The sequence below is a fragment of the Aegilops tauschii genome, chromosome 7 (assembly GCF_002575655.3).
Source record: "Aegilops tauschii subsp. strangulata cultivar AL8/78 chromosome 7, Aet v6.0, whole genome shotgun sequence".
Lineage (NCBI taxonomy): Eukaryota > Viridiplantae > Streptophyta > Magnoliopsida > Poales > Poaceae > Aegilops > Aegilops tauschii.
In genome coordinates this window covers 516,463,668-516,533,084 of record NC_053041.3, presented here as the reverse complement: position 1 = coordinate 516,533,084, position 69,417 = coordinate 516,463,668, and the positions used below count along the sequence as shown (strand labels likewise).

The following is a 69,417-nucleotide window of genomic DNA, read 5'->3' as shown; positions in this document are numbered from 1 at the left end:
GTGGAGTGCAGGGATGGTGTGGGTTCGAGTTGAAGCTCGGGGCCTCTATTTATAGGCGGATCGACGAGGTGGCCGTGAACGGAGAATCTCCGGCGAGCAATTATGGCGATGCAGTGGATTGGCAGGAGGTTTGAGTGGCCAGGCAGCATCAGTGGAAGTTACTGGTGTCGTTCCCCCGCTAATCCCGGCTGGTCTTGGCGTAACGGCGCCGGTCCATGGTGGGGTGGCCGCACGGGCACGACGGCGGCAGAGAGCGCGCTCCGCGCCTTGCGGTTCACGACGAGAGTGGCAGCGTGTTCTGGGGAGTGGAAGGCCACGCGGCGAGCTCCGGTGGCTTGGGCAGCGCTGGGTGGCGCCGTCGGCGCCGCGCCTCTCTCTGGCGGCCGCAAAGCCGCCGCTGGCGTCGGTCACGAGGCGGCGCACCTTCTGCTGCTCGTCGCCGACGTCCGCAAGGTGCCAGACGCTCGTGTGGTGCAGAGGACAAGGGGGAGGGGACAGGGAACACGGCGACACAACGGCACTGGCGAGATCGACGTCGGGTTCTGAAGAAAACGACAGTGTACTGAAATGTTCTCTGAACTTTACTGAACCTGATTTTGACAATGCACTGCAGGTGTTCGACAGAATGATTTGGCAATGAGAAAAAATTTCCTGGGGCTGGGACTTGGTGAGGTGACCACTCAATGCACCCAGGGGCTGCCTGATTTTACTTGGAATTTTTGGAGAAAGATTTGAATGAATTTCACCAAATTTGACAAATCTGGTCCAAACTTGCAGCAAGTGTAGTTTGAAAAATTTGAACTGAAGACCAGTGGATCTTCATGGATCTTGGTTGAGGGTTCAAAGGACTAGGAAGGGAAAAAGGTTTGGGGGCAAAAATCAAAACAGAAAGTGGAGTTCCTTTGTAAATCACCAATGGCTAGAATAGAAGACAGAAATTTGTTTGAATATGATTTAAATGGAAAAATAATCATATGGGGAGGTTCAACTTGCTGGATTTGATGCAAATCATGATCCAAAGGTGAGGGAAGGTTTAGGAGAGTGGATTTGCACTAAGGCCATGGCAAGAGAGAAATGTTGAAAGTGGCAAAGGATTTATCCAAAAGCCATAGTGCATTTTCAAGGAGATTTTCAAAAGGCATTTTTCTCAAGTGAAAAGTATTTTGTCTTGAGTTCCAATAAAAAGGCAAGGACCTCCAAGACCAAAAGCAAGTCTTGGGTGAATCCAAATAAAACTCTTGAGAAAAAATATTTGAAAAGGGAGGGTCCTTTTGAAGAAAATTTTTAATTCACCTCCCTCAAGTCAAATAAAATCTTTTGAAAAATCCAAAAAAAATTTGGGTGTCACAACACCTACCCCCTTAGGAAAAATCTCGTCCTCGAGATTTCTGCTGATCCTCAAATAGATATGGATATTCAGCCTGAAGAAAATCTTCCCTTTCCCATGTGGCTTCATCCTCAGTGTGGTTGCTCCACTGAACCCTGAAAAACTTTGTCGTTTTCTGACGGGTCCTCCGTTCAGACTCTTCTAAAATCTTTATTGGCCTCTCTCTGTAGGTGAGGTCTGGTTGCACATCAATGCTCTCAGGGGATACCTGCTTCTCCGGGTTACTTACACATTTTCTCAGTTGAGAGACGTGAAACACGTCATGGACGTCTGACAGTTCCTTGGGCAAGTCTAGTTGGTAGGCTACCGTGCCTCTTCGTGCCTTTATACAAAATGGTCCAATAAATCTCGGGGCTAGCTTCCCCTTAATTTTGAACCGTTGTAGACCCCTCATAGGAGATACTCGGAGGTATACGGAATCACCGGGTTCAAAGCTGACCTCACGATGCTTCTGATCATAGTAGCTCTTTTGCCGGCTCTGTGCTGTCTTGAGTCTGTCCCTGGTCTGTTTAACTTTCTCCTCGGCCTCTTTAAGCATGTCTGGGCCAAAGATACGGCTGTCACCTGTTTCTGACCAATTCAGTGGGGTACGACACCTCCGTCCGTACAACGCTTCAAAGGGTGCCATTTGCAAGCTAGCTTGGTAACTGTTGTTGTAAGCAAATTCGGCATACGGCAGACTCTCTTCCCAACTGGATCCATAGGTAAGCACACAGGCTCTTAGCATATCCTCTAGGATTTGGTTTACACGTTCTGTTTGTCCATCAGTCTGAGGGTGGTACGCTGTACTGAAAGCTAGTTGCGTGCCCAGAGCTTGTTGTAGGTGATCCCAAAATTTGGAGACAAATTGTGTGCCTCGATCGGATATTATAGTCTTTGGGACTCCATGCAAGCAAACTATACGGGAGAGATAAAGTTTTGCCAGTCTTTGTGTGGAGTAGGTAGTCTTCACGGGAATGAAATGAGCAACCTTGGTTAGTCGGTCTGTGATGACCCATATGGCGTCATTTCCACGCTGTGATCGGGGTAGTCCGACGATGAAATCCATTCCTATTTCATCCCATTTCCACTCCGGTATCCTGTTTGGCTGGAGTAGCCCTGCTGGCTTTTGATGCTCGGCCTTGATGCGTTGACAAGAATCGCAACAAGCAATGAATGCGGCTATATCTCTTTTCATACCGTGCCACCAAAATCTTTCTTGAATGTCTTTGTACATTTTAGTTCCTCCAGGATGGATTGAGTATGGAGCGGTGTGGCTTTCGGTCAAGATTTGTTGCTTGAGTTCCTCAATGTTAGGTACGCAAAGCCTGTCTCCGTACCATAATATTCCTTCACTGTCTGTGATGAACTCTGAAGCCTTGCCAAGTTTCATTTTCTTCTTTATACCTTCGATGCTGGGATGTCCCTGTTGAGCCTTCTTAATTTGTTCCACCAGGGTGGGTCGTATCTCCAGATTTGATACGGTGCCCTCAGAGACTAACATCATGTTGAGCCTAGCGAACTCTTGCTGAAACTCAGGCCTCAAGTTTCGCGGACCGTCATTGTCCGGGCTGGGGTTTCGACTAAGGGCATCGGCCACTACATTTGCTTTCCCTGGATGGTAGTGAATACCGACATCATAGTCCTTGACCAGTTCCAACCAGCGTCGTTGGCGTAGATTTAGCTCTGGATGTGTGAAAATATATTTGAGGCTCTTATGGTCTGTATATATTTCACAGCGATTTCCCAACAGGAAGTGCCTCCACTCCTTGAGTGCATGTATGACTGCTGCTAGCTCCAAGTCATGGGTTGGGTAATTTTCCTCATGTTTTCGCAGCTGCCTGGAGGCATATGCGACAACTTTGCCATCCTGCATCAGCACACACCCGAGACCCTTTCGGGACGCGTCACAATATACTTCAAAACTCTTGTGTATGTCTGGCACAGTTAAGACCGGCGCGGTTGTCAGCTTCTTCTTGAGTTCTTGGAAGCTTTTCTCGCATGCTTCCGTCCATACAAATTTCTTGTCCTTCTTGAGCAACTGTGTTATGGGTTTTGCCACAGTGGAGAATCCTTCAATAAATCTTCTGTAATATCCGGCCATTCCCAGGAAACTCCGCACATCTGTAACGTTGGCGGGTGGCTTCCAGTCAAGTATGGCTTTGACTTTTTCTGGGTCTACGGCCACGCCTTCTTGGTTCAATATGTGGCCTAAGAAACCAACTTGTCTGAGCCAAAATTCGCACTTGCTAAATTTGGCGTACAACTGATGTTTCCTCAATTCTCCCAAAACAATTCGGAGATGCTCAGCATGCTCTTCTGGTGTCCTTGAGTATACCAGAATATCGTCGATGAACACCACAACAAATTTGTCCATGAATTTCATGAACACCTTGTTCATGAGGTGGACGAAATATGCGGGGGCGTTTGTTAGACCAAAAGGCATTACTGTGAACTCATATAATCCGTATCTGGAAGTGAACGCTGTCTTAGGGATATCTTCTGTGCGTACTTTCAATTGGTGATATCCCGATCTCAAATCAATTTTTGAGAACACCTTGGCTTGTGCGAGCTGGTCAAACAAATCATTTATCCGTGGCATCGGATATTTGTTTTTGATGGTGACCATATTGAGGGCTCAATAGTCTATACACAGTCTCAGTGTCCCATCCTTTTTCTTGGCGAACAACACTGGCGAACCCCAAGGTGAGGAGCTGGCCCGAATAAATCCTTTGTCCAACAATTCCTTTATCTGCTTCTTCAACTCCACCAATTCTGAGGGTGCCATTCTATAAGGCTTCTTATAGATGGGAGCGGTGCCAGGTGCTAGTTCGATGCTGAACTCTATCTCTCGGTCTGGTGGCATGCCTGGCAGTTCTTCAGGGAACACATCAGGAAACTCGCATACCACTGGAACTTTCCTCAGTTCAGAAATGTCCACTTTGTTCAGTTTTGGTTGTTGTGACCGTGGTTTTTCCTGAGCTGTAACCTTTATTGTCTTGCCTTGATGGTGGGTGAGAATCACGGTCCGATTGAAACAGTCAATGAATCCTTTGTTGGTGGTCAACCAGTCCATTCCTAAAATGACATCCAGTCCTTTACTCTCCAACACGATGAGATTTGCTTGGAATTGTAGTCCTTTGAACTCGATGACCACTCCTTGGCAGTAACCCTGAGCGATTTGCTTATTTCCGGGGGACTTGATGATCATAGATCTTTCCAAGGGAAGTATCGGAAAATCATGTTGTAAAACAAAACTCTTCCCGGATGCCGAGTTCCTTGGCAAGCCAGAGGCCGTGCACAAGGGCTTCGTATTTTGCGACGTTGTTGGAGGCGGCGAAGTGGATCTGCAGTGCGTACTTGAGCCGGTCGCCCTTGGGAGAGGACAGCACGATGCCGGCCCCTAGGCCAAGTCGCATCTTTGAGCCGTCGAAGTGCATGCGCCAGTGCGTCGAGTCTGACGGCGGCGGCAGGTATTGGGTCTCGGTCCAGTCAACGAGGAAGTCGACCAAAGCTTGGGACTTGATCGTAGTGCGAGTTCATAGAGGATGGTGTGGCCGGCAAGCTCGAGCGCCCACTTGGCGACCCGGCCAGAGGCATCCCGGCACCCGATGATTTCGCCGAGAGGGGTCGTGCTGACCACAGTGACGACATGCTCTTGGAAGTACTGCTTCAGCTTCTTGGTGGTGAAGTACACACTGTAACACATCTTCTGGTAGTGCAGGTAGTTCTGCTTCGAGGCGGAGAGCACCTCACTCAGGTAGTAGACGGGATGTTGGACAGCTTGGACCTTGTCCTTCTCTGGTCGCTCGACCACCATCACCGCGCTGACCGACCGCGAGGTAGCGGTGATGTAGAGCAACAACGGCTCCTTCTCGGCCGGTGCGTGTCGGTGGGAACGACACCTATGGGATCACTGGAATCCCTTCTACGGTCGGCGGGCGCGGGGTTGTGAGAAGAGCAGGTCCAGGAGCCAGCACAAAGATCGTTTACCCAGGTTCGGGCCGCGAGGATGCGTAATACCCTAGTCCTGCTTTGGTGGATGTATTCAGTGTTCTTGAGCTTTCGAACTAGCTATGGTGGCTGCGTAGTTCCAAAGAGCCGAATCCTTCTCCAGTATGCCCCGGGCCTCCTTTTATAGTCGAAAGGGGCTACCACAGTGGCATACAGGAGGTGGAAAGGTCTACAGTGCGCAAGCTTATTGCCTGGCATTAGGGGACAAAACGCATTAAATGCGCTACTTAGGTGTCCATTAGCTTTATCGGGGACGGGAACGAGGCCCGTCCCGTGCGTCGCCGCTCCGTCTCGCTTCGACACGTGCCCAGGCCAGCGATGCATGCGGTGCCATGTAGGCAGGCAGGCTGCTGAGGTGGTGCGGTGGCAGGGTCTTCACGAAGATCTGCATGCCACCACGCAGGTGCTTGCTGAGTCGGTCTGGAAGCCGCGTGTTGCCACGCAGGTGCCTGCCCAGCTGGTTGGGCTGGCAGCTGCATGCGAATGCCGGCGGAGCCCTGGCTGGTGCGGGCCTGGCAGTGGCCCTGGTGGTGCCCTCGGCAAGGGCCTTGCCGGGGGCCCGGCAAGGTTCTTGCCGTGGCGTCGCAGTTGTCCCCGGCAAGGCGCTTGCCGGGGGTCTTATGGATCTCCTCGGCTAGGATCCTGCCGAGGATCGCCGTCTTCTGGTTCTCATCTGATCTTGTTTGCTTATGATCTTGACAAAGATCTACATGCCACCACAGAGGTGCCTCCCGAGCCTTGGTTCCAACGTAGTCGTTGGCGGCATTTGGAACTCTTGGGCTCGAGGGTGGCTCGCTCTGCTGGTGCTGGGCAAGTTGCCCCGGCAAGGCTCTTGCCGGGGCCGCGGAGGCTGCCCCGGCAAGGGCCTTGCCGGGGGAGTCCACCTCGCCCTCTTGCTCTTTGGTGTTTCTGGTCTTGGCGTTGCCTTGACCGTCTTGTGCTCCGGCTTCTCCCCGGCCTCCCTCCTCTGCCCTGCTAAGTGTGGCCGCGGCGCGCGGCTCTGACTGGCCGTGCACAAGTAAAGGGGTCAAAAGGAGAGCCCCTACTTTTGTACACCGACAGGAGCCCCCGTGTCTGGCCACACATAAGCGCGACGCGTTGTTGGGCGAGGCCCAGAACGGTGTGCGGGCAGGTGGGGCGGATTTTACCGCAGTAACTTTTCGCCCGCTGCGCTTCCCCACGACCCGCGTTGAACGCACGACGTGGAGGGTTGAGCGTGACGTGGGGGTCATGCGTGGGGCGGTCCCCGCACGCATGCGTCACATCGCAGTTAATGGGAAAAGAGGCGGCCCGCGCCTTCCCCGTAAAAAGGAATAACTGCGGGCACACTGCTCATTTACCCCTGCATCTTCTTCAATCTCGGAACCGCCGTCCCCTTCTCCTTCCTTCCCAAGATTTCGCCTTTGCTCGCCGCCGCTGTGTCTTCGCTGTCTTCTGTCCCTTGCTCCCCGCTGCCGCCATGGCACCCAAGACCAGCAGAGGTAAGGGAGTGGCCAAGGACGCCAGGACGAGCGAGCCGCCGGAGAGTGAGTTGGCGGCGCGGCGGACGCAGCTCGCCTACTTCCCCTCGACGGTCGACGTGTTCGAGCTCCGGGACTGCTTCAAGCCCCTATGGGGGTGCAAGACGGGGGGGAGATGACGGGGCATCCAGCCACGCGTGTCATCCCCGCCAATTGCACCGAGGCCGCCCCGAATCGGTACCCGTTCTTCGTCAATTACTTTTCTTGCGGCCTTTGCCCCCCTTTCTCCAATTTCTTCAACGATATCATGCACACATTTGGCTTCCACCTTCTGGATTTTACTCCAAACGCCATGGCGTGCATGGCTCTGTTCGCCCACCTCTGTGAGGGCTTCGCCGGAGTTCTTCCCAACACGGCGCTCTTCCGCCATTATTTTTACCCTCGCATCCAGAAGGGAGGCGCCATTTCTGGTGGCGTCACCTGGATCCCAAGGTCCAAAGGGACGTACCCGGAGGGTGCCTAGAAGGAGAGGTGGGAAGAATGGCGAGGCCGGTGGTGCTGGATTGAGGATGACGATCCACAAGAGTTCTGCCGGGTCCGCCAGGCGCCGTCGGTCCGCAGGAATGAATGGGGCGACGTCGACGCCCAGGACGACAAGCTCGAGATCGCCACCACCAGGATCCACCGCCTCACCGTTGCCGGGCTTACCCTGGAGATGATTGGGGCGGATTTCCTCCGCCGCCGAATCGCTCCTCTGCACAACAAGGGGAGGCCGGCCTGGCTTTTCCAGAACGCGGCTGACATCATGAGGCTTCGCCCCGGCCTCAATCACAACTTCACAATGATGGGGCACGCTCACTTCTGCCAGCGGATCTTTCAGCTCGACGTGAACCGCGAAGGCTGGGCCGAGAGGTCCGGCAAGGCTGTGAAGGCCGGCAAGGTCGTCAAGGGGCCCTTGTTTGGGTTGCCGGCGGGGGTGGTCCCGCTGAGCAACAACTCGCGCCAGACCGACATCATCGCCATGATGCCGGACTACAACGCGCACGGTCCCGTCCAAAATTGGGCCCCGCCGTCGAAGGAGCAGGTGCAGGAGTTCTTTGACGGCTTGGCGGAGGTGTACGTCCGCAACGAGCCGCTGCTTATCCAGGACACCACTCAAGCAGAGCTGGACTATATCACCGCCAGGGCGGTGGAGGCGGAGCTTGCCAGGCAGGCCGGCAGTGCTGGCGGTGTAGAGGACGAGGCTGCGGCGGCCGCGGAGGAGAAGGAGCTTGCCCAGTGGGCGGAGTCCGCTGGGGAGGCCAGCAGCACCGGCACCGGGGCCCCTCTTGTCGAAGATGTGGTCGACGAGTCGTTGGAGGAGGAGGCCGAGGCTGTCGACCCTCCGGCCACGGGGAGAGGGCGAGTCCTGCGGCGGGCCACCTCTAGCGAGCCGGTTCGGCCCGGCAGGGTCGTGCAGCCCCGGCAAGCTCAGGAGGCGTCCGCGCGCCAAACGAGGGCCGCGACTGCGAAGAAATCGGTGAAGGTCGCGGTGGCGAAGGAGAAAGCATCTGCCTCCTCTTCATCCAAGCGCGTCCAGACTCCGCCCTCCTCCCCTCCTCCGGCAGACGTCGACGTGGAGGTCACCTTTGACTTCGGGTCCCTCAGCCCAAGGAGGAAGAGGAAAGCAGCAGAGGAGGAGGTGGAGGATGAGTAAGTATCTTGTCCCTTTCTGTCATCTCCGTCTCCTTGGACCGTGCCACTTATCTTGATTCGTCTTCATCTTTGCAGGGATGCGGAGACACTGGCCCAGAGGGTGAAGAGGGCCAAGGCTTCGGCGAGCGGCCAGCCCCCGGCAGGGATTTCCGGTACACCGTTGGTGGTGTTGAGCAGCCCGGATAGCAGCCCCCGGCACAGCCCCCAGCGTAAGTTCACCACTCACCCCTCGTCGACGTGTGTTGGGGGCACAATCTCTTGGTGCTGACCTTGCCGTGGTTGCAGGAGGATGATAGCAGCAGGAGGAGCCACAGAGGGCTACCCCCAACACGCCGCCCCCATCAACCACGCCGCCCCGAGGGGCGTCCCCGGCAAGGGCGCCAAGCACCGAGCCCATGCACACGAAGGAGGAGGAGGAAAATCCCGGCGCTGGTGGCTTCGCCTCGGCGCCAAATGTTGGCGGGGAGGGGACCTTTGCTTCCGAGCCCGGCACGGGTAAGTCACTCGCCTTCCGTCCCTGTTCTTTTTCTGTTCTTTCTGAATCTTGGTCTTGGCCTTGCCTCATCCCCTTCTCGGTATCCAGATCCCCCCTCGGCGGACCCAGAGGACATAGACACCGTCATCGAGGACGTCGCCAAGGCCGCCGAGGCAGAGGCCGAGAAGATCGCCGCCGAGGAGGCCGCCAAGGACGCTACCGAGGGCGCCGCTAAGGGGCCTGCCGGGGAGCCCAGTAAGGCTACTGTCGAGGAGGCCGGCAAGGGGCCTGCCGGGGAGGCCGGAAAGTCCGCTGCCAAGGAGGAGGTGGTCGATGAACAGCCTTCCTCCTCCGCTGCCTCTGGCTCCCGCAGGTATCTGAAGGTAGGTGACGACCTTTTCGTCCACCTTCCAGGGGCGTCGAGCTCCAGGGCGCCCGTCGAGGGAGAGGTGTTCGACGAGGAGGTGCTTGCCGCCGCCGGGCTCGAGGTTGTTGATGAGCCGAGCACCGGCGGCGACGGTTCTTAGGAGGAGCGGCTTCTCCAGGCCATGGGCGCCAATTTCCAGAAGCTCCAGGCACTCCACCGCGCCCGCCTGGACAAGGCCAAGTCTAGGATGGCAACGGTGGACAAGGCGGAGGCGGACCTCAAGGTGCGCGTCGCCGAGACGCAGACTTGGTTCCGCCAGGCTTGTGAGGAGCTGAAGGTTGCCTAGGGTGAGCTGGCCAAGCGCGGCGTGGAGCTCACCATGAAGCGGGCCGACATCAAGAAGGCCCAGGAGATAGTGGAGAGCTTGGCCGCCGCAGCCGAGGCCGCTCGGACCCAGCACCAGGCCGCGCTGAACTCCCAGGAGGAGGACCTTGCCGCGCGTGAGGAGAAGCTTGCCGCAACGCTCCGCGGCAAGGATGAGGAGGTGGAAAAGCTGGTCGTGCAGCAGACCCAGGAGCTGGAGCAGAGGCACACAGAGGTGCTCGATGCCCAGGCTCTGGTTCACGCCGGCAGGGTGAAGGAGCTGGAGGTGGAGTGGGACGAGCTGAAGGACCAGACCCTGAAGCTGTCCAAGGAGAAGGACACGCTCAACGGCACCCTGACAGAGGCGCGGGGCACGGCCATCAGCGGGGCCGGGGAGCTCTCCGAGGCCAACAACTCCATTAAAGACCTCAAACTGAAGCTGGAGGGTCTCGAGGGGACGTTGTCGGAGAGCAAGGCCCGGGAGGAGACCCTGACCAAAGATCTGAAGAACGAGAAGCAGCTGCGGAAGAACGAGACCGCCAACCACAAAGACTTTGTGGAGGGTGAGAATCGCTGGATCGGCCGCCTTGAAGACGTCGCCGGCAGGATCACCACACAGCTGGCCGCCATGGGGATGCCAACTGTGAGGTACGCTCTGGATCACAGCACGACTCCCAACGCCAGGCTGACCCTGTTTTTTGAGGGTGTTCTTGGAGCCCTGGAGCATTTCCGCTCCACCAGGGCGACTTTCCTGGCCAATGAGGCCTGGAGGCTTTGCCGGGGTGCCATGACCAAGGTTCTCACCAAGGTGGCATACTGGAATCCCAACCTCGACTTCGATGATGCGCTGGAGAGCTTGCCGGAGGGTGTGGACCTCGCGCCGCTCAAGGAGCGTATCGAGCCCATCATCAGTGGCATCGATGGAATCCAGAGGGTAGAGGGCCAGCGCTGGGACTAGGCACCCCGCTTCTTATCGTCGCTGCAGGTTCAGGACCAAGACAATTTCTATCTTTAGTTAGAACTGCAGCAACAATTGATGTAATATAACTCTGCAGTACTTTTGAATCAGTGCATGTTATTTTCCTATTCAATTTCTTTCTCTGTATGTCCACCCTACGTTAATCGGGTAGGCTTGCCGGCGCGTAACCCAGGGCGCGGCGCCTCGAGGACGGATCCTCGATAGCCTGCCGGGTGCGCTTGCTGCCGGGCGAACCACCTTCCCGCCCTCAACGCGGCCGCTCAAACTGTCGAGCTTGACTCGAGTCAGAATCAAGAGCGTTGCCTGTTGCGGAAGGCTACCCTGCCACTCTCGACGCGGCCGCTTGAGCTGTTGAGCGGACTCGAAACAGAACATGGGCATTGCCAATCGCGGGAGGGCCCCTTGCATGCAGGTTTTCCATACAAAGAACAAGATCTCCGAGGGGAATAACCTTATATAAAAAGGAAATATTTAAAGTCCGGCATGACTTAGCTTTCCTGTCGCCGAACTGGCGCCCTTCATGCTTGCAGGCGGCGCCATCCTCTTGGCCGTCTTCTTCCTTAGAAACCATGGCCACGAGGAACTGTGTTCTGATTCCTAAACCTGCTCTTCTCACAACTGTGCCCCCTACCTGGCGCGCCAAAGATGTCGGTGGGAACGACACCTATGGGATCACTGAAATCCCTTCTACGGTCGGCGGGCGCGGGGTTGTGAGAAGAGCAGGTCCAGGAGCCAGCACAAAGATTGTTTACCCAGGTTCGGGCCGCGAGGATGCGTAATACCCTAGTCCTGCTTTGGTGGATGTATTCAGTGTTCTTGAGCTTTTGAACTAGCTACGGTGGCTGCGTAGTTCCAAAGAGTCGAATCCTTCTCCAGTATGCCCCGGGCCTCCTTTTATAGTTGAAAGGGGCTGCCACAGTGGCATACAGGAGGTGGAAAGGTCTACAGTGCGCAAGCTTATCGCCTGGCATTAGGGGACAAAACGCATTAAATGCGCTACTTAGGTGTCCATTAGCTTTATCGGGGACGGGAACGAGGCCCGCCCCGTCCGTCGCCGCTCCGTCTTGGTTCGACACGCGCCCATGCCAGCGATGCGTGTGGTGCCATGTAGGCAGGCAGGCTGCTGAGGTGGCGCAGTGGCAGGGTCTTCACGAAGATCTGCATGCCACCACGCATGTGCTTGCTGAGTCGGTCTGGAAGCTGCGTGTTGCCACGCAGGTGCCGGCCCAGCTGGTTGGGCTGGCAGCTGCATGCGAATGGCGGCGGAGCCTTGGCTGGTGCGGGCCTAGCAGTGGCCCTGCTGGTGCCCTCGGCAAGGGCCTTGCCGGGGGCCCGGCAAGGGTCTTGCCATGGCGTCGCAGTTGTCCCCGGCAAGGTGCTTGCCGGGGCTCTTATGGATCTCCTCGGCTAGGATCCCGCCGAGGGTCGTCGTCTTCTGGTCCTCATCTGATCTTGTGTGCTTATGATCTTGACAAAGATCTGCATGCCACCACAGAGGTGCCCCCCGAGCCTTGGTTCCAACATAGTCGTTGGCGGCGTTTGGAACTCTTGGGCTCGAGGGTGGCTCGCTCTGCTGGTGCTGCGCAAGTTGCCCCGGCAAGGCTCTTGTCGGGGCCGGGGAGGCCGCCCCGGCAAGGGCCTTGCCGGGGGAGTCCACCTCGCCCTCTTGCTCTTTGGTGTTTCTGGTCTTGGCGTTGCCTTGACCGTCTTGTGCTCCGGCTTCTCCCCGGCCTCCCTCCTCTGCCCTGCTAAGTGTGGCCGTGGCGCACGGCTCTGACTGCCCTGCACATGTAAAGGGGTCAAAAGGAGAGCCCCTACTTTTGTACGCCGACAGTGCGGCCAGGACTGGTGCGGTGAAGAGCATGCGCTTGAGATCCCGGAAAGCCTCATCCACCTGGTCGGTCCATTCGAACGGCATCATCTTCTTCATCAGCTAATACAGGGGCAAGGCCCTCTCGCCCAGCCGGCTGAGAAACCGGCTGACCGAGGCCAAGCAGCCGGTGAACTTCTGGACATCGCGCAGTTGGGCCGGCTTGTGCATGCGCTCGATGGCCTTAACTTTCTCCGGGTTCGCCACAATGTCGCGCTCCGAGACGAGGAAGCCGAGTAGCTTTCCGGCCGGGACGCCGAAAACGCATTTCTCCGGGTTGAGCTTGACCTTGTACTCGCGCAGGTTGGCGAAGGTCTCCTTCAGATCGTCGAGGAGCGTGAGGTGCTACTTGGTCTTTACCACGATGTCGTCCACATAGACGTGGATATTGCGGCCGAGTTGCGGCAGCAAGCATTTCTGCATGCAGCGCTGGAAGGTGGCGCCGGCATTCTTCAAGCCGAACGACATGGTGATGTAGCAATACGCCCCAAAGGGTGTGATGGAGGACGTCTTTAGGGTGTCGGCCGGGTCCATCTTGATCTGATGATAGCCGGAGTAAGCATCCAGGAAGGACAGCAGCTTACACCCGACAGTGGAGTCGATGAATTGGTCGATCCGCGGGAGGGCGAACGGGTCTTTGGGGCAGGCCTTGTTCTTCTTCAGGACGAGGACTGGGTTGGCCAGCCACTCGGGTTGAAACACTTCCATGATGAAGCCGGCAGCCAAAAGCTTGGCGACCTCTTCACCGATGGTCCTTCTCTTCTCTTCGGAAAAACTATGCAGGGGTTGACGGACGGGCTTGGCATCCTTGAGGACGTGGAGTTTGTGCTCGGCGTACTCCCTCGGGATACCCGGCATGTCCTTTGGGGTCCATGCGAAAATATCTCGATTCTCACGGAGGAATTCGACGAGCTCGCCTTCCTATTTGCTGTCGAGGCGGGTGCCCACGACGACGTACTTGCTGCAGCTGGGGTCCTCCGGGTTCAGCTTCACTTTCTTGGTCTCCTTGGAGGGCTTCAACGAGGTCTCGTCGGCCGGGACGAGCACGGCCGATGCTTCTTGGGCCAAGGCGACGATCCGGTCGAGCTGGCGCCGCTCCTCGGCTACGACCAGCGACTCGGCCAGCTTGGTGCCGTCTCGGGCACGCTCTATGGACTTGCGGTAGTCGCCGGTGATGGTGATGAGGCCCTTCAGACCCGACAGCTTTATCTTCAGGTAGGCGTAGTGGGGAACCGCCATGAATCTGGCGAGCGCGGGCCGACCCAGCAGCGCATGGTACGCGCTGGACAGGTCAACCACCTCGAACCAGATCGGCTCGCGTCGGAAGTGGCTGCTGTCGCCGAACAGGACGTCGAGCCGGATCCGGCCGATCGGGGAGCAGGAGAGGCCGGGAACGATGCCGTGGAAGGTCGTCCGGGTTGGCTCCAGGTCTTTGGCCTCGAGGCCGAGCTTGGTCATGGTGTCGCGGTAGAGGATGTTGATGCTCCTGCCGCCGTCGATGAGAACCCCGGGAAAACTTGCACGTGCGTCGAGGCGCGACGATGGTGGGGTCGAGGACGAGGGCGTAACCACCCGGATTCGGCATGACGACCGGGTGGTCCTCCCGAGTCCAGGTGACCGGGCGCTCCGACCAGTGCATGTATTCCGTCTTGGCCGAGATGACGGTGTTCACCTCCTGCCGAAGGAGGCGCTCGCTGCGCTTGTCATCGTCGAGGCTGGTGAAGACGACATAGGTCGCGTTCTGGGTCGGGTAGGCGTCGTCGCACATCGTGCCGCCAGCCGCTGGTGGCAGAGGGGGTGGGGGTGGCTGTCCCGCTCCTGGAGCCGGGGCCGGAGGAGGCATGATGTCGTCCCTCATGATGCGCTTGGTGATGGCGCACTGCCGGAGCGTGTGCGTGAATGGCCTCGCGCCGCTGTGGTGCTTGCAGGGAGCGTCGAGCATCTCCTCGAAACTCATGGCGGGTTGCCACGTCGTCTTGCCGGTCTGCCGGCGCTTGGTGGCCGGGTCGGCCGCGAGCGCCTGCTCGGCGGCCGCGACGAGCGGGTTGTCATAGCGTTGGGCCGACTGATCGTCCTTGCGCTTGTTGTTCTGCTGGTTGTGCTGTTGTCGGCTGCCTTCGCCGGCTGGCTTCGGGGGGGACCGGCTTAGCTTTGCCGGCTTTGTCCAGCGCCACCTGGATCTTCATGGCGAAGTCGGCGTTGGTGTACTTGTCCGCCGTCACCATGAGCGCAGCCATGGTGGCCGGCTCGGAGCGCAAGAGCTTGTGCTTGAGGAGGGTGTCGTCCCGGCACCCGTTGACGAAGTATTGGATTGCTTGGACTTCGTGGACGCCCTCGTAGCTGTTCTGGAGCTCGGTCCAGCGTGCGAGGTACTCACAGCCGGTCTCCGCCGGCCCCTGCATGCACATGGCAAGCTGACTGGGGCGGCCGGTTCGCTTGTACGTGCCGGTGAAGTTGCGCATGAAGGCTTTGCTCGAAGTCGACCCACGCGTTGATGCTACCCTCCGGCAGACTGTTCAACCAGGTGCGGGCCGACCCCTGGAGCATGAGAGGCGCGTAGCGTACGGCGAGGCGGCGGTTGCCGCCGGTGATGCCGATGGCGATGGTGTAGTCGGTGAGCCATTTCTCCGGCTTCACGGTGTCGTTGTACTTGGGGGTGTCGCGGGGGAGCGTGAACCCTTTAGTAAAGGGCTCACCCCGGATGCGCGGCCCAAAGCACGCCGGTCTGACGGGGCCGGTCTCCTCCAGCTCTTGGGAGAGGGCAAGTCGGTCGAGGCGATGACGGGCGTCGGTGTCGTCGATGGCGCGCGGGCCCAGCCAGTCGGTGACCGCGCCGCGGGGGGCCGGGTCGCCTCCAGTCGGACGTCGGCTGGGTAGGAGCAGAGGGTCGAGTCGGTGTCGGGCCTCCGAGGCCGGCTCGTCGCCCAAGCCGCCGGCGGTCGTCGGGGCGGGGTTGTGCCGGGTCCGGGTACGGCCGGAGGGCGCCTTGCCGGGTGGCAAGGACGCCGTGTGCTGGAAGTCCCCGGGTCCAGCAACGCGGGCGGAGCCGGATCCGGCCGGCTTGGCGAGTTGGTTGAGGCGGTCCTGCTGTGCGTTGGCCGCGGCGAGGAGGTCATTCACCCTCTTGAGGCGGTCCTGCAGCTCTTCGCCTGCGAGCTGGTCCAGGCCGACCGCGGCTTCCTGGGCAGTGCACATGTTCTTCACGGGATTCTCGTAGACGGGAGGGACGGCACCGAAGGCGCGCCCGATCGCGCCGCCTCGGGCCCGCACGTCGGCGGCCCGGCTCGGCTTGGTCGCGTTCGGCGTGAAGCCGTAGGCGGCGTTGCGCTCCAGCTGAGCGGAGTCGAGGCGGCACTGCGTGGCAGCGAGCGTCTCAGTGAGATCCAACAGGCGCTGGCGGTCCTCGTCGAGGCGAGTCCGGGCCTCAGCTATGTCGGAGGCGTCGATGTCGGTGCCGATGGGGACGCGAAGGCTCTGCATCATGGCGCGCACCAGATTGGGCGGGCTGGCCCGCTCCGCTGCAGCCCTGGCTTCGGCGGCCTTCCTCGCCGCGCTGGACGAGGAAGCGGCGCCGGTGTCGGTGACGAAGACCTCCACGCAGAGGTCCATCGCACCGGCGGGAGCGCCGCCGCCGAGGGAAAGGGGGGAGTCGGGAAAGTCAAGTACCTCGCTGGGGTACTCGTCGGCCGCAGGCGCGTCAGAGATGTGTAGCGCAGCGAAGGAGGTGGCGAGTGTGTCGATGACGTCGCCCGCCAACGCGACGGGCTCGTCGGAGTCGGAGAGGAGCCCCGTCTGAAGCATGCTCCCGGCCAGGACCTCGAGCTGCCCCATGGTGGGCACCAACTGTCGTGGTGGGCGCACGTCAGATGCCAAGGGATGGCTAAAGAGAGGAGGAGGCTCGAGGGCACTGGTGGGCTCCAGAGGCGAGGTCGGCATGAGCGAGCGCGGGACGCAAGACATACCCAGGTTCGGGGCTCTCCGGAGAGATAACACCCCTAGTCCTGCCGAGTGTGGTTTATATGTAACAGTACAGGGTTGTTCCTAGAGCTGTATGGAGGAAGAAGGAAGACAGGCCAGGGCTTAGGCTGCTCCTCCTTGTGGTGTGTGTGTGTGCTACTGATGATCCGATCGCACGTATGCATGAGGGCTCCTGGGGGGTTTTATAGGTCAACCCCCCAAGGGTACAATGGTAATGTTACAAGGTTGTAGGGCCGGGTCGTCAGTGTCTAGGAACCCGGTGCTGGGACCCGCCGGGTACCAGGACTCGCCAGGTTCCCCGGGCATGGGACCCGCCAGGTACAGGGGCACTGTTGTCCGTCTTGTCGATCGTCAGAAAGTGGCCGGGTTGAGTCGGCTACAGTGGTGCTCCGTCAAGTAGCCGCTTGCTGGCGTCATGGGTGACGACGATTGCTCCGTGGCCACGCCAGCCCTAGTCAGCGGGTAGGTGGGGGCACTGTTGCCACGCCCGGCTGACCAGAGGCATGGGCGGGGCACTGTTGCTTTAGTCATCATTTGGTGGAGACTCGTCCCATCGTACGGCCGGGATGGGACGGCCGCTGACCCCTTGGTCGGGTTGGAGAACACGCCAAGGGTGGAGCTGGCTTGTTGGAGAAGTCTTGATGCGCCAGGCTTGGCTGTCTTGAGCTGGTTGTTGGGGCCGAGTTGAGGAGTCCGGCCGGGTCGAGGATAAGGCCGGGTAGAGGGGCTTGGCCGAGTTGAGCAACCCGGCCAAGCGCGAGCCGGCTTGAGGGGCGATGCTGGCCCCGTTGTTTTTGAAAAGGATCCGGGTTCCGTTGCCTGCCCGGGGTTCATCCCCCCGACAGATGAGCGTTACCGAGAGGGCCCAGAGATACCGCTCCGATACACGGAGTGACAAATCCTAATCTCGATCTATGCCAACCCAACAAACACCTTCGGAGACACCTATAGAGCATCTTTATAATCACCCAGTTACGTTGTGACGTTTGATAGCACACAAGGTGTTCCTCCGGTATTCGGGAGTTGCATAATTCATAGTCAGAGGAACATGTATAAGTCATGAAGAAAGCAATAGCAATAAAACTCAACGATCATAATGCTAAGCTAACGAATGGGTCTTGTCCATCACATCATTCTCTAATGATGTGATCCCATTCATCAAATGACAACACATGTCTATGGTCAGGAAACATAACCATCTTTGATTAACAAGCTAGTCAAGTAGAGGCACACTAGGGACACTCTGTTTTGTCTATGTATTCACACATGTACTAAGTTTCCGGTTAATACAATTCTAGCATGAATAATAAAAAAATTATCATGATATAAGGAAATATAAATAACAACTTTATTATTGCCTTTAGGGCATATTTCCTTCAGTCTCCCACTTGCACCAGAGTCAATAATCTAGTTCACATCGCCATGTGATTTAACACCAATAGTTCACATCACCATGTGATTAGTTCACATCGCCATGTGACTAATACCCAAAGGGTTTTACTAGAGTCAATAATCTAGTTCACATCGCTATGTGATTAACACCCAAAGAGTACTAAGGTGTGATCATGTTTTGCTTGTGAGAGAAGCTTAGTCAATGGGTCTGTCACATCAGATCCATATGTATTTTGCAAATTTTCTATGTCTACAATGCTCTGCATGGAGCTACTCTAGCTAATTGCTCCCACTTTAAATATGTATCCAGATTGAGACTCAGAGTCATCCGGATCGGTGTAAAAGTTTGCATCAGCGTAACTCTTTACGACGAACTCTTTATCACCTCCATAACCGAGAATTATCTCCTTAGTCTTCTAAGGATAATTTTGACCGCTGTCAAGTGATACACTCCTGGATCAATATCGTACCCCCTTGCCAAACTCATGGCAAGGTACACAGAAGGTTTGGTACACAACATAACATACTTTATAGAACCTATGGCTGAGGCATAGGGAATGACTTTCATTCTCTTTCTATTTTCTGTCGTGGTCGTGTTTTGAGTCTTACTCAACTTTACACCTTGAAATACAGGCAGGAACTTCTTCTTTGACTGTTCCATTTTGAACTACTTCAAAATCTTGTCAAGGTATGTACTCATTGAAAAATCTTATCAAGCGTCTTGATCTATCTCTATAGATCTTGATGCCCAATATGTAAGCAGCTTCACCGAGGACTTTCCTTAAAAAAAACTCCTTTCAAACACTCCTTTATGCTTTCCAGAAAATTCTACATCATTTCCGATCAACAATATGTCATTCACATATACTTATCAGAAAGGCTGTAGTGCTCCCACTCACTTTCTTGTAAATACAGGCTTCACCGCAAGTCTGTATAAAACTATATGCTTTGATCAACTTATCAAAGCGTATATTCCAACTCCGAGATGCTTGCACCAGTCCATAGATGGATCGCTGGAGCTTGCATACTTTGCTAGCACCTTTAGGATTGACAAAACCTTCTTGTTGCATCATATACAACTCTTCTTTAAGAAATCCATTAAGGAATGTAGTTTTGACATCCATTTGCCAGATTTCATAAATGTGGCAATTGCTAATATGATTCGGACAGACTTAAGCATCGCTACGAGTGAGAAAATCTTATCGTAGTCAACACCATGAACTTGTCGAGAACTTTTTGCGACAATTCGAGCTTTGTAGATAGTAACACTACTATCAATGTCCGTCTTCCTCTTGAAGATCCATTTATTCTCAATGGCTCGCCGATCATCAAGCAAGTCGATCAAAGTCCACACTTTGTTCTCATACATGGATCCCATCTCAGATTTCATGGCCTTAAGCCGCGGAATCTAGGCTCATCATCGCTTCCTCATAGTTCCTAGGTTCGTCATGGTCTAGTAACATGATTTCCAAAACATGATTACCGTACCACTCTGGTATGGACTGTACTCTGGTTGACCTACGAGGTTCAGTAGTAACTTGATCTGAAGTTTCATGATCATCATCATTAGCTTCCTCACTAATTGGTGTAGGAATCACTGGAACTGATTTCTGTGATGTACTACTTTCCAATTTGGGAGAAGGTACAATTACCTCATCAAGTTCTACTTTCCTCCCACTCACTTCTTTCAAGAGAAACTCCTTCTCTAGAAAGTATCCTATTTTTAGCAAAGAATATCTTGCCTTCGGATCTGTGATAGAAGGTGCACCCAACAGTTTCCTTTGGGTATCCTATGAAGACACATTTCTCCGATTTGGGTTTGAGCTTATCAGGTTGAAACTTTTTCACATAGGCATCGCTGCCCAAACTTTAAGAAACGACAGCTTAGGTTTCTTGCCAAACCACAGTTCATATGGTGTCGTCTCAACGGATTTAGATGGTGCCCTATTTAACGTGAATGCAGCTGTCTCTAATGCATAACCCTAAAACGATAGTGGTAAATCGGTAAGAGACATCATAGATCGCACCATATCTAATAAAGTACGGTTATGACGTTCGGACACACCATTACGCTGTGGTGTTCTAGGTGGCGTGAGTTGCGAAACTATTCCACATTGTTCCAAATGAAGACCAAACTCGTAACTCAAATATTTGTCTCCGCTATCAGATCGTAGAAACTTTATTTTCTTGTTACGATGATTTTCCACTTCACTCTGAAATTCTTTTTAACTTTTCAAATGTTTCAGACTTATGTTTCATCAAGTAGATATACCCATATCTGCTCAAATCATCTGTGAAGGTTAGAAAATAACGCTACCCGCCGCGAGCCTCAACACTCATCGGATCGCATACATCAGTATGTATTATTTCCAATAAGTCAGTTGCTCGCTCCATTGTTCCGCAGAACGGAGTCTTAGTTATCTTGCCCATGAGGCATGGTTCGCAAGCATCAAGTGATTCCAAAAGCCCATCAGCATGGAGACCAATATGACATAAACGGCAGTGCCACAAATATGTTGCACTATCATTATCAACTTTGCATCTTTTGGCATCAATATTATGAATATGTGTATCACTACAATCGAGATTCAATAAACCATTCGCCTTGGGTGTATGACCTCAGAAGGTTTTATTCATGTAAACAGAATAACAATTATTCTTTGACTTAAATGAATAATCGTATTGCAATAAACATGATCCAATCATATTTTGCTCAACGCAAACACCAAATAACATTTATTTTAGGTCAACACTAATCCTGAAGGTAAAGGGAGTGTGCGATGATGATCTTATCAACCTTGGAATCACTTCCAACACACATCGTCACCTTGCCCTCAACTAGTCTTTGTTCATTTTGTAACTCCTGTTTTGAGTTACTAATCATAGAAACTGAACCAGTATCAAATACCCAGGGGCTACTATGAACACTAGTAAAGTACACATCAATAACATGTATATCATATATACTTTTGTTCACTTTACCATCCTTCTTATCCGCCAAGTATTTGGGGAAGTTCCGCTTCCAGTGACCATTTCCTTCACAGTAGAAGCACTCAGTTTCAGGCTTGGGTCTAGCTTTGGGCTTCTTCATGGGAGTGGCAACTTGCTTGTCATTCTTCTTGAAGTTCCCTTTCTTTCCCTTGCCCTTTTACTTGAAACTAGTGGTCTTGTCAACCATCAACATTTGATGCTTTTCTTGATTTCTACCTTCGTCGATTTCAGCATCACGAAGAGCTCGGGAATCGTTTTCGTCATCCCTTGCATATTATAGTTCATCACGAAGTTCCAGTAACTTGGTGATAGTGACTAGAGAACTCTGTCAATCACTATTTTATCTGGAAGATTAACTCCCAATTGATTCAAGCGATTGTAATACTCAGACAATCTGAGCACATGCTCACTGGTTGAGCTATTCTCCTCCATCTTGTAGGCAAACTACTTATCAAAGGTCTCATACCTCTCGACTCGGGCATGAGTCTCAAATACCAATTTCAGCTCTTGGAACATCTTATATGCTCCGTGGCGTTCAAAACGTTTTTGAAGTCCCGGTTCTAAGCCATAAAGCATGGCACACTAAACTATCAAGTAGTTATCATACCGAGCTTGCCAAACGTTCATAACGTCTGTATCTGCTCCTGCAATAGGTCCGTCACCTAGCGGTGCATCAAGGACATAATTCTTCTGTGCAACAATGAGGATAATCCTCAGATCACGGACCTAGTCCGCATCATTGCTACTATCATCTTTCAACATAGCTTTTCTCTAGGAACATATCAAAATAAACAGGGAGCTACATCGCGAGCTATTGATCTACAACATAGTTATGCAAATACTATCAGGACTAAGTTGATGATAAATTTAAGTTCAATTAATCATATTACTTAAGAACTCCCACTTAGATAGACATCCCTCGAGTCGTCTAAATGATCACGTGATCCATATCAACTAAACCATGTCCGATCATCACGTGAGATGGAGTAGTTTTCAATGGTGAACATCACTATGTTGATCATATCTACTATATGATTCACGCTCGACCTTTCGGTCTCAGTGTTCCGAGGCCATATCTGCATATGCTAGGCTCGTCAAGTTTAACCCGAGTATTCTGCGTGTGCAAAACTGGCTTGCACCCGTTGTATGTGAACGTAGAGCTTATCACACCCGATCATCATGTGGTGTCTCAGCACGAAGAACTGTCGCAACGGTGCATACTCAGGGAGAACACTTATACCTTGAAATTTTAGTAAGGGATCATCTCATAATGCTACCGTCGTACTAAGCAAAATAAGATGTATAAAAGATAAACATCACGTGCAATCAAAATATGTGACATGATATGCCCATCATCATCTTGTGCCTTTGATCTCCATCTCCAAAGTACCTGTCATGATCTCCATCGTCACCGGCATGACACCATGATCTCCATCATCTTGATCTCTATCAATGCGTCGTCACATGGTCGTCTCACCAACTATTGCTTTTGCAACTATTGCTATCGCATAGCGATGAAGTAAAACAATTATATGGCGCTTGCATCTTATGCAATAAAGAGAATCATAAGGCTCCTGCCAGTTGCCGATAACTTTAACAAAACATGATCATCTCATACAACAAATTATATCACATCATGTCTTGACCATATCACATCATAACATGCCCTGCAAAAACAAGTTAGACGTCCTCTACTTTGTTGTTGCAAGTTTTACGTGGCTGCTACGGGCTTCTAGCAAGAACCGTTCTTACCTACGCATCAAAACCACAATGATTTTTCATCAAGTGTGCTATTTTAACCTTCAACAAGGACCGAGCGTAGTCAAACTCGATTCAACTAAAGCTGGAGAAACAGACACCCACTAGTCACCTATGTGCGAAGCGCGGTGGTAGAACCAGTCTCATGAACGCGGTCATGTAATGTCAGTCTGGGCCGCTTCATCCAACAATACCGCCGAATCAAAGTATGACATGCTGGTAAGCAGTATGACTATTATTGCCCACAACTCTTTGTGTTCTACTCGTGCATATAACATCTACGCATAGACCTGGCTCTGATACCACTGTTGGGGAACGTAGCATGCAATTTCAAACAATTTCCTATGATCACGCAAGATCTATCTAGGAGATGCATAGCAACGAGAGGGGGAGAGTGTGTCCACGTACCCTCGTAGACCGAAAGCGGAAGCGTCAGCTTAACCCGGTTGATGTAGTCGAACGTCTTCGCGATCCAACCGATCAAGCACCGAACGTACGGCACCTCCGAGTTCAGCACATGTTCAGCTCGATGACGTCCCTCGAACTCTTGATCCAGCAGAGGGTCGAGGGAGAGTTTCGTCAGCACGACGGCGTGGTGACGGTGATGGTGAAGTGATCCGCGCAGGGCTTCGCCTAAGCACTACGTGAATATGACCGGAGGCGTAAACTGTGGAGGGGGCGCCGCACACGGCTAAAATGTTTGTTGTGTGTTCTAGGCGCTCCCTCCCCACATATATATAGGTGGGAGGGGGAGGGGGAGGGGGACAACAGCCATGGGGCACCCCAAGTAGGAGGAATCCTACTTGGGGGCCTCCTCCAATTCGGCCTCCCCCTTTCCTTATCTCCGGAGGGGGGAGGAAAGAGGGGAGAGGGGAAAGGAAGGGGGAATCCTATTCCCTCTATTTCCTTTCATCTTCCCCTTTTCCTTTCTCCACTTAGATCAGCCCATATGGGGGCGCACCAGCCCACAAGGGGCTGGTCTGTCCCGCCCTAGGCCCAATAAGGCCCATATCTTGGCCGGGGGGGGTGCCCGGAACCCCTTCCGGTGACCCGATACGTACCCTTTACCCCAGAACACTTCCGGTGTCCGAATACTATCGTCCTATATATGAATCTTTACCTCTCGACCATTTCGAGACTCCTCGTTATGTCCGTGATCTCATCCGGGACTCTGAACAACATTCGGTCACCAAATCACATAACTCATATAATACAAATCGTCATCGAACGTTAAGCGTGCGGACTCTACGGGTTCGAGAACTATGTAGACATGACCGAGACACATCTCCGGTCAATAACCAATAGAAGAACATGGATGCTCATATTGGTTCCTACATATTCTATGAAGATCTTTATCGGTCAAACCGTAATGACAACATACGTTGTTCCCTTTGTCATCGATATGTTACTTGCCCGAGATGCGATCGTCGGTATCATCATACCTAGTTCAATCTCGTTACTGGAAAGTCTCTTTACTCGTTCCGTAATGCATCATCCCACAACTAACTCATTAGTCACATTGCTTGCAAGGCTTATAGTGATGAGCATTACCGAGAGGGCCCAGAGATACCTCTCTGATACACGGAGTGACAAATCCTAATCTCGATCTATGCCAACCCAACAAACACCTTCGGAGACACCTGTAGAGCATCTTTATAATCACCCAGTTACGTTGTGACGTTTGATAGCACACAAGGTGTTCCTCCGGTATTCGGGAGTTGCATAATCTCATAGTCAGAGGAACATGTATAAGCCATGAAGAAAGCAATAGCAATAAAACTCAACGTGCTAAGCTAACAAATGGGTCTTGTCCATCACATCATTCTCTAATGATGTGATCTCGTTCATCAAATGACAACACATGTCTATGGTCAGGAAACATAACCATCTTTGATTAACGAGCTAGTCAAGTAGAGGCACACTAGGGACACTCTGTTTTGTCTATGTATTCACACATGTACTAAGTTCCCGGTTAATACAATTCTAGCATGAATAATAAACAATTATCATGATATAAGGAAATATAAATAACAACTTTATTATTGCCTCTAGGGCATATTTCCTTCAGTGCCCACCTCGTTGGCCTCCCGCACCCCCTCTTTGCACTATAAATTCCCAAATATTCCGAAACCCTTCGGGGTTAACCTAGATCAGAAGTTCCGCCGCCGCGGGCCTCTGTGGCCACCGAAAACCAATCTAGACCTGTTCTGGCACCCTGCCGGAGGGGGGAATCATCTCCGGTGGCCACCACGATGAGGAGGCAGTAGTCCACCCTCGGGGCTGAGGGTTTGTACCAGTAGCTATGTGTTTAATCTCTCTCTCTCTCTCTCGTGATCTATATCATGGGCTTTTTTAACATAGATGGATCATATGATGTTTCTCCCCTCTATACTCTTGTTGTGATGAATTGAATCTTTACCCTTTGAAGTTTTGTCATGTCGGATTGAATGTTCAGATTTGAGAACACATGATGTATGTCTTGCGGTATGAATACTTGAGGTGACATTGGGGTATCATATTGATTCACTTGATATATGTTATGACACTCAACTTGCGGATTCCCGCGGTGACATTGGGATAATCTACGCATAGGGGTTGATGCACGTTCTTATTATCTTTTCTCCGGTAGAAACTTTGGGGTCTCCTTGTAGTTCTTTGTCTGGATTGAGTATTATGAATATGAATTTGCTTTAGTGTTATTTTAGTACGAACTCTAGGATAGATCGAATGGAAAGAATAGCTTGTGTTATTTTAGTACGGACTCTTGAATAGATCAAACAGAAAGAATAGCTTTGAGGTGGTTTCGTACCCTACAAAAAATTTATTCTTATGTTCTCCGCTAGATAGGAACTTTGGAGTGATTCTTCGTTGCACCTTGAGTGACGGTTATATGATCCAACTATGTTAGCATTGTTGAGAGATTGCACTAGCGAAAGTACGGACCCTAGGCCTCATTTTCAAGCATTGCAATACCGTTTTTGTGCCCGTTTACTATTTGCTACCTTGCTGTTTTTATTTATTCAGATTATAAAAATATATTTCTACCATCAATATTACACTTTTATCATCATCTCTTCGCCGAACTAGTGCACCTATACAATTTGCCATTGTATTGGGTGTGTTGGGGACACAAGAGATTTCTTGTATTTGGTTGCAGGGTCGTTTGAGAGAGACCATCTTCATCCTACACCTTTCACGGATTGATAAACCTTAGGCCATCCACTTGAGGAAAATTGCTACTGTCCTACAAAACTCTGCGCTTGGAGGCCCAACACGTGTCTACAAGAATAAAGTTGCATAGTAGACATCAAATGCATATAAAACATTCAAAACATATAATATAATAGCATGGAACAATCAAAAATTAAAGATACGTTGGAGACGTATCACCGAGCAGCATGGTAACTATGACATGTGCATGCTGATAACTTCAAACATTAACACCCTGGTTAAAAAATGACATGATAAAGCTGATAACTATATCATGAGAAGGCCGGTAACTATAGCATGAAATTTAACTTCCCCTTCGTGGAAGTTACCATGGCGTTTTGAGTGTAAGTTATGGTCTTGAGAGGAAGCCTGGTAGCATACAAAAAGAGGGCGAAAAAACATGAAGTTTTGACATACTACATCCCATGTTTCAAATTACCACGATGTTTATACAGTTATCAAATTTCAGTTCGTTTATTATCATGAAATTTACAAATAAGTTACTAGGGTCATTTTGCCAACAAATTTTTTTCTCCTAGGTCAAAAATTACCGCTGTGTTTTTCCGCAAAAAAAAATTACTGCGATGTTTATACACAAGTTATCAGTTCTTTGGTTTGTGTATTACCATGCTATTTGCACATAAGTTACCAGGGGTATTGTTTTCAACCACCTTTTCCCTTTTGGTAAATATTATCGTGTTGTTTATACCCAAGTTATCGGATTTGCAGTTCGTATATTATCATGGCACTTACACACAAGTTATTGGGTGTATGTTTTTTAACAACTTTTTCCCTTTGTAAAAAATGTTACCGCGGTGCTTATTTGTATATTACTATGTTATTTTCACATAAGTTATGAAGGGTGTGTTTTTAAACAACTTTTTCCTCTTTGGTCAATGGTACTGCGGTGTTCTGTACGTAAATTATCGGGTATACGACACGTATATTACCATACTATTTACACATAAATTAGCGAGAATATGTTTTTCAACAAAAAGTTTTCCAGGTCAAAAAGGTACCATCATGTTTTGTATGTAAGTTATCAGTTAAGCGGTTCTTATATTACCGCGTTATTTACATAGAAATTACCGGTGGCACATTTTTAATACACCCCTTGGGGTCAAAGTTATTGTGGTGTTTGTATGTATGTTATCAAGTTCGCGGAGCGTAAATTATCATCTTATTTACACATAAGTTACCGTGGTTACGTTTTTCAACAACTTTTTTCCTCGGGTCAAAATTACCATCATGTTTGCGGGTAAAATTATTAGATCTGTGGGTATGTTTCTAATAACTTTTTTCCTGGTTCAAAATTGCCGCGGTGTTTTTGCGCAAGTTATCGTGTCTACAGTGCATATACTACCGTGCTATTTGCATAGAGTTACCGGGGTTTGTTTTCAGTAATAGTTTTCTAGGTCAAATTTATCGTGGTGTTTGTACGTAAATTATCAGATCAATGGTATAAATTACCATGATATTTACATAAAAGTTACCGAGAGTATATTTCTACATCAATCTCTCTTGGTCAAAGTTAGCATGATATTTATGCGTAAGCCAAAAAACCCACAAAGCATGTTTTCTTTAGCCAACATTAACTTTTCCTAACAAGGCCTCTATCCAGCATTGGGCCCGGCCCAGCTCTTTTCTTTCTCTGAAGCCCACCGAGAATGTTGTCTTCAACCTCCAACCAACAAAACCTGTATCTGAAAACTGAAAACACAGAGACAAAGAACTCCCAATTACTCATCATACTTGTTGATTTAGGCTACGAACCGCGTGGATTTCAACATGAAATTCGTAGATCTCTTCATTGGGAATCCATTTCAGTTGAGCACGCAAATTATTGTTCAAAGATGAAGGAGATCGATGCAAGTGTCCTATCTTGAAGTCGGCGCTGGCCGGAGCCTATGGCCGTGGCGAGAAGCTCGGGTAGAAGAACAACTGGCAGCAGCTACTACTATGGCCGAGACGTGTGGAGGACGTGGTCGTTAATGGGCTGCAGGGAAGGCAGGAATCCCATGGAGATGGTGATGGAGCTCCTGCACCGGCGAGTGTTGGCCGTGGAAGGAGCTGCTCGCCAGAGCAGCAGGCTATGGCGGCGACTTGAGGAGGCGCTGGTGCTCGAGGGGTGCAAAGGAACAGCTAGGTCGATCGAAGCTGGTGATGGCCGGTCGACGCGTGCTCACGGCGCCGTGCCTAGGCGCTCGGGCGTAGGAGTTGCGCGCAGACGAGATGCAGATCGAGCGGTTGCCAGATCATTCGGTACATTTGTCAGATCTAACAGCGCTGGGTGCGTGGGCTTGTTTTGCGATCTGCCACATGGTTGCCACATACATATTTGAATTATTTTAATATAGAATAAAACAAAAAACAAAAAATAAAAAAAGGAAAAGTAAAAACAAAAAGAAATAAAACGGGGGCGCCCGCCCAACGGGCGTGCGGGGGGGGGGCGTGGGGGTGTGGGCTGCCAGACTGGGGGCGCCCCTGATTACGATGCCCTTAAGTCGTTTCGTACCCCTCCAAAAAAAATCATAGTCGTTTCGTCCCTTTATTGATGCTGTTTGGGCTTCCTTCACGGAAGGCCCGGTACCAGTTTAGGCAACTGGCGTACTAGGAACAAACAACCCACGGTAATAAGAAAGTCAAGCTTCCTTGGCCGTCAAGAAGACGTCGCCGTCGAACGCGTCAGCTCTGCATCCGCCAGACCAGAGAATATATATATATATATATGCAATGCAACCCGCGACCAATCGGACAAGCGCCGAAAGGAAGAAATACACGCACACAGAAACACCACTCCGCGTTCTATCTATCGGCCGGCGCGGCGATGTCGTCGGGGAAGGGGAAGGCGAAGGTGCCGGTGGCGGGGCGGCGGAACGTGTTGGTGACGAGCGCGCTGCCGTACGTGAACAACGTGCCGCACCTGGGCAACATCATCGGCTGCGTGCTCAGCGCCGACGTCTTCGCGCGCTACTGCCGCCTGCGCGGCCACAACGTGCTCTACGTCTGCGGCACCGACGAGTACGGCACCGCCACCGAGAACAAGGCCCTCGAGGAGGGATGCTCCCCTCTGGAGATATGCGACAAGTGAGCGCCCCGCCCGACTCCATCCATACATACGCATTATTACTTGCATGACGAACTAGGCTAGGATAAATGATGCTGTGGCTTGGCTTGGCTTGGATGCGTTGGGGCAGAAACTGGGGAGGGTTTGGCTAACCGTTGATGTGTGTGTGTGTGTGTGTGTGTGTGTGTGTGTGTGATATCCCTTTGATTGCGTGAGGAAGAAGACGACGACTCAAAGTCAAAGGGGAAGAGTAGGAGGAGAATTCAGAACTGATTTCAATCTTCAGACTTGTTTGCTTCAGTTACAGCCACACGACTTCTCACACCACCCGGCGTCGTCGCTCATCTTCTCCCTTGCTGGATGGCACCTTCCCTGTTTACATCTCGCCCATAGCCTGAGACGTGACAGTGTGATATTTAGTAGAGATTATAGTGTCGTCGGAAGCTAATATTTGTGCAAATTAAGGTTAAAATTTTCGCTAATATTGGAGGGCAGTCTGGATAATTTGTGCTGTACTATCCAGTCTGCAAGTAGTACTGCAGTTTGGATTAAACTGTTGCAGCCAAATTGCTTCAGAGAATAAAAAGGGAAACGACACGTGTCTTGTGTTTGCATAGCTTCTGAAAATCCAACCCCGTACTGATGTAGGTACCATGCAATCCACAAGGAAGTGTACGAGTGGTTCAACATCAGCTTCGACCACTTTGGCCGGACGTCCACCCCCCAGCAGACAGAGATATGCCAATCGATTTTCAGCAAACTGCTGGACAACAACTGGCTCTCAGAGAACACAATGCAGCAGGTTTGTCTCACGCTGTTCAAGCCGCAATTTCCTTGCCAGTTATCTGTTTTGTGTTATCACAGGTTCACTTCAAGGGCCTTACTCTGTCTATCGATTGCAGCTCTACTGCGAATCATGTCAAAGGTTCTTGGCGGATAGATTCGTCGTGGGTTCATGCCCCGTGGAGGGGTGCGGCAACGACACCGCGAGGGGCGATCAGTGCGACAGATGCGGGAGGCTGCTGAATTCAACCGAGTTGATTGATCCCAGATGCAAGGCAGGGGGACCTTCTCCGGTTCTATTCGGCTCTTCTCACCACCTACCGATCTTCCATGTGCTTAACTTTTACCATCCTCCAGGTTTGTGAGGGCATACCGATCGTCCGCGACACAGACCACTTGTTCTTGGAGCTTCCCTTGCTGAAGGAGCAGCTGGAGAAGTACATCGACGAGGCCTCGGCGACCGGATCGTGGAGCCAGAACGCAGTTCGCATCACGGATGCCTGGTTGAAGGAAGGGCTGAGGCCTCGCTGCATCACCAGGGATCTGAAATGGGGCGTCCCTGTCCCACACGAGAAGTACAAGGATAAGGTTTGCCATTCATCTGAGCACGCAGAGATTCATTTGGAAAGTTTACATCTCCCATCTTTGTGTTTAATGTTAGTAATGTGATGAATGGGTTCAGGTGTTCTATGTCTGGTTCGACGCGCCGATCGGATATATTTCCATCACGGCCTGCTACACGCCCGAGTGGGAAAAGTGGTGGAAGAACCCAGAGAATGTCGAATTGTATCAGTTTATGGGCAAAGACAACGTCCCATTCCACACGGTGAGATTCTTTTGCCAACTTGGAGTTTCCAGTATACAAATACCCTCTCTATGTACAACGCTGCTTAACAAGCTTCAATATATTCTACTCCCTCCGTTCCTAAATATAATACCTTTTGGAGATTTTAATATGGACTACATACGAAGCAAAATGAATGAATCTACACTTTAAAATATGTATATATACATCCGTATTGAAATCTCTAAAAGGGCTTATATTTAGAAATGGAGGGAGTATATGTGCAAGTGCATACAGATCTGTAGCAGGCAATTCTTATATTATCTTTCCATAGAAATCTTATTTTCCTGCATATGTAACAATTTTACAGGTCATGTTTCCCTCTGCTCTACTTGGTACTGGTGAAAACTGGACTCTGATGAAGAATATTAGTGTGACTGAATATCTCAACTATGAATCAGGTATCGCACAGGTTTTGTTCAAGCCATTATTTATTCTTGGACATCTTCTTTTTTTGTTCACTCTGTTATCATGCACAGGGAAGTTCTCGAAAACTAAGGGCATTGGAGTCTTTGGCAATGACGCCAAAGCCACAAATATTCCTGCTGATGTGTGGCGATACTACTTGCTTAGTAATCGTCCTGAGGTTAGGTTTCGGTTAAATTGAATTATCTATATTAAACCTCTATGCATGTGAGATTGTTCATTTTGGTCTATTTTGTAAAACTTTCAGGCATCAGATGCAGTATTCACATGGGGAGGTTTGCAGATAAAGCATAACAACGAGCTGCTAAAGAATTTGGGCAACTTCATCTATCGAGTGCTAAGCTTTATCGCAAAACCAGAGGGTTAGAAGACGAACATTCTCTTTTAAATTTTCTTTGTTGATGGTGCTGATATTATTATTTTCAATTGTTCCTGCAGGAGCTGGCTACGGCTCCATCATACCTGAAGCACCTAATGCTGATATACATCCATTGAGTCAGTCGTTAGCAGAAACTGTTGGTAATTTGATTCAGCAGTATATTGATGCAATGGACAAGGTAATGCATTAACCTGAATTGTGTGAAATCCGAATTGTACTAGTGAATAAATCTGAATAAGTACCATAGATCTGAAGCATTTATGTGACATAAACGTTGCCGTTAACAGGTCAAACTAAAACAAGGGCTGAAGATTGCAATGGCCATCTCTAGTGAGGGAAATGCTTACCTTCAAGTAAGCTCTTGTTCCTTCCTTTGCTGATTTCATTTCTACTCTGCATCATTTAACTTGCACGGGATTTGACTCCGGTTTTCTACCTGGATATGCAGGAGAGTCAATTTTGGAAGCTTTACAAACAAGATCCAGCTAGTTGCACGACTGTGATGAAAACTTCAGTTGGAGTTGTCTACCTTCTCGCTTGTTTGCTAGAGCCTTTCATGCCGTCCTTCTCAAAAGATGTTTGTCACCAACTTCTGAATTACTTGCATTCAGGCAATGTTTACATGCAAATCTATAATGTCTTGTTCTCTGGCCCAGGTCTTGCAACAGCTGAATCTCTCTCCGAATGAGCATATTTCTTTCGCCGATGAGAAGGGGGAGAGTGACAAGGCGAAAAGGCCTTGGGATCTCATACCATCAAACCACAGGATAGGGGAAATTGTACCTTTGTTCACAGAGTTGGTATGCACTAGCACGCTTTTCATGTTCTTCCTTTGTATCCACTTTCATCCCTTGTATGTTCGGTGCCTTCATTTCCTTGACGCCTGCCGTACACCATACACAGAAAGATGATGCAGTGGCTAGCTTCAGGGAAACATTTGCAGGCAGTCAGGCCGAAAGAAACGCAAGGGCTAATTAAAGAAGCCAATGAAGTTGTTGCCTAACTGGAAGCTGCAAAATATTTCTTGCAAAGTTGATCACAATACTTAATCAAATGACATTGAGATCCAGAAATGTGAGTTCGAAGGGTGAATCACAATGTATATTTTACTGATTTAGTGATGATGCGTTCAGAAAATGTACATAAACTGAACTACATGCTGTAGTACCTGGGAGTTGGAGATGCCTAAACTGATGTACATGTGCTGATCACCTGGGGTGCTACATTTTTAGTTTTAAGTATGATGTACATAGTTAAAAATAAAGGAAACTCTTACTTTTCTATCTAACCTAAGGAGAGAAAAGAATCAGCTGTTTACTGCGTCATCAAGCACACAGAACTGTGGTAAACGTGCTTGGGTCGACTGTATTGGTACTGGTGTAACCATAGGTGATGAGCCTGGTATTGATTTGCAGATCTTTGCTGTTCCATAGGTTGTTTTTGCATGCTGCGTAAGGGTATTTAAGCAGGGGCCATCAAAGGTGGATAAACTGTATGAGAAATAGGGTTGCTTAAGTAGCTCCAGCTCTTGGAGCTAATGTCAGATATTTTATGAAAGGCTAAAATATTGAGAAGGGGCATTGCCCATATGACCCAAGCTAAGCTCTGCAATTGCATTGTTCCACGATTTGTTGAGGATTTATTCCATACAAGTTGCATGAACTTTTTGTGTGTGTCTTTAAACATCCGAGAAAATACTGCAACCAATTTTGCATGAAACAATATTGCAACAGGATTTCTTATTTTTTCAGTAATGATTGAACACCTCAAATCCACCCACTTGAGTACAATAGTGTGGTGGGGGAAGTGGTCGATTGGGCTGTTCTACCTTCCACCTAACATATACAGTATTGTTCTGATCTAAGTAGACCTTTAAATAATATATGGCATACTTACCAAGTTCGTGAGTACATATTAGATATTACTTGCAAATTTGAGAAATTCGAAGCAGCGTTTTGAAATCCAGTACTGGACTCTTGCTCCTTATTCTATCACATTTTCACATTCATTTGAAGCTGTTATGTGAAGCTTGGTTCAGTCAAGAAAGGAAGGAATCGGAACCAGCAACATTGAGCAACGCTTGCGGAATTTGAGCTTGATCCCAAGGAGATACTTACTTGACCTGCTCTTTGTCTGACCTGTAGTGATATGGATAGCTTACTGACATGCCCTCCAGGTCATAACTTTAGCCCTCAAATAACAATACAATCCTACAATCTACTACTGCTCAAATATTATTATTTTGGAAAGCACACTACTTTAATATCCAATCCTTACGGGCTGCAATTGCAGAACAATTGGCATGGCGTTTCTTCATTGACTAGCGATTATAGAAGTTTAGGTAATGAACTAACCAAATTGACCTCAGCTCGTCCAATCTTCGTGGCATTTGCCGAGGAATAGGCTGTCAGCAGACATTGAATCACACTCCGAGAAGGTCCAGGTCCAACAGATGCAAGCGACGTTTCGTGCTCCGGATATGGAGGTGCTAGGAAAATATGGAGAGGAAGAAATGGTTAGTTCAATTATCACAGAAATAAGGGAAGAGTGTGTTTCTGCATATCCCACCAATAGTGGACCCGAACCATTGACCTGAATATCACCAGATGTGATCATGTTCCTACATGCAAGATCAAACGGACCATGTGCCATGCATTCGTTGTATCACTGAAATGTTATCACCTCATTGCTAACCCTATCAATTAGCTAAATGGGACATTTCGTATTCTCTGTAGATTTGAATCTGTGACATTATAGAAAAATCAGATGCAAAAGTTTGGCTGCTTCACTAGATGAGGACCATAACATTGGCATATGGCATAACATGTTTTTTGATACGGAACAATATGATAGACAAAGTAAGGAATCTGATGCCAAATGGCATAAATGTTTTTGCTGATTCTTTCGACACATGGCTGAATACAAAAGAATCATATACTAGTAGACTTGTCTTAATGTTATGCTCACATTAAAAAGAAGTTTTGTTGGACCACGAAGTATTTCCTAATGGCTCTCGGGAGATTTAAATTCGGCTTAATGGCTAGAGGTAAAGGAGAAGAGATGCTATTTTTCCAGACTCTTAAGTGCTATCACCATTCCATGACATATCATATTCTGTTTTATCCCTCTTGATGAACTTATAAACTATAGTCGGATATTCAGATATTGAAACGATTTTTTTGTCAATAGTGCTTATTTTCAGAAACAAATTGTATATTGCTACAAATTACTGAATTCTTACAGTGCTCTTTTGGTTTAGTATAAGAGTCATCTTTTGCAACTTCCCTTTTTAGGGGGTCCATTTGGTGATGTATTTGACATTGTCATTTGCAAAAAAAAAAAAAAAAAATCACGAACTTAAATCGTGAGGCTAGCATATGCAAATTTAATCAGTATCAGATACAACTGTGAGTAGGAAAAGGAAAAGTTTAAGGGTAACTTACAAAGTTAAAAACTTCACAGATGGATCTGCTTCCTGCTCTCTTTACCAGCCTAACAGAATTCAAGGGACTGGTACGGAAATAAGAAAAAAGGCAGCTAAGCACCAATCCAAATTTTGACAAGCTTAAATTTGTTTTGGCTTGTAAGGCGCAGCAGTACCTTTTGAATTGAGATACTGCCTTGAGCATCTGCACTGGAATTGCTATTTTCATAGACTGGTAAGCTGTAAAAGAGCCATAATGCTGATGTAATGGCCCAAAGTTTGATGGACATCAGCAAATCCTACTTATCTTAGCACATTGCCTGGCATAACTCACGAGATGATTGAGTTGCGCAAAATAATCAAACATATCACATCTTGCAGGCCTCAACCAGTTGCATAAATGTCAATCATGTTTGCAGTGTGCCTTATTTGTTGCGTGATCTCATGCAAGCAGTCATAGATAGCATCACTGTCTGTATGTGATTTGTCCTTCACAATAAATTCATGAACCACCCCATTTAGCTCGATGCAACTACATCCAGGAACTTTTTCCACTCCCAAGTGCCTCATCATCACCCTCACTTTATCAGCCTTCTTCTTCATTCCTGCCTCTACATACATGTTAGCCAGTAGCACATATATTCCACTGTCGCTCGGGTCAAGCTCTACTAATTTCATTGCTGCCCTTTCACCCAGAGTAATATTACTGTGCATCCTACAAGCAAAGAAGAGAGCACCCCACACTACTGCATCAGGCTCCATTGGCATGGTGTTTACTAGATGTTCTGCTTCATCTAAATGACCTGCTCTGCCTAGCAAGTCTATCATACATGAATAATGTTTCATTTTCCTCTCAAGGTGATATTTTGAGACCAGTAGGGAAAAAAAATCGCGGCCTTCTTTAACCAGGCCAGCATGACAACATGCAGACAGAACCCCTATGAATGTAATCTCATCAGGCTGCAATCCAAGCTCTATCATTCTCCGGAAGTATTGTATTGCCTCATCAGCACGTCCATGATTTGCCAGGCCACATAACATTGCTGTCCATGTGAGCGCATTTTTCTCCGGCAAACCTCTGAAAACATGGATGGCCTTCTCAATGTTCCCACACTTCGCGTACATGTCAACTAGATTTGTGCCTAGTGTAACACTAAGTGAAAGCCGGTGTCGGTCGATGTAATGATGAACCCACATACCCATTTCTAGCGCTCCAAGCTGCGAGCAAGCCGATAAAAGATTGACCATGGTAATCTCATCAGGCTTCACCTTTGCTTCCTGCATCTCATGAAACAATCCAAGAGCCTCCTTGCCCTGCTTACACTGCACATAACCGGCCATCAGCGCATTCCACGGGAATGCGTCCCTTTCAGGCATCTCATCAAACACCCTCCTCGCATCGTCCATCAGCCCAAACTTTGTATAGGCAACAATCATGGTTGTCCATGAAACAACCGTTTTGCGATCAATCCTCTCGAACACAGACTTGGCCCGCTCCAAATCGCCGCATTTGACATACATGTCCATTAGCACATTCATCAGCCTCACAGTGCACCTCACTCCATTGCTCTCCACGTATCCATGGAGTCTCTTCCCAAGCTCCAGATCCCGCAGCTGCCCGCACCCTGACACGACCCCAATCATCGTCACCTCGTCAGGCGCCAGCGTCCCGTCCTCTGTCATCCTCCAGAACACCTCCAAGGCCTCCCCAGGTACGCCCCTTCGCACATAGCCGCCAATCAGCGTGTTCCACGACACCAGATCCCTCACAGGCATTTGATCGAACAGCCTGCGCGCCTCCGCCATGGACGCGCGCACCGCAAGAAAGTGCACCGCGGCGTTCACCACGAAGACGTCCGCGTGGAACCCGAGCCTGAAGACGTGCCCTAGGACAGCGTCCCCGTAGCCCCGCTCCTGCAGGAACGCGCACGCCTTGAGCAGGAAGGGGAAGGTGAGGTGGTCCGGGCGGGCGGAGAGGAGGAGCGAGCGGTAGAGCGGGAGGCACCGCGGGACGAGGCCGCGGTGCGTGGCAAGGGAGAGGGCGCGGAGCGCGGCGTTGTAGGGGCGCGCGTAGTCGGGCGGGGAGGGCAGGGAGGCGAGGAGGGCGAGCGCGTGGAGGAGCGGGCGGGGGCCGCCGCGCGGGTCGTCGGAGTGGGCGAGTGCCACGACGAGGCTTGAGGCGAAGGGGAGTGGGGACGGGGCGGAGATGAGGCCGGCGGTGAGGAGGTGCGCGTGGAGCTGCAGGAGGCGGCGGAGCGGCGGAGGGGGGCGGGCGGAGAGGACGGCCAGGAGGCGGGAAGGCGCTGGCGGAGGCATTGTTTGAGTGAGACGAGGAGGAAAAGCAGTGGCGAGTTCTTTTTTTTTAGACAAAAAAAGGCAGTGGCGAGTGAAGAGCAGAGCTGGGCTAGTAAAGCAAGGCCCAAGTATTGGCCCGTCAAGCCCAAGAGGACCTCCAGCGAGTGCGAAGGCCCAGTTCTTTTGACGGGTTAAGTTAGGCCATAAGCCGCGAGTGCGAAGTTTGTGCGCTCGGGGCCGTCGGGCACCATGGTGCCTTTTCTGAAAAGAAAAAAAATCATATTTAAAAGTTTCAGAAAAATCGAAAATAATTCTGCAGAAATTTGCATGTATTCACTACGGATCCATGATTATTGTTTTTGGAAAATGTAATTTGTAAGCTATACAAAAAAACAAAATTCTGGCCCAAAAACAAAGATTACAGCCCATTTGAATATACATATTTGTCTTTTTTAGCCACGTGTGAAAGTAAAATGTAATGAATTTTTCCACATATGTAGTATATATGTGTGTGTGTTTACAAAAAAAAATGCGCTGTAAAAAAATGTTTTTTCGAAACCGGCACCATGGTGCCGGTGCACAACCAGCAATGTTCAAACTTCAAAAAGAAAAGCAATATTATCGAAAAAGGGTTTCCCCCCGCTTTGTATTCCAAAGCAACCAACACCGAGTACAGATAACGCTACGGCGAACAGCACAACACACCAAGAGAAAAAGAAGAAGAAACAAATGCCAACGACGACAGCTTGGCAAAGCGCGGATGACCCGCCACCGCGGCGCCCACCGGAAACAAAACACCACAGACTGAGGCCCGATCCGCCGTGTACCAAGCAGCACCTCCAAGAAGGGATGTGACGCCGACGACGCTGCTGCCCGGACGAGTCCTCAGGTTTCCCCGGGCACGCGGAGGGAGGTGGGGGTGGATACCACCGACACCCTCCAGGGAGGAATGGTGGCACCCGCAGGTGTCACCGCGTCGGAGCTGAAGCCGGCAGGGATTTCTCCCGCATTCCAACCCCAACCGCGCAACCGAACGGAACCGACCGCCCAACCGTCGCCCATCACCATGCGCCAACGCAGAAGCGCCGCCACCCATGCCGCCTCACTACGAACACCACCACGAGGCCAAGAGGACCGGAGAGAAGCTCACCACGATGGGAGCAGCAACATCGACGCCGAGCGGGAGGGAACCACCTCCACCGCCGTCGTCGCGGTAGCCCTCCGGACGCGGCAGCGGGGCATGCCGGGCCACCCCTGGCCCAGCCAGGCCCGAAGCGGGCTCGTTAAGCCCCGCCGGCCACGATGCAGAAGGCCGACGTCGTCGCCGCCGGCACCCAGCCACGCGTCGCATCTCCCCCGCCTCCCAGAAGCCACACCGGAGCCATCCCCGCCGCCGCCCCGCCCAGGCCCAGATGGGGCCCGACGGGCCCAGATCTGGGCCGAGCAGACGATGCCAGATCCCGCCGCCGCGTCGCCCCGTCGTCCAGTAGCTCGCCTGCATGCGCCACGGGGCCCCGCCGCCGCCTAGATGCACCCCCCGGAGCCGCTCCGCCCGCGCCGGAGAGCGACGGGGAGGGGAAGGGCCAGGAGGCCGCCGCCACCAGTAGCCCCAGGGTCAATCCGGCCGCGGGCGCCGGCGACGGCGGAGAGAAGGAAGAAGGGAGGGGGAGCCTGGAGGGAGGAGGCCCGACGCGGTCGCGAGAGAGAAAAGCAATATTCACATAAGCAACCCACTACTTAGCTTATTTTAGAAGCCAACTTCATTCGTTGATGCTTCTAAACTAATTAACTCATAACTATTTTGAAGCCTAATAAGTATTGACCTATTGTTGCTCTCATATCAAAGCCCCCCTGGCTTTTTAAGACAGTCGGAAAGTGTTCGTGCGTGTGCCCCTAAGGACCAATGCCCTGAAAACGCAGTCATCGCCGTTAAATCCTTGAATCGGTCTGAAGAATCTAAAACCAAATATCGCCGTTGTGTACGCACGTCGAGAAACCCTAACGTCGCCGCCCTGAGGAGCTGACAGGGATCTATGCTATAGCTTCGTCTAATCCGTCTCAATGGACAAACTTGAGGAGGATCGAAATTCAGAAGACTGATTCGAAGAACAAGCGCCTAACGACGCCCCTGTGAAGACTAATACCCTACCTATCTACTAATAGAGTGCCCGTGCGTTGCCACGGGCTTTGTTGAGTTGTATAAACATAATGACTGTTTAAGTTCACATGTAGAAATAAGATATTATGGGAATGTCGGTGCCTTGTCACGTGCCACGAAAATATTTTGCTGTAAATGATGTAAACATAATGCATGTCAAATTTCACATGTAGAAACAAGATAGCACGGGCACAATCGGGTGTTTATCGTAGTCCAATTCACTTGCAATGTAAATTGATAAAAATGATAAATTAACGATGTATACATATAGAGCGATGATCCAACTAAAATTCTATTATAAATTAATATCTAGTTGTTGCGCTTAAGAAATTTTCACACAATTCTTTTATGGAAAGATATACAGAACGATGTGTTCTCGATGATGGACATATACAGAGGGTTTACAACTTGCATTCCTAGAGCTGGCGACACAATTCTTCTATGGAAAGATATTTCGATCGATGACGAACCCCTTTCCAACAAGCTGCCACACATGTTCACTTCCACAAGGGAGGAGGATATTTCTATAGTGCAATTCCAAGACAGACCACAAGCTTCTAAAAACTTTTACCTCACTCTATCAATCGAGGCGCTACATGAATTAACATATCTGCAGAATCATATGAATGATCTCTACTTGAAACCAATGATGGCTGATGAATGGATTACTTGTTGGGGAGATGTTCAGTTTCGGCCCAAGAAATTCACCAACTTCTTCTTCAGAGAACTGCAGCCACCCGCATACATCACAATGATCTGGAAGACAAAGTGTATCGTGAAACTTAAAGTGTTCACCTGGCTGATGTTGATGGACAGAGTCAACATAAGGGACATGCTCCACCGGAGACATTTTGATATTGGAGTCACTCCTGTCTTTTGTGCAACACCACACCACTGAAAACGAACAAACACCCATTTTTTGAGTGCACCTTTAGTGCGGTCTATTGGAACTCCATCAATATTCAATGGGATACCAACTTGGAGCTTCAGGAGATGTTTGATGCAGTGAAGTCTTCATGGCCACACCCATTGTTCAATGCAATCAAAGTCCCGGACGCCTGGAACATTTGGAAACAAAGGAACAGATGCTACTTTGACAAGGTTGCTGCATCCCTGTATGATTGGAAAAGCGCACTCAAAGCTGACTTGGTAAATCTCAAATTCAGAGTTAATCCTAAATTGGTCTCCTTTCTTGATAGCTTCATCCCAAACCTATCTCTGTAAATCATAGTTGCTTTCTTTTTATTTGCTTCTTGGCCATGTAATTACCCAGTACTTTATTTTGAGTAATATATAACAGTAGGAGACTCCTGTTGTTTTCAAGGTTCAAAAAAATAATAATTCCCGCAAAATATCAAGAATGTTGTTTTTAGCTTGATTCCCATGATATTTGAGTAAGTATGATAAAAACTTCTTTGTTAGCTTATATACACATCTTGCACAAGCAACGTGTAACGGAGCTTCATGTCGAAGGACTTAAAATGTGCAACACAAAATACTCATGGTGTTAACCGGACGAACTAATTCTTTACCATTCCACCAGAGCATAAAAAAACATAATAGCCAGACACATCCCTGCATTTCCTAAATTAGTAGTATTATTTTAAATATAGTGATAACAAAAATAAATGCTGGTACTTTGAATGTCGAAGGTTTTGTAGTACATTTCTTGCGTTACAAAATTTCTGTGGTTTCCAGTTTTTCTCCTCGCTCACTCACTCACCCACTCACTCAGTCGCCTCTTCACGCTCATTCCCCTCGCTCACCCACTCCACCAAATCCCTAGCCCGCGGCGGCGACGCACCTCCCACTCACTCGCGTCGGCGACTCAACCGCGTCGCCGCCCTTCTCCTCAGGCGTCGCCGCCGGGCCTTCTCGTCTGCGTCGCCTCTCCCTCTCGCCCGCATCCTCTGCGCCACAGTCGAGCCAAAGTTGGATATTTTAGCGAGGTCGAGTAGGAGCGTGAGAAGCGCGGGCACGGCGGCCTTGTCCTGCTCGAGGAAGGCGGCGACGGATGCTAGCGCTCCTCGCCGCCATCGACCTGCAAGGAGGAGCGCCGTGTTGGACGCTGCCATCTCCGACGCTGCTGGTACTCCTCCGCCGCTACGAGTGCCCCGTCACCTGCGCCCAGGTCAGCCGCGAAGTCGAGCTCCCCATGGTTGACCTGCAAGGTTATCATCCTTAATTTTCCCCACACCTTTCCAATCTCTGGAGCCTAGGATTCGGGGAAAGGCAAGGAGAGATTCTGGAGCTGATTGTGATTGTGATTGTTGATGTGGATGGAATATGGATGTAGATGTACTGTGGTCAAGAACTGCTCTCTGCCGCGGGAGTAGATTGGAAAGGCTGCTGCTGCTCCTGGACAATGCGGCTGCTGCTGCCACTACCACTCGCCGATTCGGGCATGGTAAAGACCACTCGGTTGCACTACTCCATGTGTAGATGACTGAACTTGGGTGTGAGCATTTTGATGCCTCTGAATTTAGTAAATTCAGTACTCACATGAGTACACTTTCAGTACTGTAGGAGTACATTCCCCCTAGAGTATTTGTACTACAGGAGTACTTTCAGTACTGTAGGAGTACTTGTATTGTTTCTTAGAGTATTTGCTTGGAGTAAATGTTGTAGTTTAACTGAAATCAACATTTCTGAAAATCATGTTTATCAATGGGTTGTAAGTACTGAAATCAACATCTCTGAAATCATGTTTGTCATGCTGTAGTATTCTTTTTGTCAGGATTTTAGTACTCTTGCTTGGCTCAAACCAAACTGATTCTGCTGTAATACTCATGCTGTAGTATTCTTTTTATCATGCTGGAGAACTTTGATTGATCTAGTGGGCTCAAACCATACTGATTTTTAGAGTATACTCCATGTTACTTCCATTTCAGAGCACATTCTTGGAGTGGATCTGCATTTCAGAAAGTTAACAAGTGGGAGTACATGGAGTACCACATTTTAAGTCGAGGAGAAGATGGTGCCTGCTCCGTGATGATGCCACCAGCACCTACGACTTCCTCGACCACCACCACCATGATGACGACTTCCTCGAATGTGGTGAGTACTCCTCCAATGCTTGTACTCTTATCAATGTTTACTGCTGTAATCATGGAGTAGTTAGCTGCTGTTATCATGGCAGGAGTAATGCACCATTAGTTGGTAAGAAATAATGTCAGTATGAAACCTCTCGACAGTAACTGTTTTTTTGTGAGGAACAGTACATGGTTTCAACTTTATTTGCCCCATTCCATGTTCTGAAATCATTACCAAATCATACGAAGCATGATAACAATGTTCAAGCTGATTTGGTGAATCCGTAGATTACATCTTACTGTGTGTTCCCAAAATATTCAGCATTGCAAAACAAAGAAATATTAAATACAAGTTTCACTATGGATGATAGTGTGAAACAATATATCATATTTTCTTTTTCCTGGGAGCATCATGGACCAACTTGTCAATGTAACCTCGGTTGTATACTACATCTACATCCCTGTCAATGAACATGTGCACTATTTAACTATCTATGCATCTACATCTCTATGAAGATACATATACAACTGCATCTTGGATGAATACTATTGTCAGTTTACTCGCATAAGCCTTTCAAGGAAAGTAGTCTCTCAGTTCTAGTGTACCTAGATGTACGATGAAACGAACTTGTGAACCAAAGCAATTTGAGTTGACAACCGGACAGAGGAAGCGGGCAAGAGATGATTTATTTATGGGCGATGATGATTTGCTACAAATACATATACTGCTACCTTCCATGCATGTCAGCATCTGATGCTACCGCTTGATTCCCTGAAGATTGAAGAACCACCCCCTGCCATTAACAAATCATTTCATATAAACTACTGTACCTAGCAATGTAAAAAATACAAAAAGGATAAAATCACTAACCTGTCATAGAAAAAATGGCACACTCCTGGCCGTCCTGCATGTTTTGGCTTCAATTTCCCTCGCCTTGCATGTCACTGCGTCCTTAAGAAAAACAAACACATTGATAATTATAATTAAGAACTTCGCCTACAACAAAACAGAACCAGCAGAAACTCATCGCTTTCATTGTCTTCAAGACCCTCATTGTCCTCTGATAATATAGTTTGAGAGAAGTCCATATTACCCCTCGAACTTGTCTTTGGCTTCACTTTACAAACCTCAGAATTGTGTTCGTTCAAGTTTCATCCTTCAACTTTATAAACCGTTCATAATTATAAGGGGTCTGCTTCAGTATACCCACCTTAAGTGAGTCAATGGTGGAGATTAAAACTTACCCCTAAGGCACATAGGACTTGACGGTCAATTTAAGTACTAGCTGCTTTATTAATCGGTGTATGTATGGCCCACATAGACATTTTACTTTTAACTTAAACATAACATAGACTTAGGTACTTACTTATCGTCGAAAAATCTAATTTATGAAGGGTAGGATTTTAGTATTATATATGAATGACTCTGCCCGTTATTCTCTCTCGCCTCACACATGCCCCCTTCCAGACCATATCACCACCGTCTCATCAAACCACACCAAGAAGCCGACGTCCCAATCTACTAACACATCAAATCCCACACCAGCACTCACCTCAGTACGACCCATGACAAAGGACATGCTCCATGGCAAGGTAGGACTCCTAGCAGGCTACAACATGGAGCCGACAAAGAGAGAGATGATGACTTGTAGGAGATGCTCGTTGGCGCAGACCAAGCGAACAACCTGACATGCATCTGTGCATAATTTAAGTGCATATTAGTGCTTTCTCCAAAATGCTACTATTCAAATGGTAATCGTGTAACCTCGTTTTTAGGATGTTGGGTTGTGGTTGCTACCTGATTTTATTAACCTGACATGCTATCACATAAACACTCATCGCTTAACAATTCAAGATGTTGGACATGCTGTTAAGTTACTGGTGTGCTCAAATAATATGTGGCTAGCCTAATATGAACCTAGGTTCTATTTGATGAACTAAAAGATGTTGCTGCACATACCATAGTACATTTACTACACATTGGATTTGAAGGTACTATATTTCAGTTAATTTATAATATATGTGCTTCGATGAGGCAAGTGTACATCACAACAAGCGGTTGTGTGGCTCATCACACCAGCTGTAAGCTATTAGGAACTGATGGTTATAATTTCAGAGATCTTCAGCTGAAACATTGTTCAGCCGACAATCCAAATACATATGCTTGCAGCTACATATAAATATCTTCTAATCCACCACAGTCCCTCTTTTCTGACTATGTAATTACTAAGCCCCCAACCTTCTCTTATTTTATTCATTAGAACATGCCGATGTTACATTATTCTGAACTTCCCATCTTATTTATTAGAACATGCCGATGCCACTGGAAATTATGATTACTATATCCGCACAGCCTCATACCTGGACTACTTGGGTAATTCTCATCAACATTTCGTATGAAAGGCGCATCAAGCCCTACCTGATTCCCCTCGGACGTATGATCAGAACCTACAGGGAAGGGATCAACAAAAAAGCCGTAAGCTGTATACAGAAACAAAGATGAACACCCATAAGCATAAACTGTTTCGTATGAAAGGCGCATCGGGCAGTACCATTTGAATTTTCTGGTACATATGCGCCATAAACATGTGTGAGATTACTCGCCGCCGGCAACGAAGCAGCTTGATGCACACCCACCCGTAGCAAACTTGTTCCGTCTGATTTGTTCTTGCCTGGATCAATACAAAGCCAATGATATATAGGCAACAAAGTATGCATGCAACATTCTCAGCATTGAGTAACTATATCGTCAACATTTTCCTTTTCCCTTTTATCCTCAGCTACCTAAATACCCAGATAGAACTCTGCTTGCCCAACAGCTCCACATGCTCTGACTTCTTCTGTCCTTTTAGCTTCTCCTTGTTCCTCCAGCTCTCGGCTTCTCAGCTTCTAAGATCTTTCTTTCATCTGTACATCATCACATGTGCGCTATAGGTGTGCCTAAAGATGCATTTTATTGCCACTAACAAAATGGTGAGCTATTATAAAAAAAGGCACACCATGATAATTAAGGTAAAACAAGGTTGAGTCTCATGGGCAGTACTACAGACAAATAGGAGTTCTTGTTTCCTGTAAGAGGTTCATATGGAAAGTTAAGGCAATGATAATTAGTAAGACTGACGCTCCGAATTAAAGCCGATTGGATGAGGTAATTCGTCAAAGAAGTACAATGCAAAGCTGAAACAATGCAAGTGAATTAAAAGAGGGGCTGATGGAAATCGAGCTTCAAGCGGCGACATCCTTCGTGGCATATGTAATACAACCAATTCAGTTCAAATATGTATTTATTATGTTAGCATGAAGGGTAAAAAGAAAGGGGACAAACTAATCTTATGTTTAAGCATACAAAAAAAAAGTAAAATCTAAATAGTGATGTGATCACTTCCTTTTAAACAGCTGTTACGATCAGGTCAGCAGATTGAAAAACTATAATATTTATAACAATGGAATAGAGGGGCTACTACATTACACACTTATGTTTCTACTCATTCAGTTGAGGAAAATCCATGATGCACAAAACAAGATCAGTTTCATCCATCTGATTGTTAATGACCACAAAATGACATGATACAAAAGAAAATAGCATGTGCATTTAATAGAAAGTGCTTGTGCGTTGCTACTGGCAATAATGGAGATAACTGAATACCATGTGAATTTAACGCAAAATGAAGGTTCCAACCAAAGATTCAAAATACCCAGCACCTCCATGACATGATAATTTAAAATGACATATGAGTGAATATCACCAAAAGGAGGACCTCCTATGGTGTAAGAGGCTTAAATCTGATATATCAAGATCAAAGTCTTCTCACCATAATGGAGATAACTGAATACCATGTGCATTTAATAACACAAAATGAAGGTTCCAACCAAAGATTCGAAATAACGAGAACCTCCATGACATGATAATTTAAAATAACATATGTGAATGTATTTGTACTATAAAGTTATTCAATGTGCCATGTGATAGGAAAGAGAGAAAATATGCCTAGATAGGTTCTTACTACAACTGTTGCTCCTGCTACTAATTACCAGTCACTTCAATCAATAGCTAAAAAGTATTTTAACGTTTTTCTATGCCCCTGCTCTTGGATTTGATTGCAGACTTGATTAGCCTTACCGAATCTTAGAGTTGCTTCGCCAAGGCGTGTCGTTTTTCGCCTTCCCATTGCATTCAACAAAATATTTTCCTATCACTCCCTTTAGCTGATGGTTCATCCCCACATAAGATGTACCTGATGCTCCCTGGAAAACCACATTTGTGTATCTTCTCTTACATACATGAGATTCTCTAATGCGTGTTTAGGCAGGAGCTAGCATATTAGGGATGAAACATACAAGCCCAGTGAACACTGGATTCACGCACAACCACAGGAAATCCCTCCAAACTAAACTAACCTGTGAATCCCGCTTCGGCGAGGCGGGTGAGGAGGAGGGTTACCAGAGGCTGGAGGAAAATGAGAGCAGGGACTGCGAGCCGAACATCCCCATCGCTGGCGAGCCGAGCATCCCCAGACGGTAGCAAGGGACAAGGGAGCAGTAGGCACTACGTACCTCCATTATTAGAGTTAAATGTCATGTCTGGACTGACCTTTCCTTCTTCCTGGGGAGCCAACACTTTGTAGTTGGAAATAGTATCAGTTTACACTCCTGATGAAGTGGTAAAAATACATAATTGAGAAATAGATTTACCCTGATAATTGCTTGCACTGCACACTTCCTTACATTTGAATTTGCAGATGATTCTTCAAATGGGAGATGTTCCAAAATTTAGTGATTACCTGATGTTTCAGATAATGATCAGGATGATTGACAAGGAAGAAATGTTCCACAAGCTTGCTAACTGATTCATCGGGGTCTGGTGGTATATTCCGTACAAGAACCTACAATAAAAACACATTGATGACTCAGAATCAAAAGAATAATCAGAGAACCATTAATCTAGATAAGATCATTGCTGTATGCAGCGTTCTTTTTTCTAGCAAAGGGATCTAAACTGAACTCATGTATAAGTTGCAGTCACAAAGGGATCCCATGGCCTCAATCCTCATCTCCGTCTCTCTATCCTGATCTGATTCTCTCCGTCTCAGATCTGATTCTCTCCGTCTTGAACCAAACAGAGAAAAGAGGGGAGATGAACCTGAGGGAGGAAGTCGATCGCATGGTGGCGAACGCAGGAGGAACCAGACGACGGGAGCACGGTGGTTGATGCCTAGGGTTTAGCGCAGGTGGTGGCGGCGTCTCCTCTTGGAGGTCGATGGCGGCGGCGTCTCCTCTGGGAGGTCGGCAGCGTGCGAAGGCGAAGGCGTACCTCAGCAGAGGTGTCCCGATGGCCACCCGGAGGTCCACAACGATGGCGGCGGCGCCTCCTTTTTCCTTGACGGCGGCGCCTCCACGACCCCTCGGAGCCGGCAAAGGGATCCGCGGCTAGCGCCTGGGATCTGCCAGGCGGCGGCGTTCGCGTCGCGAATAGATCGAGGGGTGGCGGCGAAGGGACGAAGGGAGGCGGCGGGCGAACGAGGGCAGAGAAAAAAAATGATGGAGGGAGGTTGGGCGTCTGCGGGACTCGATCGCGGGGTTTTCTTCGGTTTTTTTGCGGCTGAGCGGGAGGTGGGAGCAAGTACCAAAGAAGTACCAAAAAAGACCGTATTAGGTGGGACGAAAATAAACCCCGGAATGCGGACTACCAACTGAGACATTAGGAGTAGAGACTAGGCCCTCTCCACCATCGGTCACCAGAGCGAAAGGCGAAGAGGAGACGATCCACAGACCCGTCGATGGAGATTAAGGCGAGGAAAGTCGCGTGTTTGAGCACCTTGTAAGTATTCCCATTAGTGAATTGTTCACCGTTGACCAGGGTCCTACGATCAGAGTGACCTGAAAGAGAGACATGCCGCAACAAAGTGTTAATATAAACAAGTTCACTTTCAATAGCTGAGGTTAGCCTGTTACGCGAAGTCAAGACCAAACGTCTTGGCGCGCACGGGACTTGAGCACCGAATGTCGATCTTCGCAGATGATGTGATCATTTTTATCAAACCGGTGGACCTCGAGCTAACAACCACAGCAAGGATCTTGGAGATGTATGGCATGGCGTCCGGCCTTCGGGTTAATATGCAGAATACCTCAGCCATGCCAATACGATGCTCGGAGGAAGAGGTGGGGCGCGTGGAGGGTATCCTGGGATGCAGCATTGGATCCTTCCCATGCAAATATCTCGGCCTCCCCCGGCACAACTAAGCGGATTGGTGGAGGAGCTGGCTACTCGCCTGCCCACCTGGAAGGCAGCGACCCTACCTAAAAGTGGCAGACTCATTTTGGTCCTCTTGGTTCTCTGCTCGATCCCTCTACATGCGATGATTGCTCTGGACTTACCCATGAAGACGATAGCGGCCATGAACAAGATAATCAGAGGGTTTTTGTGGTGCGGTAAAGCTCAAGCTAATGGAGGGCACTGCTCTGTGGCTTGGGAGGAGGTGTGCATGCCACGTTGGGCAGGAGGCCTGGGAATACCGCGCCTCAGGTGGCTCAATGTCGCTATGCAGGCTCGCTGGGCCTGGTTACATCGGGTGGACCGAGATCGACCTTGGGCAGAGTTCAAGTTTGCTCTCCCCAAGGCATCTCTAGTGGTGGTTGCAGCAGCCACCAAGGTTTTTTTTTTTTGAAACTGTCACCGGGGGGGGGGGGGGGGGACTCCCCACCTGAATATATTTCAAAAGTATTTTGTTACAAACTTAGACAAGGCGAGAGGTAAAATAGTCCCGCCACAGGCCGGCGTGAACTTTGTCCTCCACCTTCTTAAGGCGATGAGACCACAATGTGAGATCCGCGATGATGCCCCTAGTAACATCATGGGGTGAGACATCTAGATCCCTAAAAGTTTTAGCATTACGAGCGTCCCAAATTTTCCAAATGATAAGAAGAAGAATGAGAGGCCACACTGACTCAGGGAGACCCGGGTGCCCATGGGAGACCCAAAGATGTGCAAAGGGGGCAGAGCAAGGGTGTAGACCAATGGCATCCCAAATGGCACGAGTTGCCAGACAGTGGAAGAAGAGGTGTGCCTGGTCTTCGGACGCAACAGCGCATCGGGGGCAAGCGGCAGAGTCGATGATGGACTTTCAGTGCAAGTTTGCCCGTGTGTTGAGCCGGTCGAGGTAGAAAAGCCAGCCAAACACCCTCACTCTGCTGGGGACACACGAGTCCCAGATACGAGCAAGAGTAGGGTCAGCCAGTTGAGAAGCCATCGCGTCGTAGGCGCCCTTGGTGGTGAAGGCGGCGCCATTAAGTAGGGTCCTAGCGTCGGGGGCACTCAACAGACTGACATCTTGCAACAGTAATCTCAAGGAAGCAAGTTCATTGGAAGCTGTTAAGGTTAGCCAGCTACGCAAGCCCAGATCAATCCCATCCATCGATATAGTGGCTACGAATGCATTTGGCTTTGTATGGTGTGAAAACAACGCCGGGAAAGCAATGCACAAAGGTTCTGGGAGACCCAATGATCTAACCAGAAGAAAGTGGATAAACCGTTCCCAATGGTCACACATGATATCTCACGAAGAGAACTGAGGTGTCTAAAAATGGCACGACCAAGGAAGGAGGCATTTTTGCCAAGACCTATATGCATTGGAGAATGGTTGAGGAGCCAATCCTTCCAAGGAAAAAGAGGGGAATGCAAGAATTTGAATGCAAATTTCAACATAAGGCAAAAAAATTGTGCTCGCAAGTTTTTGACCCCAAGACCACCCGCAAGCTTTGGCATACAAACTCAGTCCCACGCAACCAGACACTTAGCCCCAGAGAAGGAGTCGTCGTTAAACCAGAAAAAATCCTCCTACGCTTGTCTATCTCCTCGAGGACACTGACGGGCAGGGAGAAACACATCATAAAGTAGGTCGGCAGACTATCCAGGACGGCTGAGAGAAGGACAAGACGACCTCCTCGAGACAGCAGGAAAGCACGCCATCCGGCTAGGTAGATATCACATTGGTCTATAATTGGCTGAAAAGCTGTCGATTGGAGTTTATGGGGGGAGAGGGGGAGGCCGCGGTATTTTTGGGGGAAGGCCGCAATTTCGGCGCCGAGCGTGTTTGCCATTTGAGAGGCAAGGTCAGAGTCGACATTAATGGGGACTACCGTGGTTTTTTGGAAATTGATCGAGAGGCTAGTGGCAAGCGAGAAGTCATCAAGGATGTGTTTAAGGTGAGCTACTGCATCCGTTTCAGCTTTGATAATAATTAACGTGTCATCTGCGTATTGCAGAACGGGGCTGGGCATGGAGGTTGTGACAGGGTGAGCAATGAGGTGGTTATCACAAGCATCAATAATCATTCGTTGGAGAACGTCCGCAACGATGATGAATAAAAAGGGGGAGAGAGGGTCGCCCTGTCGTAAGCCATTTTTACATTGGATCCAAGGTCCTGGAGAGCCATTTAGAAGGATTGCTGATGTGACCCCAAATGTCGTCGCTAAAAGTATTGTTAGTAAGGTGAACCAAAGAAATACTGGGAAGTAATGGGAAAAAGAAACAAGCTACTGTTGTACATTGCAGCAATCAAGGAGTTGAACCGAGAGACAACTTTCTACACTGCGGGAAAACAATAGCACATATTTTCATTGGACATGTTCCTGTTCAGCTTGTGGCACCAGACGACGTGGAGCCACGATTCAGAACGCCATGCATGCAAAATCATCTACGTGAGGACACAAAGGAGTAGTACTAGTTTGTTTTGTCTTTTGTGATCAGTGTGCCTTATTTTAAAATTAGTTAATTAGTGATGAAATAAGATAGGAGAGAGAGGGTTGGATTAGTAGTAGTACGTGGTTGTGGTCAGGTCGAGTCCAACTAGTATTCGGAAGGAGTCCAGGTCGTTTGTACCTAGTGCCTGCGTGCAATAATAGGGCCAACCGGCCGTGTATCGAGGGGAGGTTAGTTTTTCCGTTTGTCTAATTCACATCTAGATATTTTTTAAGGATGTCACACCTAAGCTTCTACAAGTATATAATGTAGCAACAAAAAATAAAAAAACTAGGATAAAAAAATAGACCACAAACAGAGTGGACATCAGCTTAGATGATGTGACATAACTATGTCACATCTAGATGTGTCCTAGACAGACCCTTAGTTTTTTGTGTTAATTACAAACAGAGGATAATCCGCCAGGTTCCGGCGGCACGCTTCAATCAAGAATCCCATCTAGGGCTTGTGTTTCTTGGCAAGGAGATTAGACGGCGCGTCCTCTAATTTACTGCCGATTCTAGTAGAATCGCTCATGTGCTTCTTCTACCTGAAGACGTACGTGTAGTTCTCGCCGGTTTGCATCTACCTGATCGTAAGCCTGTGTTTCTTTCGCCTGTTATTTGGTGTAGACTGGATATTGGACTGGAAGTTGCTGAGTTTGTACTGTGAAAGATTGGGAAATTTATTCGCGCCATCGATTTTCTGTCGACGTTCGCATCAAGTGGTATTCAGAGCAAGGTTGATCATGGTACATTTTTTTCTCGGCTATTTGATTCAATTGTTTGAAAGATGGTGAACTCGCAGCATGAGAAATCTAATCATGAGGAGGGCGATGAACTTCCGGAGGATTTGAATATAAGCGATGATTTACGTATCCATCTGATGTCGATCAAGGGAGCGAACAAGAAGCTTGGGACAAAGGTTGAGGAGTTGTCTGCAAATATTGTTGGCGTCGAGGACAGGTTGAACGAGCGTTTGACTGCCAGCGACCGACAGCGCATTGATAGTCTACAGGTGGTGACTGCGAGTCTTAATCGGCTCACCGCAGCAGTTCAGCGCCTTCAGGCGGGAGATGTGGCACCCCGACAGTCCCGCTCACCACGACGACGTCGTGACCGCGACAACGACGATGATGGTGATTTTTCTGAGGATTCCGATACCCGTGGAGGCTTACCTCACCGACCACGGCATGATGCTGGGGCTCACCGCCATGCTGGGCGGCGCCGTGACTATGGCGGCAATGGTGCCCACGAGGATGATGGTTTGGGTCGAATCAAGATAACCATACCTGAATTCTCGGGACGTTGTGCTGACCCGGAGAAATATTTGGAGTGGGAGATACGCGTAAATCAGATTTTTGATGGTCACAACTACTCTGAAGAGAAGAAGGTTCGTGTTGCATCAATGGAATTTACAGAGTATGCTCTTGTATGGTGGGATAATAAAAACCGTACTCATGAGCGACCAACGACATGGGCTGACATGAAGCGAATCATGAGGGAACGTTTTGTGCCTGCTTATTACACTCGCCAGCTTCATAGTAGACTGCGTCGTCTAGTGCAAGGTACAAAAATCAGTTGATGAGTACTAAAAAGAGATGCAAGTTTTGATGATCCGTACAGCTGTGCGTGAGTCTGCGGAGGCGACCATGGTACGTTTCTTTGAGGGATTAGAAGAAAAGATTCGTGACCGTGTTGATTTAATGCAATATAACGATATTCATGAGTTGCTTCATCAAGCGGAGCATGCTGAACGTTGGGTATTGGAGAAGCAAGCTTCAGAGACTCGTCCAACTTACAACAGTGGGCGACGTGGTTTTTCTCCTATTGATGGTGGGTTTAGTGCTAAACCGACTCCTTATAAGTCGGGAAGCATTGAACATAGCAAAGTGGCGGCTACGCCAAAGGAGGTTTCTCAGGTTTCGTCTAGTGCGACGTCATCGCATCACCATAATATTATTTGCCACAAGTGTGGAGGACGTGGACACATGAAGCATGAATGTTCCAATCAACGAAGGGTTCTACTTGTTGATGCGGAATATATTTCAGAGTCTGAAGATGAGTCGCCTAAGTTAGAGGATGGAATCGAAAGAGGTCATGGTAATACCATACTGTGTTATCCTCAAGATGATCCTGATATGGAGAGTTTGCTAGCACACAAGGTCCAGCGAGATGGCAAGGTCATTTTTGAACCAGGACAACGACGGAGTATTTTTCAAACTGCATGTACCATCAAGGGAGAAGTGTGCAAACTGATAATTGATGGTGGCAGTGCTAGCAACATGATTAGTAAGGATGTGGTGGAGTCTCTTTCGTTGCCAACATGGGAGCATCCAAAACCATACTATATGAAGTGGATAAATGATGTAGGCAAAGTGAAAGTACCACACAGGGTGAAGGTGCCTTTTTCTGTTGATGGCTATGTTGACAAAGTGGAATGCGACGTTATGCCACTACATGTCTGTCATCTTATTTTGGGGCGTCCGTGGCAGCACGATGTTAATGCTCTTCATCATGGATGAACAAACAAGTACGCTTTTATGCATAAGGGAGAGTTCTATGCCATTCTTCCCAAAGATGAAAAGAATATAACGTGTACTGTTGAGGTCTTCAAGAAAAATTCTGCAAGGTATAGGTTGAAACCGAGAACGATTTCTTTTCAATAGAGAGAGGATGATGTGACCCCAAATGTCGTCGCTAAAAGTATTGTTAGTAAGGTGAACCAGAGAAATATTGGGAAGTATATAGTTCCTGCCAGACGCAATGGGAAAAAGAAGCAAGCTACTGTTGTACATTGCAGCAATCAAGGAGTTGAACTGAGAGACAACTTTCTACATTGCGGGAAGACAACAGCACATATTTTCATTGGACATGTTCCTGTTCAGCTTGTTGCAGAACGCCATGCATGCAAAATCATCTACGTGAGGACACAAAGGAGTGAGTAGTACTAGTTTGTTTTGTCTTTTGTGATCAGTGTGCCTTATTTTAAAATTAGTTAATTAGTGATGAAATAAGATAGGAGAGAGAGGGTTGGATCAGTAGTAGTACGTGGTTGTGGTCAGGTCAGAGTCCAACTAGTATTCGGAAGGAGTCCAGGTCGTTTGTACCTAGTGCCTGCGTGCACTATTAATAGGGCCAACCGGCCGTGTATCTAGGGGAGGTTAGTTTTTCGGAAAAACTAACGCCCACACGCCTCCATCATCACTTATTTTGTCACGTATGAATAGATGACATCAGCAGAAATTTTTTTGGTTTCAGCTTAAAAATGTTTTATCTCCTAAATAAAAAAGCGAACTAAAAATCCGTTTTCACCATTAAATCCGTCTCGACGGGATCTTCAAACTAGACCCCATGTTGGTATGTTTCAATGAATTTTTTTTTTTGCCCAGAAGTTGCCATGATGTTTACACTATAGTTGCCATAGTGCTTAAATTAAAGTTGCCATGTGGCAATTTTAGTTTGTAGATCATGGCAATTTTAGTTTTTTGATGATGCAATTCTAGTACTTTGACCATGAAAATACTTTTTTTATTGAGCCATGGCAATTTTAAGTGCATGTATCATGGCAATTTTAGTTTATGGTGCATTGCAAGTCTAGTTTCTTAATTCTCCGTTTTATAATATGTTAAAATTTACTTTTAAATGTAAAAGAAAATAGTTGAAACATATCATGGCAACTTCAGTGTAAATATCATGGCAATTCATGTGCAATAGACATGGCAACTTTTAACAAAAAAAAATTCGCCGAAATATATCGATATGAGATCTAGTTTTGAAGATCTCGTCGCGAGGGATTTAATGGTGAAAACAGATCTTCAATCGGATTTTTCATTTAAGAGATAAAACATTTTAAAAACTGAAAATCCGAAAAGATTCTCGCATGCATGCATGCCATGACGTGGCAATCTATTTGCATTAAAGACGTGTGGTGCATCTCCTTTCCTGCCACACGTGTGGCAGTTATCGACGTCCTAGTTTTTTTATGTTAATTACAAAATGAGGATAATCCGCCAGGTTCCGGCGGCACGCTTCAATCAAGAATCCCATCTAGGGCTTGTGTTTCTTGGCAAGGATATTAGACGGCGCGCCCTCTAATTTACTACCGATTCTAGTAGAATCGCCCATGCGCTTCTTCTACTTGAAGACGTACGTGTAGTTCTCGCCGGTTTGCATCTACCTGATCGTAAGCCTGTGTTTCTTTCGTCTGTTATTTGGTGTAGACTGGATATTGGACTGGGAGTTGCTGAGTTTGTCCTGTGAAAGATTGGGAAATTTATTCGCGCCATCGATTTTCCATCGACGTTCGTTGCGGTTTTTCCAGATTGGAGCAGGGTGTCAATCCGGAGAATCCATTTTTCCGAGAAGCCTCTGACCCTGAGAATGGAGAGGAGAGAGGGCCAGTTAACTGAGTCGAAAGCTTTTGAGAAATCGAGCTTAATCACAAGTGTGGGCACTTTGGTTCTGGCACAAACTTTGAGAACATCTGCGGCGTATAGAAAGTTTTCCGAGATTATCCTACCCGAAAGGAAACCTGTTTGATCAGGGTGGACGAGCAGTGCGATAACAGGTTTGAGGCGGTTTGTGAGAAGCTTGGCGAGTGCTTTAACCGGGCAATTTTGAAGCGAAATAGGGCTGAAAGCGCCAAGAGAAGGGAGGGCATCCCCTTTTGGAAGGAGAACAATGTAAGCTCGGTTAATACATGAGATATCAGCGGAGTGATTGTAGAAGCTGGTGAATAGATCTGTCACTTTCTGCTTAAGGATCGGCCAAAATTTTCGGTAGAAACCCGGCCCAAGTCCGTCAGGACCAGGGCTAGCCATAAGGTTCATGTCTGCAAAGGCGTCATAAACTTCCTGTCCCGAGAAAGGTGAGTCTAGGTGAAGTAGCTGTGGTGTTTGTGAGGGGTAGAGGTTTTGGAGTGAGAAGTTCCATGTTGGAGCTGAAGATACTCCGAGAATGGAGGAAAAGAAAGAGGAGAGGATTTCCACTTTTGATTCATGTGAGTTGAATTCCTGGTTATCATGCAATATCATGGGGATTTTGTTATGACGATGTCTGTGAGAGGCAGAGTCCTGGTAAAATCTGGAGTTCTCATCCCCGTCGATAGCCGATTTAATTTTTGATCTAAACCGCCAATAAATGATTTTTTCACGGGTGATGCAGTGTAGAACCTTAATAACTACTCGGCGCAGGGCAAGCTCGGGCTGCGAGAGGAAACCAGACTCTTCAATCCAGTCTAGAAGGTTTATGACAGTTTTGCAGTTTTTCTCCCGCACAGAGATCGGAAGAATTGACTTTCGCCACGATCGTAGGGCAAAACGACATTTCTTTAACGCGCGGGTTAGGGAAAGGGGGGCGTTTGAGAGCAGCGGGGCAGCAGCCCATGAAGATTGGACCACACCCCAACAGGCTGGAGATTGGGCCCAACCTAGTTCGAAACGAAAAAGCGCGGGACGGGGGATTGTGGTGTTGATGCTGATAATTAGAGGGACATGGTCAGACACATACCGTGTAAGGCTGGAGATAGTTGAGTCAGGGGAAGACTGATCCCAAGCAGTGTTAATGAAAACACGGTCCAACTTTTCTAGAGTGGGTTTATCACGCTTATTTGACCAGGTGAACGCTCTATCCAGTAGGGGAAGTTCAATAAGGGCTAGATTGTTTATACAGAGATTAAACAAGTCCGCCTCGTTTTGACGGAAGGAGTCGTTATTTTTGTCCTGTGCACGACACATGAGATTGAAGTCACCGAGCACGATCCAAGGAGTGTTTGGTGCAGGTGAAATTGAAGCTAGTTCGTCGAGAAATACCGGTTTAAGGGAGTGATCAGTGGGCGCATATACGTTGGTAATATGTAGCAGTAGGGGGGAAGCTAACGTAGTGACCACGACCGTAAGTGTAAACCTCGATTGCATACAAGTACAGAATGTAAAATGGGCCGAGGACAGGGCTGAGAGAATGCCCCCAGAGGAGCCATCGGCGTCTTTGTATTGGACCAGGTCAAGCTGTCTAGGGATGAAAGACCTGAGTTTAGAAGCATCCGGAGACGATAGTTTTGTCTCCTGAAGGAAACACACATTTGGCCGAATCGAGAAGAGTTCAGAAAGAACATCGGAGCATTTTTGGGGCTGACCTAAGCCTCTGACATTCCAGCAACAGAGGGAGAGGGAAGATCGATTCATTGACACTGGAATACACCTCTAGAGATTAAGCGGAAGCAACAGTAGCATGGAACCGATCGCATCTTGCATAAATAAACGTGGCGGAAGGAGTACATGAAAATTAAAATAGGCCTAACAAAGCGACGGCTAACACAAACTACGCATGGAGAAAGCACATGCAGAGACCACTGTTGCCACAGTTCGGCAACGCAAAAAAAGCTAGCAAGAGGTTGGCCTAAACTAATGCAGAGAACTAAAGCGGAGTCGGAGAGCGGCGATCGGCCGGAGGCGGGAGAGGAGCGGATCATGGCTCAGGGGATATCACCGCGGTGATCTCACGCACGTCGTCTGCAGTAGCGCCGCACTGCAGAGCAATGAGCGACAGAGCCGCCGTACCCTCGGATGGCACCTCAGAGGAGTCGGCCAGGCCAGCCGCATCAATGGCCTCAGCGAGACCAGTAGAGGTGGAGGACAGGTCGAACTTGCGAGCGCGCGCGCGGATTGCCTTGGTCGTCATGTCCAGGAAGGCAGGCCCTTCCTTGCCTGCAAGACGGCTGCTACGACGAAGGCCAAGGGTTGAGTCGGCCACGCGCTTGTCATGGGCCCGAGCGCGACGCACCACCATCTCGTGAGTGTCATCAGAGCGTTAGTTAGGGGAGTGGACAGTAGTGGAGACGAAATTTTTTGAGAGGAGGGGAGGGGCATGTCCGTACCAGCAGGGGGGTCGATCTCGGGCTCGTGGATGTCTAGAGCGGCGAAAGAGTTGGGGCCGAAGAACTCGGCGGTGACGTCAACCAGCGAGTCCGAATCGTCGTCGCTGCTGATGTCGACCATGCCGTGGAGTGGCACAGTCTCTTCGGTGAACAGCAGCGGCATGGCGGGCTGGTGTGGAGGCGACGGCGAGGGAAGCGGCATGTAGTCGTTGTCGTGGTGCACACCATTGCATGGACATGGCTGGGTCATGTTGTTCGCCCACACCCCATGGATGTGCGGGACGAGCTCGGGAGGCGAGTCAGAGACGTCTTCGGTGTCGTCGCCGTCTAGCGGGATGGTGAAGCCGTCGACGAGGGCCCAAGTCTTTTTCACCGCCAGACGCACGTCAACGATTTGGTTGGGGGGAGACGCAGGATGCAGCGGTCGGGGACGTTGACGCTGGACTCCACTTGGACGAAGGCTCGCATGGTCGAGAAGTCGCTGGGGTGGAGGCAACGGCGGTCGACGCAGCAGAGGAGCCCAAGGTGGCCGAAGACGAAGTTAGCACCTTGGTGATGCCACAGCTCCAGCGGGTAGCCGGACGCGTCGAGCTCGACGAGGCGGTCGTACGTAGTGGTTGAGCGGTTTTCCGCGTCCTCCGGGCGGAGAAGCTCGACGTGGATCCCCAGGAAGTCCATGGGGAAGAGGTAGAGAGCCTCCGCACGACCCTCCTCGTCGTCGAACACAAGGAGGGCAGCGCACCCCGAGACGGCCGCGAAGTGGAAGGTGGCCGAGGCAAGGCGGTTGTCGAAGAGTAGGCGGATGAACTCGTGCGTGTCCAGCATGGCGGTGTTGACGTGGGCGAGCGCGAAGTGGCTGACGTCGTGGACGAGCCCGTGGGAGACGAAGATGTCCGGGATAGGGGCGGGCTGGATGGGCCGCCACTGATGGGGGTGGGGCGCGGCGAGCCTGCGCCCTGCGGCCGCTCGACCGAAGGGGCGTCACCAGGTGGGGGCACCGCGGTAGGCGCACCATTGTTGCTGCCGACCGAGGCGAGGCGCGAATCCGGCGGCGAGGCCCGTTGAGAGGCGGGGGCGGAGTCACCATCAGAGGACGGAGTGGAGCGAGGCAGGCCGGGGAAGGTGACGGACGGGGAGTGGGCGGGTGGCTCATCGAGGAGGACGCGGTACGAGCCAAAGCAGAGCACCCGCTCCTGCCCGACAGCGGCGTCATCATGGGACACGGCCTCTTGGGTCCTCAGGGTTGCTGGTGGTCGGTGGAAGGGTGGGCGGAGGAATGCGAGGGGAAGGCGGGAGGTGCACTCGAAAGCCTTATGGCCGTTCTGGCCACAGCGAGCACAACGGAGTGGGTCGCGGCAAGCTCTCACAAGATGGTCACTCGCTCTACACCGGAAACACGATGGCTTGGATGAGATGCGAGGAGGCCGGGCGGCGTTGCATAGATAAAGAGGACCCGGGAGAGGAGGCAGCTGCGCGGCCTTGGGAGAGTGCGAGATTTTTGGGGTACGGCGTGGCTGGCCTGCACGCAGCGGCGATGTGACCAGGCAGGGGCATGGAGGATTGAGCCAGCGGCGGGAAGAGGCCGTGCTCCAAAGCCATGCATGCAGCTTGGCGGGGAGGGGGCGAGGAGGGGGGGTGAGCATGGTCTATGGGCCTGGGCGTCAGGGATGACTCGTTGGAGTGGGGTGGTCCATGGACCGGGCCCGCAGACTGCATGGAGGGCCGTTCAGCTAGCATTAAATGCGACGTGAGGGGCGCCGCTGGGAGCAGGCATGCATCGTTCGCGTGCGTGTTCGAGTAGGAATGGAGCAGTTCAGCGGATGGGTTAGAAAAATTGGCCATAGGGCTAGCTGCAGGGGTAGGCAAGGGAGAGGGATGATGGCTTGCCGTCCGAGTCGTACTCTCCGTCACGGGTGGAGGGGAGGGGAGAGGCGGGTGTGGAACGCCAAGGACGGAGGAAACATCGCGCCCTCTTCCGAGTGCAAATTCCTGAATCCTCATCCCATGTAGCCAACGGTCTTCCCAAAAGAGAGCTTCCTTGCCATTCCCTACTCACCTTGGTGGCTGCAGTGAGTAGTCCAGTAGTACGTGCTACGTAGGTGGAGCGGTGGTTATGCTATGTGTTGATGTTCATGTAGCGTTTAAATCTATGTAACATCAACGGTGGTTGGGATTCTTCCCCTTCTTCTATACAAGATGATACGCACACACATGCGTATTAAAAAAAAAAGATAACTCAACATTCAACAGTTTTTGTAGAGTAACATTTGTGTACGATTTACTTTTTCTTGAGTGCTTTGTACGTGTGATAGCTAGTTTGTGAATCTTCCTCCTAAGACTTTCGGTCCCTACGGGCCTTCATACATGCATTATTGGCCATGTTTTCCATCTCGCGTAGTTTGTTGACTGACTTCTAGGTTAAGAAGAAGAAAAAAACCTCCCTCGCCGAAGGTCACAGCAGTCGGACCATTCAACTTCTTGATTGGCTTTGCTTCAATCCATTTGGTGAACTTGTCCACGGTGACGAGCAGATGGATCATGCCGCCGCGTGCTGTCTTGAATGATCCCACCATGTCCAACCCCCAGACGGCAAAGGGCCAGGCCAAGGGGATGGTCTTGAGTGCAGAGGCCAGTAAATGCTGCTGGGAGCTGAACTTTTGACATCCTTTGCAATGCTTGACTAACTCCTTGGCGTCCTCCAAAGCAGTCGGCCAGAAAAAACCATGGCGGAAAGCTTTGGCGACAAGAGATCTGGAAGTCGCGTGGTGGCCGCAGTCGCCTTGGTGGATATCTTTGAGGATTGCTTGACCCTTCTCTGGTTCTACGCAGTGCTGGAAGACTCCAGTCACACTGCGTCTGACAAGCTCTCGGTTTACTATCGTGTAGGCTCCTGCTTGGCGATGTACTTGTCGGGCCGAGATCTCATCGGCCGGTAGCTCTCTGTTCACCAGAAACTTGAGAATGGGCTCTGCCCATGTTGGTGCTTGAATTTCTTCTACTATCACTATGGCCACTTGTACGAGGGCGGTTGGACTGGGAGGTGGCGGGTTGGAATCAATTGCCGCTTGTTGCGCCGATGAAGTCCCCGGGCCGACTGCGGCAGCCCCCGGGCCGGGTGCTACTGTTGCAGTCCCCGAGCCGCTTGATGAAGTCCCCGGGCCGACTGCTGCAGCCCCCAGGCCGGGTTGTGAAGTCCCCGGGCCGGGTGCGACTGCTGTGGTCCCCGTGCCGCCTGCCAAAGTCCCCGTGCCGGCTGCTGTAGCCCTTGAGTCGGATCCGACTGCCTCGGGAGGAGCCGGCACGAAGATGGACTCAGACTCTGGAGAAGGCTTGATCGACGGCTTGCAGAGGCACTGAAGGGAGATGCTGGCTGGTATTGCTTGACGGGTGGAGCCAATCCGTACCAGGGTATCAGCTGGCTCGTTTTCGTTTCGTGGCACGTGAAGGAATTCACACCCTTCAAAATATCCGCTGAGTTGCAGAATGAGGAAACGGTAGCTCACCATGTTTGCGCCCTTGGCGTCCCAGTCGCCAGACGACTGTTGGACCACCAAGTCGGAGTTGCCGTAGCACAGGATCCGGCGGATGCCGATCTCTTTGGCCAACCGAAGGCCGTGTACGAGTGCTTCATATTCGGCTACATTGTTGGAGGCGGCGAAGTGGATTTGCAACGTGTATCTGAGCTTGTCGCCTTTGGGAGAATTGAGAACAACGCCGGCTCCCAAGCCGGTGCGCATCTTCGAACCATCAAAATGCATCCGCCAATGAGTGGAGTCCGGAGCTGGCGGCAGGTACTGGGTCTCGGCCCAGTCAACAAGGAAGTAGGCCAGTGCTTGGGACTTGATGGCGGTGCGTGGTTGGTAGAAGATGGTATAGGGGGGCAACTCTATGGCCCATTTGGCCACTCGGCCGGATGCATCTCTGCTACCAATGATCTTGGCAAGTGGGGCGGTGCAGACAACCGTAATTGGGTGCTCTTGAAAGTATGGCTTCAGCTTCTTGGCGGCAAAGTGCACGCCGTAGCACATTTTCTGATAGTGAGGGTAGTTCTTCGAGGCTGACAGCACCTCGCTTAAATAGTACACGAGCCTATGGACTGGCTGTGCTCTGCCGTCTTCTGGGCGCTCTACCACCATGACTGTGCTGACCACCCGGCCGGTGGCGGCGATGTAAAGGTACATGGGCTCTTTAGCAGCTGGAGCCGCCAGGACAGGTGGCGTGGTCAACATCTTCTTCAACTGGAGAAAAGCTTCATCCGCCTTGTCATTTCACTCGAAATGAGTGGTCTTCTTCATGAGTTGGTACAGGGGAAGAGCCTTCTCGCCCAGCCGACTGATGAAGCGACTGATGGATGCCAAACAATCGGTGAATTTCTGGACGTCTCTCAGTCGGGTAGGCTTCTCCATCCTCTCGATGTCCTTGATCTTTACGGGGTTGCACTCAATGCTGCGTTTTGAGACCAGAAAGCCAAGGAGCTGGCCGGTTGGTACTCCGAACACGTATTTCTCTGGGTTGAGCTTGATCTGAAACCGGCGCAGATTTTCAAAAGTTTCGTTGAGATCTTCCAATAAGGTACCACACTTCTCCGTCTTCACCACAATATCGTCTACATAACGTGGGCATTTCTGCCGAGCTGCTTGAGGAGGCACTTCTGCATGCAATGCTGAAACATAGCACCGGCATTTCTCAGGCCGAATGTCATGGTCAGGTAGCAGAAGGCTCCGAATGATGTGATGAAGGCGGTCTTCAGACGGTCTGCCGGGTTCAACTTGATCTGGTGGTATCCTGAGTATGTTGGGGATCGTAGCAGAAATTTAAAATTTTCTACACATCACCAAGATCCATCTATGGAGTTTACTAGCAACGAGAAGGAAGGAGTGCATCTACATACCCTTGTAGATCGCGAGCGGAAGCGTTCAAGTGAACGGGGTTGATGGAGTCGTACTCGTCGTGATCCAAATCACCGATGACCGAGCGCCGAACGGACGACACCTCCGCGTTCAACACACGTACGGAGCAGCGACGTCTCCTCCTTCTTGATCCAGCAAGGGGGAAGGAGAGGTTGATGGAGATCCAGCAGCACGACAACGTGGTGGTGGAAGTAGCGGGGATCCCGGCAGGGCTTCGCCAAGCGCAAGCGGGAGGGAGAGGTGTCACGGGAGGGAGAGGGAGGCGCCAGGGGCTGTGGTGCGGCTGCCCTCCCTCCCCCCACTATTTATAGGGGTCCTGGGGGGGCGCCGGCCCCCTGGAGATCCCATCTGAGGGGGGGGGGGGGCGGCGGCCAAGGGGGTGGCTTGCCCCAAGCCAAGTGGGGCGCCCCCCACCCCCAGGGTTTCCAACCCTAGGCGCAGGGGAGGCCCAAGGGGGGCGCACCAGCCCACCAGTGGCTGGTTCCCCTCCCCACTTCAGCCCATGGGGCCCTCCGGGACAGGTGGCCCCACCCGGTGGACCCCCGGGACCCTTCCGGTGGTCCCGGTACAATACCGGTAACCCCCGAAACTCCGATGGCCGAAACTGGACTTCCTATATATAATTCTTCACCTCCGGACCATTCCGGAACTCCTCGTGACGTCCGGGATCTCATCCGGGACTCCGAACAACTTTCGGGTTTCCGCATACTAATATCTCTACAACCCTAGCGTCACCGAACCTTAAGTGTGTAGACCCTACGGGTTCGGGAGACATGCAGACATGACCGGGACGACTCTCCGGTCAATAACCAACAGCGGGATCTGGATACCCATGTTGGCTCCCACATGTTCCACGATGATCTCATCGGATGAACCACGATGTCGAGGATTCAATCAATCCCGTATACAATTCCCTTGTCAATCGATACGTTACTTGCCCGAGATTCGATCGTCGGTATCCCAATACCTCGTTCAATCTCGTTACCGGCAAGTCACTTTACTCGTACCGTAATGCATGATCCCGTGACCAAACACTTGGTCACATTGAGCTCATTATGATGATGCATTACCGAGTGGGCCCAGAGATACCTCTCCGTCATACGGAGTGACAAATCCCAGTCTCGATCCGTGTCAACCCAACAGACACTTTCAGAGATACCTGTAGTGTACCTTTATAGTCACCCAGTTACGTTGTGACGTTTGGTACACCCAAAGAACTCCTACGGCATCCGGGAGTTACACGATCTCATGGTCTAAGGAAATGATACTTGACATTGGAAAAGCTCTGGCAAACGAACTACACGATCTTTGTGCTATGCTTAGGATTGGGTCTTGTCCATCACATCATTCTCCTAATGATGTGATCCCGTTATCAATGACATCCAATGTCCATAGTCAGGAAACCATGACTATCTGTTGATCAACGAGCTAGTCAACTAGAGGCTTACTAGGGACACGGTGTGGTCTATGTATTCACACATGTATTACGATTTCCAGCATGAACAATAGACAATTATCATGAACAAGGAAATATAATAATAACCATTTTATTATTGCCTCTAGGGCATATTTCCAACAGTCTCCCACTTGCACTAGAGTCAATAATCTAGTTACATTGTGATGAATCGAACACCCATAGAGTTCTGGTGTTGATCATGTTTTGCTCTAGGGAGAGGTTTAGTCAACGGATCTGCTACATTCAGGTCCGTATGTACTTTACAAATATCTATGTCTCCATTTTGAACACTTTCACGAATGGAGTTGAAGCGACGCTTGATATGCCTGGTCTTCCTGTGAAACCTGGGCTCCTTGGCAAGGGCAATAGCTCCAGTGTTGTCACAGAAGAGAGTCATCGGGCCCGACGCATTGGGAATCACCCCTAGGTCGGTAATGAACTCCTTCATCCAGATTGCTTCTTGTGCTGCCTCTGAGGCCGCCATGTACTCCGCTTCACATGTAGATCCCGCCACGACGTTTTGCTTGCAACTGCACCAGCTTACTGCCCCTCCATTCAAAATATACACGTATCCGGTTTGTGACTTAGAGTCATCCAGATTTGTGTCGAAGCTAGCATCGACGTAACCCTTTACGACGAGCTCTTCATCACCTCCATACACGAGAAACATATCCTTAGTCCTTTTCAGGTACTTCAGGATATTCTTGACCACTGTCCAGTGTTCCATGCCGGGATTACTTTGGTACCTTCCTACCAAACTTACAACAAGGTTTACATCGGGTCTGGTACACAGCATGACATACATAATAGACCCTATGGCCGAGGCATAGGGGATGACACTCATCTTTTCTCTATCTTCTGCCGTGGTCGGGCATTGAGCCGTGCTCAATTGCACACCTTGCAATACAGGCAAGAACCCCTTCTTGGACTGATCCATATTGAACTTCTTCAATATCTTGTCAAGGTATGTACTCTGTGAAAGACCAATGAGGCGTCTTGATCTATCTCTATAGATCTTGATGCCTAATATATAAGCAGCTTCTCCAAGGTCCTTCATTGAAAAACATTTATTCAAGTAGGCCTTTATACTTTCCAAGAATTCTATATCATTTCCCATCAATAGTATGTCATCCACATATAATATGAGAAATGCTACAGAGCTCCCACTCACTTTCTTGTAAACACAGGCTTCTCCATAAGTCTGTGTAAACCCAAACGCTTTGATCATCTCATCAAATCGAATGTTCCAACTCCGAGATGCTTGCACCAGCCCATAGATGGAGCGCTGGAGCTTGCATACCTTGTTAGCATTCTTAGGATCGACAAAACCTTCCGGCTGCATCATATACAATTCTTCCTTAAGAAAGCCGTTAAGGAATGCCGTTTTGACGTCCATTTGCCATATCTCATAATCATAGAATGCGGCAATTGCTAACATGATTCGGACGGACTTCAGCTTCGCTACGGGTGAGAAAGTCTCATCGTAGTCAACCCCTTGAACTTGTCGATAACCCTTAGCGACAAGTCGAGCCTTATAGATGGTCACATTACCATCCGCGTCTGTCTTCTTCTTAAAGATCCATTTGTTTTCTATGGCTCGCCGATCATCGGGCAAGTCAGTCAAAGTCCATACTTCATTTTCATACATGGATCCTATCTCGGATTGCATGGCTTCTAGCCATTTCTTGGAATCCGGGCCCGCCATCGCTTCTTCATAGTTCGAAGGTTCACCATTGTCTAACAACAAGATTTCCAAGACAGGGTTGCCGTACCACTCTTTTTGAGGATATAGACCTTAGAGTCACTCGCCAAGAGGGGCCGGGTTACTCATATGGTCATTGCCAGAAGCCCGGCGCCGAGCTTAAAGACGGTGGGCCAAAGATGGGCTTAAGACCCGGATATGGCTTAAGGCCCGTAGTTACAATCATTATTATGGTAGAACTTGTAGTGTAAGGCAAGAGTAGTCGAGAGTCCGAGCCGGACACTCTTATGAGCCGGCCGGGACTCTGAGAACTGCTGGGCGTCAGCCTTCCTATATAAAGGGACGACCCGGCAGCGGTTTAGGGACGAGAACAATCTCATCGAGAGCCGGGCATAGCAGTTTAGCTCCCTGGTGATCGTAACCCTAATCAATACCACCTCAAACTGGACGTAGGCTTTTACCTTCACCGTAATGGGCCGAACCAGTATAAACCCTCGTGTTCCTTGTCCCGCATTAACCCCTTTAAGCTTCCTAGTTGCGATGGCTCCACGACTAAGTCCTCACACTAGGATATCTGCCGTGACAATTCCACGACAGTTGGCGCCCACCGTGGGGCCAGCGCACGGTGGATTTGAGTTCTTGAAGGGCAGCTTCGAAGGGCTCAAGGGATACGCTGTGGGCCGGATGACCAAGAGTCGTCGCGGCAAGCTCTACATCGACGATGCAAACTGGGGCCCCGACGCCGGCTCAATTGAGTACGGGTACCGGGTCCCCTTCGGCGGAATTCATGTTTTCATCGGCAAGATTGGTGAGCCGGGCCCTGAGCCGGGTCTCTGCGCCGATCTCGTCGAGACGGCTCAGCGTGCACGACCCGCCCGGGCCCGGCCTGCCTTAAGGCATGCTTTTGTGGGATGTATCCATGAAGGGCCCTCTGATCGATCTGGATCTGGTGATGAGGCGGCCGCCGGCTCTGACGGCGAGTCGTCCACCGAGGAGTCAAACTCGTTGTATCAACTTCAAGATGGCAGGCTCATGGGTTGTTCCGATGGTGACAGTATTCTGGACCCGTTTGAGCTGCCAAGTCAGGTTGGAGTCTTTATGGCCGGTGCACAGTCTGTTCAGAACCCCGCTGCTGGAGCGGGAAACCCGGTGCCCTCGCCGGCTCAGGTACTAATGGATCTCACGGACAAGATGACGGCTCTGTTAACCGCCACGGTTGACCCGGCAGATCAAGCTCAGCATGATGCGGAGGTGGCGTAGTTAAAATTGGATCTAGTGAAAGCTAAGGAGGATCTGGCAGCAGAAGGGATCAGGATGGCTGCGGAAAGGGCGGCTCTCGACGCCCAAACCCAGTTGATACAAGCGCAGTCCTTCCGGCTCACGATGGATCAAAACGCGTCCAATGAGGTCCTGAGAAGGAGGCATCAAAAGGCCCAATCTCGACTCCCTCCGGTTTACGATCCACGAAACCTCTTCAACACGCCAGGTGCAGGATCTAGTAACCCGCCAGGGGTCATAGTGCCCGGGTCTGGGACCCCTATTCAGCCACAAGTGATGGGGCCTCCCCAGGTGCCCCCAGCCCCGCCTCAGTACGTGCCAATACCCCCGGGTCATTATAATAACCCGCTGGAGAACATGGTCGCCGCGGCGGCACGGCTGGCGGCTCTCCCAGTTGACGGCGACTCTCCGACGGCTATTGAAACCCGCCGGGTCAGGGAACTCCTTCAGACAGCACTGGCGCAGCAAGAGGCGTACTCCTATAGCCGGGAAAGGATCCACTCGACCCCTCGCCCAGGCCGGAGCCCGAGTTACAGCAGGCACATGGTCTCAGCGACCGGCTCAAGTAACGTCCGACGCCATGACCCGCCCCCTGGCCATGGCCCGGCTCATAACAGAGCCTTTCACGCAGCAGACCAAGACAGAGCACGGCAAGAGGCGGAGCAGGTGCCCCAGCTGACGGCTTACCAGAGTCCCCCAGCTTATCCGACGGCTTCCGTCGACATGGGTATCCCTACCAGGACTGGGGGTGTCCCTTGTTTAGTGCCAGCTATCCGCAACGAACGTCTACCCAAGGACTTCAAAGGCCCTAGGAAGGTGCCTAATTACACAGCAGACTTACAACCCGCAGCCTGGATCGAGAGTTATGAGATGGCTATGGAACTGGTGGAGGTCAGTGAGGTGGCCATGGCTAAGTACTTCACCATGATGTTAGATGGGACTGCCCGCACTTGGTTGAAAGGGCTACCACCGAATTCCATTGGGTCTTGGGCTGAGCTGAAGGCCCGGTTCATCCAAAACTTCAAGGATACCTGTAGGCAGTCTATGTCAATTGTGGATTTGACTAACTGCAAGCAGCAGGAGGGTGAGTCTACGACACATTGGGTTCACCGGGTTAAGGAGATAATACATTCCTCGGATAAAATGGATGCCGGCTCTGCAGTCTTAATGTTGGAGCAGAATTGTCGTTTTGTGCCCCTGAAGATGAAACTCGGGCGGCTTAAGCGCGACTGCAATGATATGGGTACACTGATGGCGGCTCTTGTCAAGTACGCCGATTCTGATGGTACCAAGGACCCCGCTTCAGATGATGAAAGGACAGGGAAGGGAAAGAAGAACGGCAATGGCAAGGGTCCTCAGCATAACCCGGGAAACCAAGGAGGAGGCAAGCGCAAGGCCGATGGCAGCCTAGAGTTTGTAGCCAACGCCAGCTCACAAGGTAATAACCAGCGACGCAAGGGGAGGCCCCCTCCCCGAGGCGGCGGGTCAGGCCCGACGCTGGAACAACTGTTGAATGAGCCTTGTCCAAGGCATGGCTCTAGAGAGAAGCCAGCAACTCATCTATGGAAGGATTGTGCAATCATGAAGGCCTTTAAGAATTACAATGGCCCGGGCGGCGGCTCAGGCGCCGGCGGCTTTCATGGCCCGGGCGGCGGCTCAAATTCTAACCCTCAGAACGGTCAAGGGGGCTTTAATCAGCAGTCTGGCCAGGGTCATCAACAGCAGCAGGGAGGTTATCAGACCAATCCAAAGCAGCTTAGCGGTGGGCAGTATCATGTGTTTACCACCAGTCTGTGTAAGCGAGATCAGAAGCTTCATAAGAGGGCTGTGAACGCTGTTGAGCCGGCGGCTCCACGGTACTTGCGGTGGTCTGAGCAACCTATAGTGTGGAGTAGGGAGGATCACCCTCCCCGGGTGGATAAGCCGGGTCACTTGGCCCTGGTGGTGGCTCCTCAGGTGGGAGGATATAAGTTCACTAAGGTACTCATGGATGGAGGCAGCAGCATCAACATCCTCTATTATGAGACATTTCGTCGTATGGGGTTGATTGATAAGAATCTCAGCCAATCAAACACTATTTTCCACGGTGTGGTTCCTGGTAAGTCGGCTTACCCAGTCGGCAAGATCGAGTT

General features: G+C 49.9%; 5 protein-coding genes across 45 annotated transcripts; 2 read left to right on the top strand and 3 right to left on the bottom strand.

The window, feature by feature from the left end:
- Window positions 1–10,710: 10,710 nt before the first annotated feature.
- Window positions 10,711–14,047, bottom strand: LOC109770563 (uncharacterized). Its single transcript, XM_040396075.1, has 2 exons — window positions 13,583–14,047; window positions 10,711–10,719 (listed from the first exon to the last, which is right to left on the bottom strand). The coding sequence occupies exons 1-2, from the start codon at window positions 14,045–14,047 to the stop codon at window positions 10,711–10,713; spliced, it is 474 nt and encodes a 157-aa protein (XP_040252009.1).
- A 14,613-nt stretch (window positions 14,048–28,660) lies between these two features.
- LOC109770554 (probable methionine--tRNA ligase) lies at window positions 28,661–32,705 on the top strand. The gene is made up of 13 exons (XM_020329260.4): window positions 28,661–29,005; window positions 29,634–29,787; window positions 29,888–30,043; window positions 30,126–30,356; window positions 30,451–30,594; window positions 30,923–31,013; window positions 31,092–31,198; window positions 31,286–31,400; window positions 31,477–31,595; window positions 31,705–31,770; window positions 31,866–31,994; window positions 32,074–32,217; window positions 32,321–32,705. The coding sequence occupies exons 1-13, from the start codon at window positions 28,746–28,748 to the stop codon at window positions 32,393–32,395; spliced, it is 1,791 nt and encodes a 596-aa protein (XP_020184849.1). The 5' UTR covers window positions 28,661–28,745; the 3' UTR covers window positions 32,396–32,705.
- On the bottom strand, window positions 31,043–37,185 carry LOC109770564 (pentatricopeptide repeat-containing protein At2g22410, mitochondrial). Of its 2 annotated transcripts, XM_073504957.1 has the most exons (5): window positions 35,018–37,185; window positions 34,861–34,927; window positions 33,772–33,905; window positions 31,947–33,555; window positions 31,043–31,853 (listed from the first exon to the last, which is right to left on the bottom strand). In XM_073504957.1, the coding sequence occupies exon 1, from the start codon at window positions 37,155–37,157 to the stop codon at window positions 35,226–35,228; it is 1,932 nt and encodes a 643-aa protein (XP_073361058.1). In that variant the 5' UTR covers window positions 37,158–37,185; the 3' UTR covers window positions 31,043–31,853; window positions 31,947–33,555; window positions 33,772–33,905; window positions 34,861–34,927; window positions 35,018–35,225. The 2 variants fall into 2 exon arrangements, with proteins under 2 accessions (XP_073361058.1, XP_045086726.2); XM_045230791.2 differs by lacking the exon at window positions 31,043–31,853 and having other exon boundaries at window positions 32,063–32,300.
- Window positions 37,186–39,570: 2,385 nt separating this feature from the next.
- Window positions 39,571–50,566, bottom strand: LOC109770556 (uncharacterized). Of its 31 annotated transcripts, XR_012189455.1 has the most exons (11): window positions 47,467–50,560; window positions 47,108–47,209; window positions 44,879–46,976; window positions 44,688–44,774; window positions 43,880–44,022; window positions 43,198–43,278; window positions 43,059–43,120; window positions 42,247–42,394; window positions 40,273–40,407; window positions 40,143–40,188; window positions 39,571–40,050 (listed from the first exon to the last, which is right to left on the bottom strand). XR_012189455.1 is itself a non-coding variant. In XM_073504956.1 (8 exons), exons 2-6 carry the CDS (start codon window positions 45,151–45,153, stop codon window positions 43,269–43,271), a joined length of 345 nt encoding a protein of 114 aa, XP_073361057.1. In that variant the 5' UTR covers window positions 45,154–46,571; window positions 46,725–46,933; the 3' UTR covers window positions 42,192–42,394; window positions 43,059–43,120; window positions 43,198–43,268. The 31 variants fall into 31 exon arrangements, 1 of the variants encoding a protein (XP_073361057.1); XR_012189467.1 differs by having other exon boundaries at window positions 39,571–40,188; window positions 42,247–42,391; window positions 47,467–50,561; XR_012189472.1 differs by having other exon boundaries at window positions 39,571–40,188; window positions 40,273–40,352; window positions 42,247–42,391; window positions 47,467–50,561.
- Window positions 41,135–54,322, top strand: LOC109770555 (uncharacterized). Of its 10 annotated transcripts, none has more exons than XR_012189484.1 (4): window positions 41,135–41,425; window positions 41,591–41,701; window positions 42,186–42,351; window positions 51,696–54,322. XR_012189484.1 is itself a non-coding variant. In XM_020329263.3 (3 exons), exons 1-3 carry the CDS (start codon window positions 41,309–41,311, stop codon window positions 42,222–42,224), a joined length of 267 nt encoding a protein of 88 aa, XP_020184852.1. In that variant the 5' UTR covers window positions 41,135–41,308; the 3' UTR covers window positions 42,225–42,598. The 10 variants fall into 10 exon arrangements, 2 of the variants coding, with proteins under 2 accessions (XP_020184852.1, XP_020184851.1); XR_012189483.1 differs by lacking the exon at window positions 51,696–54,322 and adding an exon at window positions 50,589–50,949; XR_012189482.1 differs by lacking the exon at window positions 51,696–54,322 and adding an exon at window positions 46,633–47,050.
- Window positions 54,323–69,417: the final 15,095 nt, after the last annotated feature.

Bases quoted from the DNA above. Each gene is read 5' to 3' on its own strand.
- LOC109770564 (XM_073504957.1), bottom strand. From the start codon at position 37,157: ATGCCTCCGCCAGCGCCTTCCCGCCTCCTGGCCGTCCTCTCCGCCCGC.
- LOC109770554 (XM_020329260.4), top strand. From the start codon at position 28,746: ATGTCGTCGGGGAAGGGGAAGGCGAAGGTGCCGGTGGCGGGGCGGCGG. The intron at 30,357-30,450 runs GTTTGCCATTCA...GAATGGGTTCAG, and splicing joins ACGAGAAGTACAAGGATAAG to GTGTTCTATGTCTGGTTCGA. The intron at 30,595-30,922 runs GTGAGATTCTTT...ACAATTTTACAG, and splicing joins ACAACGTCCCATTCCACACG to GTCATGTTTCCCTCTGCTCT.
- LOC109770555 (XM_020329262.3), top strand. From the start codon at position 41,309: ATGCTAGCGCTCCTCGCCGCCATCGACCTGCAAGGAGGAGCGCCGTGT. The intron at 41,466-41,590 runs GTTATCATCCTT...ATATGGATGTAG, and splicing joins CCCCATGGTTGACCTGCAAG to ATGTACTGTGGTCAAGAACT. The intron at 41,702-42,185 runs GTAAAGACCACT...CTTCCATTTCAG, and splicing joins CACTCGCCGATTCGGGCATG to AGCACATTCTTGGAGTGGAT.
- LOC109770563 (XM_040396075.1), bottom strand. From the start codon at position 14,047: ATGACCAAGCTCGGCCTCGAGGCCAAAGACCTGGAGCCAACCCGGACG.
- LOC109770556 (XM_073504956.1), bottom strand. From the start codon at position 45,153: ATGTGGAGCTGTTGGGCAAGCAGAGTTCTATCTGGGTATTTAG. The intron at 44,999-45,110 runs GTAGCTGAGGAT...GTATTGATCCAG, and splicing joins AGTTCTATCTGGGTATTTAG to GCAAGAACAAATCAGACGGA. The intron at 44,775-44,878 runs GTACTGCCCGAT...CCTTCCCTGTAG, and splicing joins TGTACCAGAAAATTCAAATG to GTTCTGATCATACGTCCGAG.